Source organism: Ricinus communis, chromosome 4 (genome assembly GCF_019578655.1).
Source record: "Ricinus communis isolate WT05 ecotype wild-type chromosome 4, ASM1957865v1, whole genome shotgun sequence".
Taxonomy (NCBI): domain Eukaryota; kingdom Viridiplantae; phylum Streptophyta; class Magnoliopsida; order Malpighiales; family Euphorbiaceae; genus Ricinus; species Ricinus communis.
Genome location: NC_063259.1, coordinates 13,006,266 through 13,078,354, shown reverse-complemented (window position 1 = coordinate 13,078,354; position 72,089 = coordinate 13,006,266). Strand labels below are relative to the sequence as shown.

At 32.5% G+C, this 72,089-nt stretch overlaps 1 protein-coding gene across 3 annotated transcripts; it reads right to left on the bottom strand.

Moving 5' to 3' along the window:
* Window positions 1–40,087: 40,087 nt before the first annotated feature.
* On the bottom strand, window positions 40,088–42,784 carry LOC8279111 (protein SOMBRERO). 3 transcript variants are annotated; one of them, XM_025157775.2, is made up of 4 exons: window positions 42,382–42,784; window positions 41,489–41,670; window positions 40,957–41,228; window positions 40,088–40,785 (listed from the first exon to the last, which is right to left on the bottom strand). In XM_025157775.2, exons 2-4 carry the CDS (start codon window positions 41,655–41,657, stop codon window positions 40,279–40,281), a joined length of 948 nt encoding a protein of 315 aa, XP_025013543.1. In that variant the 5' UTR covers window positions 41,658–41,670; window positions 42,382–42,784; the 3' UTR covers window positions 40,088–40,278. The 3 variants fall into 3 exon arrangements, with proteins under 3 accessions (XP_025013543.1, XP_002521498.1, XP_025013544.1); XM_002521452.4 differs by having other exon boundaries at window positions 40,088–40,782; window positions 42,382–42,780; XM_025157776.2 differs by lacking the exon at window positions 42,382–42,784 and adding an exon at window positions 41,965–42,362.
* Window positions 42,785–72,089: the final 29,305 nt, after the last annotated feature.

Here is a 72,089-nt window from a genome sequence, read left to right as displayed (position 1 = left end):
GGTTTTGTTTGGTCACCTTGGCATGTTATATAAAAATCTTTGATACCAATGTACCTCCTTTAGGCCTAATGTCACTAATGTGCCTTCCATGTAGGTAGATGCATGCTAGGTTAGTAATTACCTTTCCTCATTCTATGCATGATTAAATAAGATAATAAAATATCATTACAAATAAAATGGGCAGTAACCAATCTAGGTTAATACGATCAGGGAGACCAAAAGCCTTAGAGTCTAGTAGGGGCCAGACTACGTGATCGGGCGTGTTGGGGTGCCTAACCCCTTCCTAGCATGTACCTAACTTTTTGAACCCAGGTCTCTAATTTAGGAGGAGGAAAATTAGGTTATCCGTAAGGAATCCAAGACGTAATTCTTCGCCCCTCTCTATTTTTCCTAATTATTTTACCCGGGTAGTGACTTCAGTCTTCTACGATAATTCATGGTCATCATGGTTGTTATGATCCCTTAAGACCTCTTTCCAGGCAGCTCACCTTTAAATCAAGCCCAGTACAGATGAGACAACCTTCGACATAGTGACACAGTCGCTGTTGCTCCCGAGCCTACTTATAAAAAAAGTAGCCGCGCTCACATTCTAATTTTGCTTACTTGTGCGATATTTTTCCTAATGGTAGATGCATTTTAATAATCATGAGATGTGCATGTTTGACATTAATTCAATTCAAATTGATTCATTTAATATAGGCACAGATGCAAATCCAAGGAATATTTCGATAGCTCATGATATAACTCCTAAGGAGATGAGAGAAATTGAAAAAATAATCAAAAAAAGAATCAGTATCTGCTTAGTCCTATAACGACATTGCCAGGGTTAGACAGAAAAATAGCAGAGCACCACATTCTGACTTATTCACAAATCAAGCCTATCAAGCATAAGATGAGAATGCTAAGGCCAGAATAGGCAAAGAAGATTCAAAAGGAAGTCGTGAATCAGGTAAAGGCTAATTTCCTCGATGTGGTCGACTATCCTGAATGGTTGGCAAATATCGTCCTAGTCCCAAAGAAGGATGGTAGGGTTAGGATGTTTGTGGATTATCGGGAACTGAACAAGGCATTCCCTAAGGATGATTTCCCCCTTCCTAACATAGATGTGATAGTCGATAGTGCCACTTCAAGTGTGATGTATTCCTCACCGATGGGTTCTCCGTATACAATGAGATCATGATGGCAGTAGTGGACAATCTGAAAATGACATTCACCACCGAATAGGGTACATACTGCTATAAAGTTATGCCTTTTGGACTAAAGAATGTAGGAAAATTTATCAAAGAATAACCACTACTTTATTTCATGACATGATGCACAAGGAGGTGGAGGTGTATGTAGATGATATGATGGTAAAGCCTAACACAAGGGAAGAGCATTTCTAGGCTCTTGATAAGTTTTTAGGATGAGTGGAAAGCTATAACCTAAGACTCAATCCGAAGAAGAGCATATATTTGGAGTAACGTCAAGGAAGTTGCTAGGGCATATAATGAGTCAATGGGGCATAGAGAACGATCTAGACAAAGGTAAAGGCTATTTAGGACATGCCGGCTCCAAAGATAAAGAGAAAGGTTAGAGGATTTCTTAGACGTTTGCCATATATTAGCAGGTTCATTTCCAAGCTTTTGAGAAAACATCAACCCGTTGTGTGGGATGAGCACTGTCAAAAAGTTGTTGACATAATTAAAGAGTATCTAATGAAACCTTTGGTAAAACATTGATTCTGTACTTATCCATAGAAGAGGAAGCCATAGGGGCAATGGCACCATAGTACAGCCCTAATGACATGGAGCATGTGGTCTATTATCTCAGTAAGACACTACAAGAATTTGACAGTTTACCGATAGAATATTCCGTCAGTAATTTGTACTAAACCAGTCAGTAAATCCAATTACCGATGAATTACTAACTATTTTTAAATCATCGATCAAACATTCTCCATAAAATTTACCGATGGTTTTTAATTCGTTGGTAAATTTACTGATGATTTACTCACGATCTTTTTTGTGCATAAATTGTCAGCAAGATTTTCAAAACAATAATTTACCGACGAAACTTCTTTCGGTAATTCATTTTGCATTATTGATAAATTGTTGTACTGCCAAAAAATGGAGGGAAATAATTTACCCATAAAAAATGGTCGGTAAATTGTCGGTAAATTTACCTATGATTTTTTTCGTTGGTAAATTATAGTCTCGCCAAAAAATGGAGGGAAATTTTTTTACCTACAATATAGTATATCGGTAAATCATCAGTACATTTACTTATGATTTGTGTTCCGTCGGTAAACTGATGTCTTTTTGAAGTGGTATTTATCGGTAAATCATCAGTTATCTTTTAAAACTTTGTTGGTAAACCGTTGGTAAATTTAGAATTTTGAAATTGCAATTCATTGGTAATCTATCGGTAAATTACAATATTTATTTTTAAAATTTTAATTTGCAGTATTATTTTATTTATTTTTGAAAAAGAAAATAAATAGTAATTGAAATAACAATATATAATATAAAATGCTAAGCATTTAAATATATATAAATGTATATAAGTATTATTCATAGTAATAAGTACAGTACAATTTATAATAAATGTCAATATAGTACTAAGTCATGGGTGATTGGTCATTATCACTATCGCCTAATTGAGGTTGGGGAACGATGTTGCACTAATTGTGGTTGAGAAAGAGGTTGCATAGTATTGACACGGGCTATCAAATCCCTCATTAGTTCCAGTAACTCCCAAATCTCTAGCTGATGCTCAGTCATCTATCGACTCTGTTAAGCCATCAACTCGCCTTACTCAACAATTTGAGCTTGTAGGCATTAAATTTCAGCAACTTATTGTTCACAACTTGTGTGGTCAGTCCCTGAAGAAGAGGCATCAAATGGCGGAAAGAACTCAGGCGCTTAAGATCCAAGACCATAAACATGGTTCCTTTGTTTTCCCTTGACAACTTTGAGATAAAGCTCATTCTCTTCCATGATCTCATTTGCCTAGGCCATTGCTCTCACCTAGCTAGAAGAGCATCCTAGCAAACATTTTAAAAAATGCAATGTCAATATATAATAGAGATGACTAATAAAATGCACATTATTTTAAAAAAATAGAATTAATCTACATGAACAAATCTAGACCTTTTATCAATGAAAGTCTGACCATCTCTATTCTTGGTATGTGTGTGAATAAATAACTCTGAACTAGTAGGTGGTTGGCCTAATTGTGCAGCCTTAAAAAAATGCACATATTATTTAAATACTAAATTGATGTCGCTGAAAAATATAAAAATTTAATATGGTTACTAAAGATAACTTTAATAAAATTCTTAAAAGTCATCTCCCATTATCGTAATGGGTAGCAGTGCCTCTAGTGTGAGTGGATGGCCTAGATCTATCACTAGACTGGAACATCCTATTCTTTATATGCAACTTGGAGATCCATTTCACTTCTGGCTTGTTCTAATGTTGTTGCCATTTCTCATATAATTATGGCTTAGGCTTTCCCTCACCATTTTTTATCTTGCAGATAATGTCCTAGTACCGTGTCGAAGCTTTGTTCTTCCATGCAGCCTGAACTAGGCCATCTGTTCCCTCTTCCCACATACAAACTTTCTGCAAACAAAAGAAATTAATAACCTAATTGTGAAGTTGTAAAAAAACAAACAATTTACACAATATTTATGAAAAATTATGAATCAAAATACCTGAAACTCATTCCAATAAAAATCTTTAACCTCATTACTAAGAGTCTTCCATCGAATGCCTCCATCTGGATCAATCTTCTCCTCAAAAATCTTTCTAATCTTCCTTGAACAAGATTCAAATGGCTCCAAACTATAAAGACATTCAAATATTAACATAAACCAGACTTGTATATAATTGACCAAATATTTTACCAAAATTTTAGTAGAGTTTCCCTTTAAAATAAATAAATTCTCGTATAAAACGAGTCCATTTCGTAATAAACTTATGACATCCATAACAATCACACAGTATGAACAATCAACATTTTGAATAAAACATATTTGATAGTAAAAAATATGATTACTTATTATGTCTCATGTGGACACGTAAGCGACTTTGGGAAGTAGAGTCGCTATATGGAGCTGCATAAGCATTGGATACATATGCAACAATCGTGCCATCGTCGACAACTAAGAATGTTTATTACACCCATCCCATAATTTTTCATCGACCGTGTTAAGCATATCATAGAATTTTTATGCATTCGGATTTAACATTTCCTCAATGCCCTTTGTATAATTATACCCAGGCCCAGCTGCATCAATAATCATTTGTTAATATGCATTCGTAGGTTCTGTATCCACCTCTAGGAGTACAAGGGATTTAGAATGCTCAAAGTCCATACTCCTATACGGTTCTCCATGTCGATCCCAAATATAGCAATCTGAAACAAATCCCTTCCTAAATAGGTGCACCCTAACCTCTTCTAATTTTTGGCACTTTCAATTCTGACACTTCTTACAAGCACATCTAATCTTAGTAACATCCCTCATTGAACAAGTTGTCAAAGCCTTTCAAAATAAATTACTTATTTTCCTAAACTAACTTGTAGAAATAGTGAAACTTGGTCGAATCCTAAGGGAACCAATGTGAATAGCTTCTCAAAGTTAAATAATAAAAACTAGGTGGTTTTGAACGATTAAACTAAAATTATAAATAAACAAGAAAATAATTAAAGCTGAATATTAAAGTAAATAAAAATGAAACTTACCAAACTTCCAATTCAAGAGTGCAAATTCCATCCAATTGTAATTCTGAGCATAGGCTTAAATATCAATTTTTCTATTCAAGTACTTACTCTACTTATTCGGAAAAGCCAAAACAAGTGTAAGTTCTCCTAATATAATTGACTTAAATCCAGCATCTAAGTCAAAACTTACCATTAGTCAAGTGGGCACGATAGCGTTCCATATCAACTCAATAATAATATTAAGAATAATGAGAATGAGTAAACTAACATTAATTAATCGAGATAGTTGCAATTGAATTAATCTTGTTTCTTTATTTTCCTAGAGTTTATTATGCAAGCTATGTAATTCAGAAAAGTCACAATCACACACACATGAGCCAACTCCTTGCTACTTGTGTCAATCGTTCATGACAATTACGGATCACGAACTCAATGATAGCAATAGAAAAATCAATATCAAATTGAGTCGTGAGTTCAATAAATATCAAAAATTCATAAACAACAAAAATAAGAAATAAAGAATACTTGAATTAAAGAAGAAATTCTATTAAGCACAAAGCCTCACAAAATGAAAATTGGAATTTATTCACTCTTGAATCAAAACTTAAAAGCTTAGCCGCACATGGTGGAGTATAAATTCACAAGAGTCGTAGGGAATAGAGGAAGAAAATGCAAGCAACCTCAGGAGAAAGAAAAAATAAAAAACAAAAGTTAAAAGTTGTCCTCTTTTATAAAACTAGCCTCCTTATATAGGAAGTCAAACCTAAACTCTAATAAAATAATCCCTATTCAAAAAAAAAAAAAAACTTCCTATATAATTCTAATCCCATAAGGAAAGCTAAAATAAAGGGAATCTAAACAAATAAAGTCCTAAATAATATAGGAGACAGTTTTCTTTATCCAACACTTCCATAATAAAGGAAATAACGTAAAAGTGGGCCTACCACGACTTTAACTTAAAAAATTTGAAATTCTCTTGAACATATTTCAGCAGCCCATAGATTGTAGGGCGTGGTCATGCCTTATTGAAAATGACCTTCTGCATAAATTTTTACTCTTCTTCCAAAAGACTTGATTTTTGACAAGTGATGCTTTAAAACATGTCTTTAAGCTGAATTCCACTCAATCCTTGATATTTCACTACCTAGATCAAAACAAACGCAATTTCCCAAATTAAGCACAATATTCAATCAAAATATAAGGGAATTAAATACAATAAGTATAACTATTTATGATCTATCAAATTTCCCACACCTATTCATAGTTGTCCTCAAGCATACCTCAACTCAACATACCAATTCGCCTCTCTACTTCCTTTTCATCTCTTTCAATATCCACAAATACCAAATAAATTAAACATACATCAATTAGTTGAATCATAATGACAATCAAGAGAATAGCACTCATAGGATAAATTTTGTAACCAAAGAAACAAGTATCTCACTAATCCATCAAAATCAAATGCAACAAGACTTAACACCGTAACATGGTTTCACTCAATACTCTCAAAGTGTTTAGGGTGCATTTACTCTCAGAATCAAAACATAGCATGCTATTACCATAATCTTGCTAATGAATCAAACTTCCACCACTATACATGTATTAGATGCAGAAATCAAAGGAACTTCACAAGGGTTGTAATGGGGCTCAGGAAAGAGTATGATCAAAGGAAAAGCAATCAAGACAAAAAGTTATTTACTTGCATGATAACTATGCCACATAACCATAAAACACACTATAAAAACTTTAAAATTTAACCCCATATCTTATATTAACACTAAAAAACTTTGGCTATGTAACAATTCAATTCAACATATTTGATAAACACTTCTCCAATCCTCTTTCATGAAAGGAATAAATATCAACCTTTTTTTTCAACATTTTTTTTTTCGAATTTCTTTCCATCACAACTTTTTTTTTTTGCATTTTTCTGTTTCTTTTTATAGCATGCAACACTTTCCCTCTTGTCTTGACAAGGATAAAAAAATAGGGATAGTAAACGAAAGGTCTTGGACTAAACAATATGTGTTAAAAAAATAAAAATAAATGAAAAATAGGCTCAAAGTGGCTAACTAAAATGAAAATCAATAAGGTAGGTCTTTTAAGAGTCTAAGAATTAGTTAATCCTAATTTTCCTTATCATATTAAAGAATCAATCCAAAAATATGGTCTCAATATGCATTCACAAGCAAGCTCTAGAATAAACACAATAAGTTTGCTAACACTCAACAAAAACAATTAGAGCAAAATATAATGAACTGCTCTTAGGCTCAAAAGCTCACTTGAATGTTCAAATTTGCATCAAGTCTTGTGCATTTTTCAATCAACAACTAATGAGATACCATTAAATAATTTCAAAGAAATACTAATCATGCTTATCCCTTTCATGCAATAAAACTCAAACCAAAAATGTATCCCTAACTTACATGGTGTTCTAGGTTATCAAATAAAAACTCAAGATTGCAAAAGAAAAATTAGCACATATGAATTAAAGCACATCTAATTCTAAGCATAAAAGTAGAAAAATTCAAAAAGAAAAGGATATCATGTAATTAACAAATTCCTCCCATACACCTAAACTATACATTGTCCTTAATGTATCAAAAAGAAAATGACTCACAAAAGAAATGAAAAGAAATATGAAACTTCCCTGATTTGCAAGCAACTCGGAATGAATAGTCTATGGTGATGGTGGGCAAGGAGGTAGAACCCCCCAATGCTTCATCAAGGGGTCTGGATTGCTATTGCTCAAAACAAAATCAGAAGGTGGTTTGACATAAGGCGTGGTCATGGCTTATAAAAAATGATCGTCTAGGAAAAAAAATGGTTGATGCATATCGGAGAGCTATAAAAGGCGTGGTTACGCGTTATCAAAATTAATCTCCTGCCCAAAAATTGAATTTCTTAATTAAAAAAAACTAAAAACAAAATAAAATAAGTGAAATAAAATAAAAAGTATAAACAAAAATAAGGAAACCATTTGGGTTTCTCCCAATAGTGTAATTGTTTAACGTCGTTTTGCTCGACGGAATGATGAAATATTTCAGTCATCCAAATAAGTAGGGTGATCCAAAGGAAAACTAATGAGACATGCAACAATTTCACCTCATGGAAGATCTTCAATCTATGACTATTCACTTTAAAATTTTTATCTGAATCCAAGCTTTTAATTTCTACTGCACCATAGGAAAACATATTAGTAACAACAAATGGATCGATCCATCGAGAACGATACTTACCAGGCATAAGCTTCAATCAAGAATTATATAACAATACTTTTTGACCAATCTCAAATCATTTCCTAATAAGTATGTTATCATGGAATAACTTGGATTTCTCTTTGTAAATTCTCGAATTCTCATAAGCATCCAATCGCAACTCCTCCAATTCTTGCAGTTGCAGTAGCCTTGACATCCTAGCTTTGTCTATGTCCATATTACACCGCCGAACTGCCCAATAGGCTTTATGCTCGATTTCTACCGGTAAGTGACATGCTTTGCCAAAAACTAACTGATAAAGGGACATTCCTATAGGAGTTTTGTAAGCCGTGCAGTAAGCTCAAAAGGCATCGTCTAAATGAAGGCTTCAATCCTTTCTTCCTGGATTCATTGCTAGTCCTTTTTAGATGATGACAGGCAATGTTTTAGCATCACCTAAATATACGTATTTTAGGTGATCCGATAAAGCTTTTAGCTCCAATTTTGGTGCCTGCATTGAAGGTAACATCTTGCTATTAGTATTAGAAATTTCAACATTGGAATTTATTGGTTCAGACAATGTTGCTGAAAATAATTCTTCTACACCAATCTCATAATCAATTCCTTCTAAATTAGATTGTGCATCTAATTTTTGCTCATCACCAATGCTTTCTTTTGCAAATACTTCATGTATAACTAAATCAATCACATCAATATGACAAAGAGAATGTACATCATTAGGATATTTCATTGCATCAAAAAATATTAAATTTAACAATCTCTCCATCAAACTCTACGGAGAGAGTACCCTCATCTATATCAATCTTTGTCTTAGTTGTTTTCATGAATGGTCATCCTAACAAAATCGAAGCTGATTTTGATGAGGAATTACCATATATTTCTAAAATGTAAAAGTCAACAAGAAATATGAGCTCATTAACCTGCACCAAAACATCTTCAATAACTCCAAGGGGATGAATATAAGAATGACAAGCTAATTGAATCACTAAACCAGTCTTTTGCAATTCATTTAGTGTCAACTCTTGAAAAATAGAAAATGGCATGAAATTAATGGAAGCTCCTAAATCTAACATGGCATGCTTAATTTTTGTATTACCAATAACACAAGATAATGAAAACATACCTGGATCCTTACATTTTTCTGGCATATTCTTTCGCAAGATAGCCGACACGTTTTTACTTACCACCACTTTCTTCTTTTCCTTCATTCTCCTTTTGTTTGTGCACAATTCCTTCAAGAACTTTGCATATTTAGGAATTTGCTTGACATTATCCAATAATGGAATATTTATCTCCACCTTCCTAAATGTATCCAAGATCTCCTTTTCTTGCTCATCTTCTTTTGGCTTAGCCAATCTGGTAGGAAAATGAGGTAATGGAGTGTGAGATGAAAAAGATAGAGGAGGATCGAATTTTACCCCATGTGATGCTTTAGAGGAAGCTTTTTTCTTTTCCTTGCTCAGTTCACTTTCCTTAAGTGGAATCGACCCTAAAGGAATCTTCGTTCCGCTTCTTAGTACAATTGCACTAACATTCTCCTTTGGATTTATCTTTCGTTGTGAAGGTAGTTTTCTAGAATTTTGAGCCTCCAATTTACTAACCGACATAGCCAATTGAGTAATTTGATTGCTTAAATTCTGAATGCTTGACCTTGTTTCCTATTGAAGTTGAAGAGTACTATTAGCAAGGTTTTTAACAATATCTTCTAAAGACATACCTGAATTTGAAGCTTGAGGTTTTTAAAGAACTTGAGGTGGTCAAATGAAGTTTTGGGAAGGATACTTTTATTATCCTCCTTGGTTTCCATAGCTCAACCTGGGTGTGCTCTCCATCTAGGATTATATTGATTGGAATAGGGATCATACTTCCTTTGAGGTTGACTAGTAAACTCGCCTAAAACATTAGCCTCTTGCATCGAGTCTTGTTGCAATGTAGAGCATATATTAGTGGGATGTCCTTGAACTGAGCATATTCCACAATCTTTTGCCATTTGCAATCGCTCTACAACCATTTGACGAACCAAAGTAGTTAAATAAGAAATTTGATTTTCAAGATTCTTAGTGCTTACCTCATTAACTCGCCTAATAGCTCCATCAGCTCTTGTACCAAAATTGCTGAGAATTTTCAGCCATGTTTGAAATCAATTGCTTGGCTTCTTCAGGTGTCTTATCTACTAAAACTCCACCACTTGCTACATCAATCATATTCTTATCTGTTGGCAATAATCCTTCATAGAAGTTATAAGGGCAACTAGCACACAATTGCTTGAACCTCTCCCAATACTCATACAATGTTTCTCCAATGAACTGTGTTATACCACAAATTTCTTTTCTGATGTTGGCAGCTCTTATTGCAAGAAAAAGCTTATCTAAGAACAATCTTTTCATCTCATTCCATGTTGTTATTGAACCGAAGAGTAGATAAAAGAGCCAACCTTTTGCTTTATCCTTCAAAGAAAAGGGAAAAGCTTTAAGATTCTTTCACCATGTAGCTTCATTCTGGTACATACAATATGGAATTCTTTCAAGTGTTTATGAGGATCTTCACCTATACATCCACAAAAAGAAGGGAGTAAGTGAATTAAGCCAGATTTTAGTTCAAAATCAACTACAATATTAGGAAATGTAATGCATAAAGGTTCTTGATTCAAATCTAGCGTAGCTAGCTCTTTGAGATTTCTGTTTGCCATATTTTCTGCAACTTCTTGAAAAATAGATGTGTCACCAATAGCCAAATCTATCTCCAATTCCTCTTTGAGACGACTTTTTCTTTGCCTAGTCTCCGTTCTTAATCGACGCACTATCTTCTCAATCTCAGGATTATATTGCAAATCAATGACCTGAGAAGAACAAGTCATAAACAAATAAATTAAACAATGAGAAAATAAAGTAGCTCCCCGGCAACGGTGCCAAATTTTGAACGGGTTGTCGAAACCCTTCATAATAAATTACTTATTTTGCTAAACTAACTTGTAGAAATAGTGAAACTAGGTTGAATCCCAAGGGAACCAATGTAAATAGCTTCTCAAAGTTAAATAACAAAAATAGAGGGGTTTGAATGATTGAACTAAAATTATAAATAAACAAGAAAATAATAAAAGTTGAATATTAAAGTAACTAAGAATCAAACTTACCAAACTTCCAATTCAAGAGTGCAAATTCCATCCAATTGTAATTCTAATCATAGGCCTAAATATTAATTTTTCTATTCAAGTACTTAGTCTACTTATTCGAAAAAGCTGCAACAAGTGTAAATTCTCCTGATATAATTGACTCAAACCCAACATCCAAATCAAAACTTACCATTAGTCAACTAGGCACAATATCGTTCCATATCAACTCAATGATAGCAATAAGAATAATTAGAATGAGTAAACTAACATTAATTAATCGAGATAGCTATAATTGAATTAATCTTGTTCCTTTATTTTCCTAGAGCCTATCATACAAGCCATGTAATTCGGAAAGGCCGTAATCACACACACATGAGCCAACTCCTTGCTACTTGTATCAATCGTTCATGATAATTACGGATCACAAACTCAAGGATAGTAATAGAAAATCAATATCAAATTGAGTCGTCAGTTCAATAAATATAAAAAATGCATAAACAGTAAAACAAGAAATAAAGAATACTTGAATTAAAGAAGAAATTATGTTAAGCATAAAGTCTCACAAAATCACAGTTGGAATTTATTCACTCTTGAATCAGAAATTAAAAGCTTAGCCACACATGGTGGAGTAAAAATTCACAAGAGTTGTAGGGAATAGAGGAAGAAAACGCACGCAACCTCAGGAGAAAGAAAAAATAAAAATAAAAGTTAAAAGCCGTCCTATTTTGTAAAACTAGTCTCCTTATATAGGAAGTCAAACCTAAACCCTAATAAAATAATCCCTATCCAAAAAGAAACAAACTTCCTATATAATTCTAATCCCATAAGAAAAGCTAAAATAAAGGAGAATCTAAACAAATAAAGTCCTAAATAATATAGAAGACAGTTTTCTTTATCCAGCACTTCAAAAATAAAGGAAATAACATAAAAGGGTCCATCACGAATTTAACTTAAAAAATTCGAAATTCTCTTCAACAAATTTCAGCAGCCCGCAGATTGTAAGGCGTGATCACGCCTTGCTGAAAATGACCTTCTGCATAAATTTTCAATCTTCTTCCAAAAGACTTGATTTTTGACAAGTGATACTTTAAAACATGTCTTTAAGCTGAATTCCACTCAATCCTTGATATTTCATCACCTAGATCATAATAAATACAATTTCCACAATTAAGCACAATATCCAATCAAAATATAAGAAAATTAAACACAATAAGTATAACTATTTATGATCTATTACTCATACTCGACTTGTTACAAGCATAAGCAATAAAGGATTGAATCCCAACCATAAAACCTTAGTTAATTTTGCCATTTTCGACATTAAGCCTAGTGTAAATCCATTAGCAATCAGAATTCATGTTTGTTTCTGTGTGCATTACAGTCTCACATTGAGCATTAATCTGTTAAAATTCAAGATAACCTTTTCTATTAAGATATTATTGTTCTAATATCATAAAATTAATGTTTAATCTTTTTTCAACACTTAATTTTTAATTTTATATGTTCACCGTACAACTTATTCTTTTCCTAAAATTTTACTAAAATTTCGGTAGAGTTTCCCTTATAAAATGGACATAACCTCCATAAAATGAGTCCATTTCCTGCTTTAAAAATAGTTCTACAATTCCAACAATAAATGCCAACTAATATCCTATATAACAATTAAAAAAAAACAACCAAGAACATGAAAATTTATATACATGCTCATTTTAGAAATCTGATTGAAATTTTATGAAAATGTAATTCTAACTTTTATAATACACATAGATAAAAAAAATAAAAAAATTTAATTTATGAATAAACAAAGAAAACAAATTGTGAACGGCGATTTTAGGCGCACACCCAGGTGTCTTTAGCGACTACAACACTGTAAGGCTTTTCAACCTAATCGAAAACACACTAACTAGTAAGTGAGACTAGCGTGAAGATGAGAGTCGCCACCCGGATAATTCATTGTGACACTTTTACTAATGAGTGGCATTTCTTAGATTTCATAAGGAAGGTTACGCCACAAATCCAAAGATGCTTCCGAAAGCCAACATCCTTATTTGTATATCTTAGTCTTTAATTTTATTATTTAATAAATAATTCCTTATAAATACAGCAGTTTATGTAGAAGCATACCAAATAATATATATAGTTAACCTATGTCTAGCCCATTTTTATTAAGCCCAGCTCACATTAAAGTTGTTAAGCTTGCTAATTAATTATGTACAAGCTCTTCTTAGTCTAACACAATTACAAATTATTTACCAAGCCTTTAATCCTAGATAGAATACTTATTATGATAAGACCCATTTTGTGTGAACCTAATCCTAATATGGCTCAATCCTAACTAAGAAATAGTAAAGTCTACTAACTCTATTTTGATTTTAGAACTCAAGCCTGATTAATATTGATTAGCCTATTGGGCTATAGTTTTCATGTTGGATCCAATTTTAACCTAAAGTCTATGTGCCCGTTTTTTAATTAAGCAGTCATATTACAGTTATTTAATATACATTAAACTAAGAAATAAATAAAAATAAAGTGCAAAAAAGTAAATCTAACTATTACAACCTAGCATACAATTATAATTATAAAGAAAAAGCGGTAAAACTAAGTCTCAGTACACAAAATCACAAAAAATACATTAAAAACTCATGAAACAGCAAAAATTAGAGCAAAAGGGTGCTGAGCTGATCGACTATAGGCATAGAGCCAACCGGCTCAACATAGAGCCAATTGGCTCTGCACTGAGCCGATCGGTTCTAAGGATTATCCATAGCGTTTTTGTGATTTCTTTATTATTTTCATGTTCCAAAGTCGATTTTAACATGCATAAAAGATAAAAAAATAATTATAATATGAAGGGAATAAAATTAACAAAAAGTAAGATAACAAATAACATCAAATTAATCTAGAAACCCTAAAAGGTGATACAAACCCTAAGAATCTGAAAACATAGTGGACAAACATGAGAAATTAATCATATAACCCTAATAAACTAATTTAATTACAAAATTATAAAGAAAAGGCAAATCTAGTCATATAATCCTAATCATGTGATTAATCATATTCAAAACCCAAAGGCAGGCATATTATCAGGTTCAAAAACCTAATAAATCTATAACATGCTAATTTATAAGAGACCCTAATATAATCACATCAATCATGGAAATAAGATAGAATAAGAAACACTAATCATGTTTCTAAGGAAAAAATATAAAGAACAAGACAACCAGTTTAAGGGGAGAATAATGTTGATGATGATGGATGAATGTTAGAGGACCCTCAGGTTGTCACCGTAATTGATTATTCTGCAAATCTCAGGAGATGATGAAGCTGTTGAGTCGAAGATCGATTGAGAATCCAGTGCTAGATGAGATATTGAGAAAGCTTCTGTCATTTCCAAAAAAAGTTTTCAAATCTGAATTCTTTCTTAGTGTTTTCTTAGTTACCAAAAACCTTCTACTCAATAATGAATGTGTGTTTTATTAATCCACAATATTCTAATCGATATTGTTGCCTTATGTCGTCGTTCTCTCTTATTGTTGTCGTTATTTTTTTAAACTCTAAGCATCACTTTCTATTTATTGAGTTATGGCTCTTTTTTGGAAAACCTTAGAAGCATAGATAAACTTCAGCTTTTTCAAAATTCTTTTAAAGAATCAATAAATATCCAATATTAAATCTTTAAAATTTAAATTATTATAATTAAAATCCATCGATTATCGTCAAATATCCTCTAGAATTTGTATTTGGACGTAAAAATGTCAAAAGAAATAATGTCGAAACGACAAAACCTAAATCGACACTGTATAGAGCCCAATGGCTTTATGATAAGCCGATTGGCTCTACATATAGAAAGTTTAAAAAAATTTACAATTAAATCTCCAAACTTGTAAAATCTATCATTTTGACCCTCAAACTTTATTTTTCTTGACAATTAACTTCAAATTGATTTTAAAAAGGTAATTTTGGTTGGATTAACCCTAACCCTAGTCTCGGATTCGCTCGTCCTCCGTCTCTCGAGATTTGATAATGCAGCACCTTTCATCATAGGGTTTTCTTGATATCTAGATCCGGAAAATGGGTGCTAACACAAATTAGATTTTTTAATATAAAAAAAATAATTCCAACTTTATAAAACAAAGAAAATAAATTAATTTATGAATAAACAAATAAAACAAATCAGATTTTTTAATATAAAAAATATAATTCCAACTTTTATAAAACAAAGAAAATAAATTAATTTATGAATAAACAAATAAAACAAATCAGATTTTTTAATATAAAAAATATAATTCCAACTTTATAAAACAAAGAAAATAAATTAATTTATGAATAAACAAATAAATAAAATCAAATAAATTTTGGTTTTTTAAATATAAATAAAATATAATCCCATTTTATAAAACAAATAGATAAACAAATAAAATAAATTAATAAGTAAATAAATAAAATAACTCAAATTTTTTAAGTAAAATATAAACCATTCATCAAGTATTTGGTTTTCATAAATTACTTCTCAGTACAATCTAAAGGAAGCATGAATTTGTCCATACTTTAAATTCAATCCTTGAGACCAGGAAAAATTATTATCTTATAGTGGTTATTATTTTATTGATAAATTAATATTTTATTAATTTATCGATAAATAAATATTTATTATTTTAGAAAATAGCTAATATTTTATACATCATTTTTTTATTAAATTCATATAAAATTAATGAAGGAATTAAGAAATTCAGAAATGATCTTTGATATTCTAGATGCATGATGGACGATGGTACATTATATCAGAGCTAATTTTAAGAATGATGTGGTTTAGAATGCAATGCATGCATGTATGTATATTAGAATATTAAGTGTTTCAAGTGCACAGTAATGTTTTACCACATATTTCTCCAAAATAGGCTTTTCTTGCGGTGGAAACCCTGAAAAATTACTTGCTTCAACATGAGAAAAATATACCATATGTGGTCTACGCTTTGCAAAAGGTTAAAGATGAAATTAAATTTAGTTCACTTGCAAAGAAAAAACAATTGACTATAGATACATATAATTTAGAAAAGAATAAAATTTAAAAATAGAAATTATTTAGAAAGTGCTTTGTTTTATGAACTTACGGAGTATATATAATTTTTATATGTATTTAATGAATAATTATTTTATATTTTTAATAGTCCTTAAGGAATTTTTTTAAAATTATTATCTTATAAATTTAATGAAATTATTATTTTATCCCATTGACCCAAATCGAGATCGGAAAAAATTATTATTTAGTCGAGGTTATTAATTTATCGAGGTTCTATTGTAGCTTTTTAGCTAAGAAATTTGAACCTAACAATAAATTGTGAATTAGCATGTCTCTAGCGTACACGAACATTATCATTCATATTAATTTAGTTACTTAAGTGTGTTTTATGAAAATACGTTGTAGCATACAAATAAATGGCATGCCTCCCTCTTGTTATTTATATATATAAACAGTGACATCATAAAAATTAATAATCATATTGTGAATTAAATCTTCTTTCTATTATTGGACCAATAGCAATCATGTTTTGAACTGAATTCTGGCAAAACCATGTAATCTATAGCATGATTTCATTTCCTTTAAAACACCTATTTTTAAAAAGTTAAAAGAGTTATTCCAAAATGGTGCCATTTTCTAACATGTTCTCATTTCTTTCAAATTACCTCAAGTGGAAAGAACTGGATTCTAGCAAACTATTGGGTTTCCGTACATAAGAATTGAGTAAATAAAACTCAATTGAATTGAACTCTAACACTTCTGAATTAACTCCTAAAAAAGAGGAGAAAATCATGATTATATTGAGATACATTCCTTCTTAACAGCCAATCTTTGTAACTTAGGGTCCTTCTCTAACAATTTTTCCTTTGTTCGACGAATCTCCGCGTTTGAAGCAACAACAGATGCCTTAATTTACTCTTTGGAAGCAACCTCCACTTTCTGTACATCCCATTGCTCAAAGATAAATACACTTCACAAAAAAAAAAAAACTCTTATCTACTATTGAAAGCTCGTCAACCAAGCTAGCTGGAAATTGAGCAAGCAATACTATATAAAGATCTTGGTATTTGACATTATCAAAAAAAAAAAAAACAGTTTAAAAAATAAATAAAATTTAACTTACACCGGCGGTGGACGACGTGTAGGGCGACCGGCGTGAAGGAAATGGCGTTGAGTGGAGGGAGGCTGTGAGAGGGAGGGGGCTGCAATGGAGGTAAGCCGAGGAGAGAAGAAGAAAAATTAAGAACGTTAAATATCTAGGACGTAAAACGATGTCATTTGGATTATGTGAAGGAGGGCATAAAACGACGTCATTTCACATTCAAAAAAATACTCAAAAATCAGCGTCGCAATATTTTAACGAAAGAATTTCATTGCTAATTTTTTTACTCAAAAATTAGTGACGAAACTTTTTTCGTTGCTAATTTTCTAGAAATTACACTAAACAATTATCGATAAAAAATTCCATAGCTAATTTTTGAGTGAAATTAATCTTTTTACTCTTAAATCAGCAACGAAATGTTTTCGTCGGTAATTATCTAGTAATTATACTAGACAATTATCAACGAAAAAATGTTGCCGCTAATTTTTTACTAATTTTTAAAATGGCAAAATGACGTCATATTTATTATATTTACCGACAATTCTTATTCTATTGGTAGCTTTTGAACAAAACAAATTAATTGAACAACTATATTGTAGTGTTGGTAATTTATTTTTGCTAAATTATTAATATTTTGTTGCTAGATGTTGGCGCCAATGTATGGCGCCTTATTTAGCGACGGTTTAGGTTTTGTCAGTAAATTTTCGTTACTAAACTATCGATAACGCCTTTGTAATTTGCAAAAAATAGAGATTTGAAAACCATCTGTAAATAGTCGGTAAATTGCTAATTTTACCAACAATTGTTTTAGTAGATTATTTTGGTTGGTAAATTATCATTTTCTTATAGTGAGAAGTTACTGTCTATGAGTCAAAATATAATCTCGTGGAGAAGATGTATTTGGCTATGAAAATTGAGACACTATTTCCAATCTTATAGAGTGCAAGCAATTTTAAAAATAGACCCGCTGAAGTATTTGTTCGAAGCTCTTTCTCTTATAATAAAACTGGCTAAATGGTTAGTATTTCTAACAGAGTTCGACATCGATTATGTCACCAAGAACATAGACAAGGGAAATGATGCAGATCCGATAAGCATAATTAAAGCCTTTGAATCGCATGATATTTTGTGCATGGAAAGATTATTTGAAAGAAATCATTTTGCTTTATTTAGGCAAATTCATGCAATTCCAATGCCAAATACCTTAATGGAAGATCCAATTATGAAAGAAAATATGGATGTATAAGATTGGTCGATTTGGAGTGTGACATGATGGATAAATGCAAGAAAATATCAAGCCCAAGCTTGACCAAACCTTGCATGATCATTTGGGTTTGTTCTTGGGCTTATTCAAGCCACGACACACTTTGGGCTTGATAAGGAAGGGGCCAAACGAATTTTCTTAAAGAGGAAACTAAAAAAAGGTGCCTAATGTGTGTTGCTTGACCTAAGAGCGCGCCAACTTCAAAGAGGAAACAATGGGGCGGTCACATATCTTGTTATTTAGGAATAAATCTTGATTGATTTAGTCATATCTTGATTGATTTAGTCATATCTTTCTTGATTAGAATTGACTAAATTAATCAAGCTTCTTATTTTCATTTTTTGGAAGTCTTTTATTATTTCCTTTTTAGAATGGACTTTTATTATTCCCTAATTAAGTATAGTCCCTTATTTTATTATTTAGGAAAACTTCTATTTATGATATACTTTAGTTAATTCCTAAACAGTTTATTTTCTTTATGCAAATAGAAAATTAAGTTATGCCTTTATCTATTTAAACCATATGTAGCTAAATGGCATAAGTTGATTGATAATTGTTGAAATAAAATTATTGTGAGATTATTCTTACTTAGTTCTTTTTATAACTTTTCCAACTTATCAATAACTTATTCTTGTGGCATTCAAATAAAAACTTATCACTCATCTTCTACCTTTTCTTAAGTGTGGCGACAACAATCTTTCTTATACCAAGGTTCGAGATACATATTATCTTTCGGTCAAGGTTCATTAAAGATCATATTTGACTTTCTTGAGATTCTAATTCCAATTCCATTTTTTGAGTCTTGTCACAAGTGGCCAAGGTTCAAAGCACTTGGTATCATGTGATTCAAAGGCTTTAACTATGCTTATCGGATCTGCATCAGGAAGGACTTTGGCTCAAAATGCAATTGAGGGAGACAACCCTTGGGATCTAGAGTTTTCTGATGAAAATTTAGGAAAAATCGAGATTCAAGAATAGAAGATGTACTTTAATGGAGTAGTAAATGAAAAGGGTGAAGGATTATGAGTAGTTATGATTATGCTGGAAGGGGAGATGCTACGAACAACCAAGAAATCGGACTTTAAAGTGACAAACAACAGATGGAGTATGAGACTTATTTATTTGGATTATAAGCAGTTGTGGTAGCTGTAGCAAATCAGCTAATGGTCTACGTGGACACCATGCTAATAATTCAATAAGCCATCGGAGAGTGGAAAGTAAAAGAAGAGAGGTTAAAACCATATGTCGATTATCTCAAGACTTTGGTTTGTAACTTCTCTAAGTGTTCTTTTATACACTTACTGAGAGATGAGAACTAGATGGTAGATACAATGGCTACCTATAGTCTATGTGGGACAATCCCTCGCATCTTCTGATGAAGCTACTAATTATCATGAAATCATGTGCATCTTGTTATTAGGGAGACCATATAATACAAGTCTATATGGGACTAAAAGAGAAGTCTTAGTTCACGATCTAAAAAGATTTATAGAAGATAGAGAATACCTAGAGGAAGTGACTGCAAATGAAAAGTATGCACTTCAGATCCAGGCTAGAAACTACATCAGCCATGAGGGTGTACTATACAAGAGGATGGCTTTAGGTGTCCAACTTTAATGTGTACTAAAGTAGAAGCGCGGGTCGTAATGGAGAAGATACATAAAGAGGTGTGTAGACCTCACATGAACGACATAGTCTTAACCAGAAAGATTATGCATAAAAGTTATTATTGGTTAACAATAGAAAAGGATTATATAGCTTTAGTAAGGAGATGTCGTGAGTGTCAACTCTATGGTGACCTGAGTCACATTCCTCTGACCTAACTTCATAATTTGATGTCTCCATGGCCTTTTGCAGCTTGGGGAATCGATATCATCGGAGAGATAAAGCCTTCTTCAAAGGGTCATAAATACATAGTCATGGCAATCGACTACTTCTCTAACCGTACAAACCTTAAGCAAATGAAATGATAGAAGCAACAAAGAAGAACCTAAAGAAATACTCTTGAAGAAGGTATGGAATCACAAGGATTAGTCATCTCAGTTACCCTTTACACTTTGAGGATATTAAATAACTGGGTGGATGTTGACATGACAGACTCTATACTCTATGGTTTATAGGTCTGAAGCGGTCTTACCAATTGACTCAGAATTTAAATCTTTGGGAGTTGTATTAGAGGCTGAAATACCAGAATATCAATAGGTTGAGCAGAGATACCAGCAGTTGGCTCTAATCAATGAAAAGAGGATGAAACTTCTTTACCACATGAAGTTGTATCAAAAATGGATAGTTAGACATTCAATAAGAAAGTAAAGCTAGGAAAAATTAGAGCCTGTGATTTGATTTGAAACATACAATACCTACTATATTCGACCCAAGAGGAAAGTCCAACCCTAACTAGGAATCCCCGTATTTAGTGAAGAAGATCCTGCCTAAAGGTACCACTAAGATCTTTGACTTGAAAGGAAAAGAGTTCTCCAAGCCCATTAACCTAGATCATCGCCCATTAACCTAGATCGTCTCAAGAAATACTATGTGTAAGAAAATAAATAACAACAGAAAAAATAGCCTGCTTATCAAAAAACATGAAAAGGCTAGTCAGGCAAAAATTAGGCAGTAAGAGAGAAAACCATTAGCTAGAAAATCTAAAAAAAAACTAGCTAATGACAGGAGTTGTATTATGAGAAATCAAAATAAACCCATCTAGTTGTTTATAATTTTTATCAAACATATATATGTCTGTCTGTTACTCTACACACTAACTAAAAGAAAAACTAACTAAATTCCTAAGCAAAATAAATGAGATCCAAAAAAAGAAGCTTATTTCATCTTTGTTGACCTAATGTGTAATTGATCTTTATTTTGATCTTAACACTCAAATTGAACATTGCTAATCCTCTGTCTGAATGTTTATATGACAGAACACCAAAAGAACTAACCAAAGGCCAAACACTCTTAAGCTTTAAAGGAAGTCTTGTAAAAAGACCTAAAAAGTGCAAGGACAATTCCAGGGTGCAGTGGCGCTTTTTATATGAGCAAAATTTTACAAAAGGTTGAAAAAGTCCACCTGACATCTTTCCAATTACCTCGTGACATCTAGCAGTCAGAGTGTTAAAGCTTCAGAAGCGCGAGGGCGCTTCATATTTGAGCTTTAGACTGAAAATGGCAAACGATAGCGCGATGAGAAGAGTGAAGGCATTCGGATATCAGCCATCCCATCAGTGCCACGTGGCTGGAGCCATTGGAGCCCCAACATCTCTTTTTAGAAAGTGCAAGGATGCCTTTTAGGACTTTAGGAAATTTTTTTCAAGTTATCAAATCTTGCAATTAATGAGTTTTGGACCCATTGTAACATCTCCAAGGGGTTGGTATATGTATATATACCCCTCTTAAAAACTTCAGAACCAAGTGTGTGATTTGGGTATATTAAAACTCTTGCAAATTCATTTCTCAACTTTCTACACTCAATTTCTTTTTGTGTAAAGTGTATTAAGTTGAAACTCTTTGTTCAACCAAAACTCTAAAGGGTTATTGTGTAAGACTAGGTATTAAAAACACAAGAAATTGGTTATTGAGTAACCATCAATACTCAAGGGTTAAGAGATTTAGTGAGAGATTGGTTCACTAAGGGAAGAAGTTTAGTGTTTGCCTTGAAAACACTAAATTGTTGGGTGAACTTGTAAAATCCAAAGGTTGTAATCTCAGAGATTATAATGGAATACTCAAGTGTGATCTTAAGGAGTGGATGTAGGGAGGATTGTTTTCGAACCACTAAAAACCTTTGTATCATCTTCTCTAACCCTTACTCTCCTAAAATTATCCTTAATCTTTCTTAATCTCTTATGCTTTTACCTAAAACTATTAACTTCTGCAAATTGAGGTCACCAATTCAACCCTTCTTTCTTGATTCTAAAGAACAACAATCTTCTTCTTCTCTTTGCATCTGTATTCCTAAATTCAACACCCGCAGAGGAGCCTGAAATATGAGAGGGCCCCACCATCGGCTCAGGGACCAAAGGAGCACGACTAATGAACTACAATAAAACAACTAAGTAAACAACCAAGCATAAGAGAAAATAAAACTCGGTAAATTCAAGAAAGAACTTGAGCCATGGTGTTATCATTGAAGGGCATGAGCCCTAGTAGCTGAGGAATGAAGAAGTCATAGTCCATCCTCCAGGATCGAATGATGAGATCCTTAAAGTCATCATATCCCTCTAGAGTTCTTGTCAGCTCCTCACAGATAAGATTAGCTATCCAAAACATGGAAAGAGGGGGAGATAAATGAACCCGGCGTCTGCTACGCCACCTCTCCTAATTGTAAATCCTCTCGCATAAAAACCAAATTCGATAAGCTGGGACAGCCAAAAGGACCCTCTTATGATTAAGATCTGCAGCGGAGAGCTATAGGGATCCTAATGACGGTGCTCACCAAGCTAGTGACTATGAATCTACAAATTACAAAGGTAAGTAACTAGAACTTGTAAACTATAAATATGACTGAGGAACTATCTTTTACCTTATCCCAGGTCAAAGATTTTATCCACAAGCGATGCGCATGGACTTGCGCCCACTCTAGTAGGATGCTCCGACTCGAGCAACAACGGCTCAAGCTTGGGAAAGCTTGGGACGTACTGATAGGCTGAGAGCCTACTAGAAGGCCAATCTCCAAGGCCCAAAGTTGTGAATTCAGAGTCAATAACTAATATGTAAATACAAGAAAGTAGGTAGATTCCTCAAAACTACAAGCAAGCGAAGTCTCCAAAATTAAAGCAGGCGAAGTCCTCAAATTTACGAGCAAGTGAAGTCCCCAAAATTAGAGCAAGCGAAGTTCTCAAAACTCTAAGGAGGCGAAGTCCTAAAAAATTCAAGCAAGTGAGTCTCTCAGGAATTGAAGCAGGCGTAGTCCTCTAAAATCAAGCAGGTGCGGTTCCCATATTGAATCAAAATCTCTACATCAGCTTGGCCTTACAAAGCGCGGCTACCACAACTCATTATTAATACATCCTTTTACCATATCCTTGATATTATGATTTGTCTCAATTTATTTAATCGCATAAGTGCTTGTAAATTTTAACAAACTTGGGGTAGTTGTCAGCACCCATTTTCTGGATCTAGATATTAATGAAATATGAAAAACCCTATGATGAAATTTACTGCCTTTCTACAGTCTCGGGGGATTGAGGATGGGCAAATACAAGTTAGGATTGAAATTAATTGAACCAAAATGACTTTTCTAGAATCAATTTGGATCCAATTGGAAGAAAAAATAATTTTGAGGGATGAAACGACAGTTTTCACAAGTTCATGGACTAAATTGACAAAATTTTCAAAACTTTGTACCATTGAAGCCAATTGGCTCTGCATACAACAAAATCAACTCTAAACAGTGTTGATTGGCTATTTCTCAAAATCTGACATTGTTTTATGCGTGTTTTTAACTTAAAATGCCGAAATTGGTAAAAAAGAAGTTTCTATAAGATATTTGTGATAATTATTGGAATTTTATAATATATTTGATGATAATTATTTAAATTTTATAGATTTTATTTATTTTCTCAAATATTAATCTGATAAAAGAAAAGATAATCTATTTATTTTTAATTTAAATAATTAAGTATTTATCTCATTCTTTAGGGTTTTCTAATCCTACTACTATATATAAAATATGATACCCTAGGTCTAGGGTTAGCTACATTCATTAAGCACATATTACTAGCAACCTAAGTGAATTGATAAATATTCAAAAAGCAGAATGAGTTTAGGAAATAAAAGGAAAAGTCACTAAGTAAGAACTCATATTTGGAAACTTTGTTTTTTGAACGACAGAAGATTTCCTAACCTAAGCAGCACTGGATTCTTAACCAATCTTTTAATTCAACCACTTCATCGTCTCTAGAGACTTGCAAATCAGCAATCTACGGTGACAAATGAAGGTTCCTCCACATCCAGCATTATCAATCAATCTTTCCCTTGCTGGTTTCTTTATGTTGATTTATGATTCTAGAAACATTATTAAGTTTATCTTGAAATGATTAACATGATTCACATTATTAGATCAGGGTTTCTCTTGATTTAACATGTTGATTTTATTAGATTTTAAATATGATAAAATGATTTATCCTGGATTTTGAATCTAATAATATGAGTAGGCTGGATTCTGAATTTGATGATTAAAAGGATTAAAAGTTGTATGATCTATTATGTTTTTTATGAATAATTATATGATTATATGATGGTTTTAAGATTGTATGTTCAAATCTAGAATCTGCCATGCAATGTGTTCTCACCTTTTGCCGGTTTCCTTTTTATATTATTTTTTTTTGTACTTTAGTGCATTTGATTTGTTTTCCATGGTTTTATTATGTTATTTTGTGTTTTTTATTTGATATTTAACCTTTTGTGCATGTAAAATTGGCTCTAGGGTGTGAAAATTTTGAGGAAATCAAAGAATCAACCAAGGAAAACCCCTAGAGCCGATCGACTCTATGACTTCAGCTTATCGGTTATTCAGCCTTTCTATATTTAATGCAAGTTTCTGTGTGTTTTGACCTATTTTGTACATTGTAACTTAGTTTTATGTGTTTTTCTTTCATTGTTTAGTTGTAAAAGGGTTGTAATAGTTAGATTTACTTTTCTATACTTTATTTTATGTTCTCCGTTTGATGGATGCCAAATATTTATAATTTGATTCCCTAATTTATACTAGACATATAGACTTTAGGTTAAAATTGGACCTTAACATGAAAAAGTAGTCCTCTAGGTTAAAGGATGGCAAGAGGACTTAAATTTAAAATCCATATAGACTAATACTTTAATTAAATCAACTGGGCCACATTAGATCTAAGATCACCAACTGGGCCTCAGCATAAAAGATAGTCCACTTAGGCTTAAAGGCTAAAATTAAATACGTAATTTGAAATCAAGCTAGATTAAGTAAGCCTTGTACATAATTAATTAGTTAAATAGGCTAACAAATCAAATATGGGCTGGGCTTAATAAAAATGGGCTAGACTTAAGAGAACCTCATATGCTGTAATTGATACTCGTAGAATATAAACTGTCAAATTTATAAAGAATAGCCTCTTAAACAATAAAATTAAAAACTAAGATATACAAATAAGAAAGTTGGTTTTCAGATCCATCTCTGAATATGGTGAAGCCTCCTTATGGAATCTAGTATGCCATTCAATTAATAAAAGTGTTTCAGTGAATTATCTGAGTGGCAACTCTATCTCCGAGCTAGTTAGCATGTTCTTATTAGATTGAAAAGTCTTACAATGTCGTAATCGCTAGAGACACTTGGGCGTGTGCCCAAACTGTCACTCGAAACATTTGCAACCAAATGCATGAAAATATGATGGATTTAGTTTCCTTCCCTTCCATAGCTCATAGGGTGTCTTATTTAGGATAGGTCTAATCAAGACTCTATTCAGAATGTAACAGGCTGTGATTGTGGCCTCTACCCATAAATATTTAGGAAGATTTCTCTCATGCAATATGTTTCAAGCCATTTTGAGCTAGGGCTCTATACTTATATTCTACCATTGCATTTGTTGTGGGGTTCTTGGGGCTAAGAATTGTGATATATTCCATGGTCTTTGCAATATGAATTAAACAATTCATTCTCAAAAGCCCTCCCATGATCACTTATAATGGATGTGATGGAATAGCCTTTTTTATTCTGAACTCTTTTACACAAATGTATAAATGCAGAGTAGATATCTATTTTTGATGCAATGAATAGGAACCGTGTGAACTATGAATAGTCATCAACTATCACAAATGCATATTTGTTTCCATTTAGACTTTGCAGAGTTATGGGACAGAGTAGGTCATAATGCAATAATTCAAAAGGTCTGGATATGGATACTATGGATTTTGATTTAGAGGTATGTTTCTTTATTCCATTTTGATATTGTCAGCACCCATTTTTCAGATGTAGATCTCAAGAAAATTACAGAAAATCCGATGATGAAAGTTATTACCTTTCTCGAGTCTCAGGAGATTAAGGAAAGGCGAATCTGAGTGAAGGATGAGAATAATTAGACTTAAAATTACTTCTCTAAAATCAATTTGGACCCAATTGATAGAAAAAATAAATTTTAAGGAATGAAACGGTAGTTTTATAAGTTTAGAGACTACATTATTAAATTTTTTAGAACTTCTACCCTTTAGAGCCAATCCGCTCTACAAAGAGCCCATCGGCTTAGCGTAGAGCTTATTGGCTCTACACATTACTGATTGGCCATTTTTCAATTTTTTTTTATTTTTTTTATCTAAAACGCCAAAAATTGTAAAAGTTTTAAATATTTCTTATGATAATTATTTGAATATAAAAGATTTAGTCCCTTTCTTTTTATATTAATCTGATAAAAAGGAGGGATAATTATAGTTTATTTTTAAAATAATTAAATAGTTACTTGTATTTTCTAGGATTTCCTAACCCTACTGCTATAAATAGATTGATACATCCTAGGTCTAGGGTTAGCCATATTCTGTTGTCCCTTAGAACCAAGAAGGGGGGTTGAATTGGTGACCTCAATTTGTGGAAGTTACTAGTTTTAGGTAAAAGAAAAAAGAGAAATATTAAGGATAATTTAAGGAGAGTAAGGGTTAGAAAAGATGGCGTTAAGGATAATTTAAGGAGAGTAAAGGTTAGAGAAGATGGCATTAAGGATAATTTAAGGAGAGTAAGGGTTAGAGAAGATGGCAAAAAGGTTTATAGTGGTTCGGGAATAATCCTCCCTACATCCACTCCTCAATATCACACTTGAGTATTCCACTATAATCTATAATATTACAACCTTTGGATTTTACAAGTTCACCCTACGACTTGGTATTTTTAAGGCTCCTACTAAACCTCTTCCCTTAGTGAACCAATCTCTCACTAAGTCCCTTAACCCTTAAATATCAATGGTTACTCAACAACCAATTCCTTATGTTTTTAATACCTAGGCTCACACAACAATCCTTTAGAGTTTTAGTTGAACAAAAAGTTGCAACTTAATATACTTTACAAAGAAAGAAATTGAGTGTAGAAAGTTGAGAAATGAATATTTAAGGGTTTTGGTATATCTAAATCACATGCTTACTTGTAGAGTCTTTAAGAAGGGTATTTATGCACATACTAACCCCTTGGAGATGTTACAATGGGTCCAAAAATCATTAATTACAAGATTTGATGACTTGGAAAAATTTACCTAAAGTCCCGAAAAGCACCTCTGTGCTTTCCAAGCGCGCTCGCGCTTTCTAAAAAGAGACATTGCGGCTCCAATGGCTCCAGCCACATGGCACCAATAGGATGGCTGATATCTCAATGGTTAATCTTAAACCTCACAATGGTCAGTATTGTGAGTATCACTAAGCTTTCGGGCATGTAACGGATTAATGCAACCGTCGCAAGCATGAGATTTATGACTTGATTAACTGTGGGAAATGGCAAGTTAAGCAACTTCATTGATATGAATATAAAGACCTATTGGGATATCCTTCAAGCAAATTTAATTTCAAGGTCCACTATTCGAAGCCTCCTTTAGCTGACATCCAAATTGAGGATATTGCACCAGGTGGCTGAGGATTAGATGATGATCAAGTGGCTTGTGAGCTTTAGGTTTGGAAGGAAGGAGAAAAGAAGTCGGTCATGGCCACTAACATTTGGTATAGCTCTAGGGATGAGTGTGAGGTCCAAGACGCTAGGGCAAAGGATATCTGGGCAGATAGTGACTCTAACAAAAAAGTTGAGTTAGTGGGTAAATACATGGGGGTTCAAGAACTAAACTAGGTTGAGAAAGCTCCTAAAGAACATAATGGATTATTAGAATAGCTGAAAAAACAAAAGCAGACAACCGACATCTAGGAGCTGCTAATGCACTCATCGGATCATAGAAAGGCTTTAATCTAGGCCTTATCTAGTATAAGCATTAGCACAACAACTACCTTTGAGGAAATGATTAGAATGGTAACTGACAAAACTACCAGGATGATCACTTTCTCGGATGAGGACTTACCAATTGAGGGAAAAGACCACAACAAGGGAGGTCAAGGGAAAAAGGACTCCATGTGTGATGGTAGATAATGGATCAACCATCAATATGTGTGTTTCTCGCATACTCCCTAAGCTGGGGATGAATATGAAAGATTTAAAGCCATCAGATATGGTGATCAGAACCTATGACGAGACAAAAATAGATGTGAAAAGAACATCCATCGTATCATTTTTGCAATACCCGGAATTTTCTTTTAATAATGATAATATTAATAATAATTAATAAATGAGTTTTTATTTAAATTAATTTTATTTTATTTTTATTTGGTTTAAATTGGGATGATTTAAATAATGCTAGACAAAATAAGGGAGTTACTTTATATATCTATTTTGTTTGATTTTCTTTAAGAAATTAAGTAAATTCTTTGGAAAATAGATTATATTTTCGGTCATTAAATTTTTTTTCAATATAAAAATATAAATTAATTTCTATATTGAAAGTTATGAAATAATAAGTAAAGGATGTTTTATAAAAGAACTATCGGGGAATGATAAATTTTAATTAGCAAATGGTGTTAATTTTAATTGGAAAATATTTAGTAAATTGATTAATTAAATTAATTGTGTGTTAGGATTAAATTGAAAATTTATTTTGGAATAAGGATTCAAAATATAATTTTATTAATATGGGGTTTTAATGAAAACTTGTATGTTTGGTATTTTTATAATTAAATATGTCGGTAAGGGCTTTTTGGTAATTTTAGATTTAAAAGCAAAGGTAAATATGTAATTATATATTTTCAATAATTCTAATTTGGCCCAAATTAAATAGTTAGGGGCTTAATTGAAATGCTAAAGAAAAGTTTAAGGGTTAATTGGAAATTTTACAGGACGAAATTGTTAGTAATTAAAAAAGTTGAGGGACTAAATGGTAAAGAAGAAAAGTTCATGGACTAAATGCTGATAAGGAAAGAAAGGAAAAGAAAGAAGAAAAGAAAGGAAGAAGGAAGGGATCGGGGAGAGAGAAGGACGAAAAGAAGGGGGGGCAGGGTGAGCGAAGGTGCAACGGCAGGCGATGGCTCAAGAAGGCGGGAGAACGCGAGGAAGCGGCAGCGGCTTTCTTGCCTGTGTTTCCGGCGTCTAATGGCGGCGGGGTCGGCTTTGGTGGCCGAAGGAGGGAGTTCCGGCGAGGTGTTGGCATCTACATTTTTCAGCGAGCTCCGATGAGGGATGGATGATCGGAGGGCATATCCGGACTCTCCTCAACTCAAGCTTTCCAATGGCATCGGTTTCGTGGCGATCGGACTCCGTTTGAAAATCGACGGCCGAGATCGTCCGTAAATCTCTCTAGATGATCGAGGGTCGGATTGAAGATCGAAAGCTGGGATCGTCATCAGTGCATTTTTTCGAGTCCGTTGGTGCATTCAGATCATCGATCGAACTCCGGCGGTTGGAGACGAGTCGACCGAGCGATCAAGCGTCTCGATAATTCTCTAGCCCGTTGATTTTAGAATTCATTGGTAAGATTATGTATTTATTGAAATGTATTGAGCATTAGAAATATTGTTACCGACTTTGTCTACCATTAGTCGTGATTTGTAATGTGTGGTAGAGTCGGGAAAAATAGTGAAGTCTTGGGGACCCGACTCCTGCTAAAATAAATTGTTGAATATTTGAAGTGTTTTCTGGCAGGTCCTGGACCCGTTTTACGGGGGTTAAAAATCCGTGTTTATGGGAGGTTCTGCCAAATTTTCGGTAGAATTTACCCGAGTCGAATTTTTAGACAGTCGGTCATAGGAATCTAGACCTAGGGTTAATTGTCAAATGTTTCAATGTTATTGATTAAATTTTTTTCCGTGATTAGATAATCCATCAGTTCAGCTCGCTCCACCCGAGGCATCGGAGCAGAGCTAGGAGGTTGTCAGATCTATGAGTTAAAGTCATATATCTGTTAACCTGTCATTCTAAGATTTTATGTGATAGTTTTGATTAAATAATTTAATATTTTAATTATTTATTTAATCGCTATTTATATATGTTTCATTTACTACATTGTGGTTTTGTGTTGTCGTGTTGACTCAGGATGGGACGGCTATAGAACATGCTATCAATGAGTTGCACCGGTATAAATTAGAGACAGAAATATAAGGGTAAAGGTTTGTAAATTTTTAAAAGGTAAATTTAGGACTTGCCCTAGTCGAGCATTGCTCTCTAGGCTGAGTAGAGTGAGTTTGTCGGAGTAAAGGCCCCTAGTCAAGCATTGCTTTCTGGGAGCCGGCTTATTTGGAAACCTAAGTGACCAGACAGGAGTTAAGGACCCTGGTCGAGCTTCACTCTCTGGGCGCCAGTCTTATTGGAGTAAGAGAGCCTAAAGGCTAAGACTGATAGTGATAATTAAGTGACCGGACTAAAGTTAAGGACCCTAATCGAGCTTCGCTCTCTAGGCGCCAGTTCTGTTGGAATCAGAGAGTCGAGATGTTAGTGTTGGGATTAGGGTTCTACTGAAGTACTCCGTCTTGTAGCATGTGAAAGTTATCTTTTTCTTCCCGCAGTTCTTATCTAGCAACCCAACTCCTTCATCATCGGTTTGATGTAATTGATTTAGTATGTTTAACTTGTAAAATTTTAGATTCTCTGCAGTAGAAATTTTAGACTTATCAGTTGTAATTTTATGTAAATTTGGGTCTTGCATAATTATATTTGTAAACCGAATTAAATATGTAGAATTTAATGGTTAAGATAAATTGTGACATCAATGCTATTAGATGAGATTTGATTAAGTTAGTGAATGGTCAAGCTTACTACAGGATTCAGTGGCCTTACGCCTACCTATTCCCTAGTGCCGGTCACGGGCCTACAGATAGGGTCGTGACAAAGTTGGTATCAGAGCCTAGGTTTAGATTTCCTTCGATCTAGGTTAAGATTCTTGGTACTGCGGAGCTAGGATCAAGTCTGTCTTATTTGTTTTCATTGACTCAACTGTCTCAGCTTTCACTGTTAGAGAGTCTATCATTCTTTTCTTGTGAGCTTGTCTTTGATGCTATGTTGAGAATGAGTGTTGTAGCGATAGCAAAATCAGAAGCGCGATAGACTCGTGCCGTTTTCTTCAAGTGATTAGTGCAGACCGACCTTGGATGCTTCGATTGTTGTTTCAATGGTGGGCACCACCATCAGAATTACTGCAAAGCGTAGTTGCAGTCATGTCATGAACTGCCTCATTATCGCATCAGGCATCGCGTTAATGAGCAGCACCAAATTTAGTGCGTGGAAAGTCGAGTAGAGGTCAAAGCATATATGGTTGAGTTTGTGGTTGTAAGAAGCTTAAGAAATGTGGTAGGAGTATTTTCGGACGCTCGAAATCCATAGAAGCTTAAGCAAACACTATTTATTTTTCTAAGTAGAACAAAGTGTTTTAAAATTCAATATTGTGCCCAGTCTCATGAGAAATCATTATGGCATTTCATTGTTAGGCATGGACAATTCCATACTCATTTTTAGGGCATGCATCATTCGTCGTGCATTGCAACCCTTGGTGATAGGGGGCATCATCACCCTAGTGTGCGATATTGTAGAATTTTAAATAAAGAAAATGGCTAGAGATTTTACAATTTTATAAAAGTGTTTTTCAAGATGATAATTTCTATCAGTGTTGATTATAAAGTAAGTAGATAAGTAAATCTTTCAAAGTAAATTGTGTTAGCTTAGAATTCTCTAGATGACAAGCGTAGTTGTTGTGAAAATGAATCTGTGGTGCAGTAGGCCCCATGTTGGATTATAGAGGAGACTTCTAGATTTTAGTTGAAGAGGAATTTTATGTTAGGATGGCATGGTTTTGTATCGGTTATCACAACCAGATGGATGATATGACGTGGATGATGTGATGTGGATGTTAAGGATTTTCTGTACGTGCAATGGACACATCATTAGGAAAGAATTTGGTGAATGGATTTTTGGCAAGACCGGAGTTGGTTCGGATCCTTCATTCAGAGAATTTTTTTTTTTCTCGCAAGCGACTGAAGACAGCTTTTAGGAAGCAGAGGAATTGTACGAACCTGAAATGGGAGCACATGGAGATTTGTAATAAAGAGTATGTATCCTAAGGCGTCTCTTGTGCAAGAAGTGATGTGGTTTAGTAAGGAAGTCAAGTTAGCCCTTATTGTGTGGAACCCTTGGAATTATCGGTAGGATTGGTGAGGTGGCATGTAAGATGGACTTACCGCCAAATAATTTTCTCTCAGGTCAATCCGGTAGCTCGTAGACTCGTGTTGAGGAAGTGTATTTTTGATCCTTTGCTCGTGTTGGAACCTCGGTGTATGGAAGTAAGTGAAGATTTGACTTCCGAGGAGCAGTAAGTCAGGATCGCGGATTCTCAGGTTCACTAGTTTTGCTCAAGGGTTTTATTGATGGGTCTTGTGGTTGAATATTTCTGCCGAGGAAACTACCCGAGAAGCCGAGCTGGAGATGAGAGATTCTTATTCTCATTAGTTTCAGTCTTAGTGTGAGCCTTTTTCTTTTAAAATTCGAGGACGAATTTTTTTCTTAAGGGGGGGAGAATGTAATACCCGGAATTTTTCTTTAATAATGATAATATTAATAATAATTAATAAATGAGTTTTTATTTAAATTAATTTTACCTTATTTTTATTTGGTTTAAATTGGGATGATTTAAATAGAATTTTAATGCTAGATAAAATAAGGGAGTTACTTTGTATATATATTTTGTTTGTTTTTTTTAAGAAATTAATTAAGTAAATTCTTTAAAAAATGGATTATATTTTCGGTCATTAAATTTTTCTCCAATATGAAAATATAAATTAATTTCTATATTGAAAGTTATGAAAGAATTAGTAAAGGATGTTTTATAAAAGAACTATCGGAGAATGATAAATTTTAATTAGCAAATGGTGTTAATTTTAATTTCAAATATTTAGTAAATTGATTAATTAAATTAATTGTGTGTTAGGATTAAATTGAAAATTTATTTTGGAATAATTCAAAATATAATTTTATCAATATGGGGTTTTAATGAAAATATTGTATGTTTGGTATTTTTGTAATTAAATATGTCGGCAAGGGCTTTTTGATAATTTTATATTTAAAAGCAATGGTAAATATGTAATTATATATTTTCAATAATTCTAATTTGGCCCAAATTAAATAGTTAGATCTTAATTCAAAAGCTAAAGAAAAGTTTAAGGGTTAATTGGAAATTTTGCAAGATGAAATTGTTAGTAATTAAAAAAGTTGAGGGACTAAATGGTAAAGAAGAAAAGTTCAGGGAGAAAGAAGAAAAGAAAGGAAGAAGGAAGGGATCAGAGAGAGAGGAGGAAGAGAAGGGGCGTCAAGGCGTCATCAAGAAGGTGTAGCAGAGGGAAGTGCATGGCAGGAGAACGAGGAAGCGGCTTTCTTCTTGATTCTAGCGTTCCAGTCTAATGGCGGCGGGTCAGTCTTGTTTTGACCGGTGAGTTGAGGGATTCCTTTTGGGAGTGGCGGCGTCGGCTTTGGTGGCCGGAGGAGAGAGTTTCGGTGAGGTGTTGGCAGCCATGTTTTCTGGCTTTTTCGGCGAGCTCCGGCGAGGGATGGATGATTGGAGAGCATATTCGGACTCTCCTCAACTCAAGCTTTCCAATGGCACCGGTTTCGTGGCAATCAGAATCCGTTTAAAAATCGACGGCCGAGATCGTCCGTAAATCTCTCCGGATGATCAAGGGTCAGATCGGAAGATCGGAAGCTGGGATCATCATTAGTGCGTTGTTTCGAGTCTGTTGGTGCATTCGGATCATCAATTGGACTCTGACGATTGGAGGCGAGTCGACCGAGCGATCAAGCGTCTCAGTAATTCTCTGGCCCGTTGATTTTAGAATTCATTGGTAAAATTATGTGTTTATTGAAATGTGTTGAGCATTAGAAATATTGTTAGTTAAAATAAATAGTTTGTCAGGTTGTCTTCCATTAGTCGTGATTTGTGATGTGTGGCAGAGTTGGAAAAATAGTGAAGTCTTGGAGACTTGACTCCCGTTAAAATAAATTGTTGAATATTTGAAGTGTTTTCTAGCAGGTCCTAGACCCATTTTACAGGGGTAAACGTCCGTGTTTAGGGGAGGTTCTACCGAATTTTCGGTAGAATTTATCTGCGTCGAATTTTTAGACAGTCAGTCCTAAGAATCTAGACCTAAGGTTAATTGTCAAATGTTTCAATGTTATTGATTAAATTGTTTTCCATGATTAGATAATCCATCAGTTCGGCTCGCTCCACCCGAGGCATCGGAGCAGAGCTAGGAAGTCGTTAGATCTGTGAGTTAAAGTAATATATATGTTCACTTGTCATGCTAAGATTTTACGTGATAGTTTTAATTAAATAATTTAATATTTTAATTATTTATTTAATCATTATTCATATATGTTGCATTGTGGTTTTGTATTGTCGTGTTGACTCGGGATGGGACGGCTGTAGAACATGCTATCGATGAGTTGCACCGGTATGGGATATATGATTTTAACTCACTCTCAAGAGTGACAGTCTTAATTTTACTGTTTTTTAGGTGATTGTTAGTCTTCCCGCAGTTCTTATCTAGCAACCCGACTCCTTCATCATCGGGTTGATATAATTGATTTGGTATGTTTGACTTGTAAAATTTTAGATTCTCCGCAGTAGAAATTTTAGACTTATCAGTTGTAATTTTATGTAAATTCAGGTCTTGCCTAATTATACTAGTAGACCAAATTAAATATGTAGAATTTAATGGTTAAGATAAATTGTGACATCAGTGCTATTAGATGAGATTTGATTAAGTTAGTGAATGGTCAGGCTTACTACGGGATTCGGTGGCCTTACAGCTACCCATTCCTTAGTGCCGGTCATGGGCCCACAGACTGGGTCATGACAATTTTCCATATAGATCTCCACCTTGTACTTTCAATAGGCATAATCGAACCCATCGAAGCATGGTCTAAGTTGGTGGATACCTTCATTGGCCATCTTGATCTTTGACTTTTGCACTTAGGCTTGATGAAGAGTACTACTATGATACCACTTGTTTGTGCTTATGAACTAAGAAGGGGGGTTGAATTGGTGAATAGAGAAGGATAGAAAATTAAGAATTTAGTTTAAGAAAATGTGAAAAAAGTATAAAAAAATAAGACACAATAAGTTGTAATGGCTTGGGTATTAACAAACCTTACGTCCACTTTCCAATTCACAATTGGGAATTCACTATATTTTCACTCTTTACAAATGGAGTTTTCAAGTTCACTTCCGACTTAGTGTTTTAGCACTAACACTAAACCTTACACTTTGTGTTTTAATGGCTCACATACAATCTTTATAAGAGTTTTACCTAAGCTTACTCAAATCTTACTAGAACATTCAAGCTCTTACAACAACTAAGATTGAAGAAATTAATTGCAAGAATAAGAAATATTGAATGCACAATAGTATGGACTTCTAGAGTTGGTTGATCAATAATTAATGGCCGTTTGATGTGGTTTTTATAGCTTAAGAAATCTCAAAGAGCCGTTACAAAATTATACCCAAAAATCTCCATATTTTGCTTTATGGCAGTGCAGCAATTGTCAGAATGTAAAATTGCAGTCACGATTCTTGCTTCGTGGTCGCGAATCTTGAAATACCTCCAACGACTATCTAACATGGTGGCATGGCATTGGCGGCTTCTAATATCACCGTTGGCAGTTCATAATGATTACTTTAGACTTCAAGTTTCGCGGTCAAACCCACTTGAGGTGCGGTCGTAATTCTAAGCTTTACAAGCCATTTCTTTCTGCCTTGAAACCTCTGTTTTTTTGCGGTCATGCCTATCCTAGTGCAGTCGCGATTTTAAGCTTTTGTTGACTTGGAGTTTCTGCCATGAAAGTGTTGCCTTTCATGGTTACGCCCTTTTGTTATGATCGCAAAGTAAATTTTCTTAGATTATTCTACAACTTCAACACTTGAAAGATCATTATATCAAACCTTCAATTTGTTTGTTAAGATCAAAATAAGAAATTAGGCCATGTGACAAGGCACTTAGGCTAACACCTTTATTCTTCAATTGTCTTTCAGCTTTCATGGCTATATGCAACATATCTTCAATCTCCACATAATGTTAAAGCTCCACCACATTGGTTATGTCTCGGTTCAAGCCATGTAAGAACCTTGCTATTATTACTTCGTGATCTTCTTCCGAATAGCTCTAATCATGGCAATCTCCATCTCCCTATCTCCTCAATACTTTTAGATCTTTGCACTAGACTTTACAATCTATTATGCAATTCTCCATGGTAGTATTGAGGAATAAACCAATTCCTCATGATGGCTTTCATCTCCTCCCAAGTTGAGATAGGTCTTTTATGATTCCTCCTCCTATTCATCATAAGTTGACCCCATCAAATCATAGTATAATCAATAAATTCAACATCAGCAAGTTTTACCTTTTTTATTCTGAGTAGTTATGGCAATCAAACACAAGCTCGACTTTCTTTTTCCACTCATTGTAAACTTCAGGATCACTCTTTCCTTGGAAGGTTGGAATCTTCATCTTGATATTTCTCAAGTTCCCATTTGTTCCCATTACTCTTCTATCATCTTTCTCAAATCTGCCTTTATTTGCATTAGTACCATGTCCTTCTTCTTCATAATCATCATCAAAGTATTCTCCATGGTCCATGTCATGCGTATGCCTCAGCCTTCTTTGGTTATGGTTTAAGCACCTAGGCTGCCATCTTTAGGAATTGAACTCCACTCACTCTAGTTGTTCATCCATGCTCTTAAATCTTATATTAAGTCTTTCTAAGATCCCATGAATAGCCTTCATTTATAAACTTATGTCCATGTCCCGTGGTTCCTCATTCGTGATTCCTTTATCTTTACTTTGAGACATATTTTAAATCTATAAAACAAAGATTAAAACGAACCTCACACGCTCTGTTACTTGTTTGAACTCAAAAGAATGTCCAACTCTCATGTTTCACATAAACTTGGCTTTTACCCTCTTTTCGGCTCACACACTCTTGCCTTTTACCACTCTAAATTCATTTTTATAGTTCTTGTAAGAAATACATTTTCTCAACCTAAACAGTCTTGTTAGAGCACAATTAACACTAATCATTCACAACCTTTCAAAACTTGAATGTAACATTTTAAAGGAAAGGTTTACAAGAAAGGGTTAAAGGAAAGGTAAACAAGGATTTTAGCTTAAGTAAACATAAGATATCTCAAGAGAAACATAAAAAAAAATGGTAGAAATATGAATTGATTCAAATCAGCCTCAAATTGCTTAATTAATCGATATAAACAAACAACAGTATGAAATCACAAACAATTTTGGAAGTTCTTATTGATGGCGAATCTTCTTTTTCTCTATTCTTTTCTTCTCTTCTTTCTTTTCTTTTCTTTTCTTGTTCTTTCTTTCTTTTCTTTTTTTTGGATCAACTAATGAACTAATAAGACTAAATTAACAAGAACAAAGAAAATTAACAAATTGTAAAGGCTGAAATTTTCTAATTTTAGAAAAGAAGGAAAGAAGGTGCCGGTTAGGTTTGGAAGAATGGGTAGAAGAAGAAGTTGATGTTTATAGCAGAAATTAACAAAGCAAATAACAAAAATTATAAAGGATAACTGAATCTGATTTTAGAGCCTAAGCTTTGATACTAAATGATATGAATCTTGTTTAGAATATAGCAAGATTCACTTTTGTGGAATGGATTAGCTGATGATGTCTAAATTCAGATTCATAAAAGAACCTTGACCCAATACTTTACTAGAAGTATGAATCTTGGTATAAGAAGGATTTTTGGATGCCACACTCAAGATTAGAAAGAAGGCGAGCAATAAGTCACAATTGAATGCCACAAGACAAATCTTAACAAGTTCATAAGTTCTTAGAGAACTAAGAATTGAATTTGTCACAATAAGGAATAAAATAAAAATATTCATTAACCTTGTAATATTCGGCTACATGAGTTTATATAGAGAAAATAATAACCTAATTCCCATATGCAATAAGGAATTAAATTAAGCTAGGAAATAAAAAAGCCTAATTAGAAATTTTTCTAAATAACCAAATAGGCAACTAAAATGATTTAGGCATTATTTGATATAGGAAGAATGGACTAAATCAACAACTAATATTTCTAAATAACTAAAAGGAGCGACTACTTATGCTGTCTCTTTAGAATTAGCGCCTAGGTCAAGTGTGCGTGCGAGGCGCTTTCTTGGTTTTCCTTTTTAAGTTCTTTCCCTTAGTTTCTCTTTAAGATTTCGGCCTCCCATTTTCATGCTTGTGTATTTCAGCCCAAACTAAGAATCTTATGGCCCAATATGTTGAATTAAGTTAATAACATTATTATGTTTGTTTAACACTAATTCTTCATGTGCAGTAGATGACTTGACCCAAATATCTTGAATAAGCCCATTGAGGACCTCTTTCATTTTCTTGGCTCTAGCTCTTGTAACTGGACATCCCTTGATGAACAACGGGTCATTTGGGATTGGAGCTTGATCCTCTTAGCTTAAATGGGTATTTTGATCCTTAGGCTTTAGATTTGCATCACAACCTTAACAAAGCCATGCCTCACTAAACTCAACGGCTCTCATCCACTCACCATTACTATAAATATACCTTTATTTTCTTAAGAAAAGGATTTTTTGAGACATTTTGCCTCACTTTTCCAATTCTTATAGATATGAGAGCTTCCCTCTTTAGCTTTCTTTCTCTAAACTACATTGCATCCTAGCTGCACCCCTTAACACTATATCACATTACCCCCAAATACTACCCACCATCACTTTCAACATAACTGTGATTGTGAAAACTCTATTCATTCTTACTTATACCTTTCTATTATATTCAAATAAAATTTTATACTCAAAACAGAGAAAGAAAGAAGAGAAAAGAGAAGAGAAAAGGAAGAGCAAGAAAAAAGTATCAGCATAGTACAGAGTACAACACCATGAGAGAGCATGGAAAAGTAGACTCCTACTCAAGGTAAGTTGCCCTAGAGTAGAAAGCCTAACAGAGAGGAGAGTTTTTCAATAGATGATTCCCTATTCCCTAACTTATTTGGCTAATAACTTTTTTGATCTAATAATCTAAAGTAATCTAGAGCATGCCGAGCAGAACTACTTACGGGTGGTAAAGTACTAAATTATAAAATATGCACCACCCAGAAAATTAATTCATTAGGTCATCCAAAAATTGGTCCAATTGACACTTAAACTACACTAGTTTCACATCCTTGGATCAAACAACATTTACGCATTATTGTTATGATTAAATTTATCAATGGATTGGAAATGATAATTATTAATGAATAAGGACCGTGGAAGCAAACAAAGAGTTCAATTTGCAATTAGCACTCCAATGACCATAAAAATATGGAGAACCTTCGATTGTCTTCCTAATCATTTTTAGCAATTTTCACCTGAAGTAGCTTCCCTTTTTCACAAATTGTATAACAAAATACAGGAAATGACGACCTTTCTCCATTTCAGGACTATTTATTTTTTTGATTTTTTTTTCTAGAAATGATAACATAAACTTTCATTTCGAAAATCTCGATATTGTATTTTCACCCCTAAGTCTAAATTATTTTCTTATACTTTAACTGCTATAGTTTGATATGAATTTATATATGGTATGCCTGATACCGGTATATGTGCTTGGACATTGTAAAAATATGTTGAACAGGAACATATTTGCCTATATACATTCTTATATTGAAAAACCAAAGGACTCATGAAATAGCAAGGAGTGGAATTTTAACCAAGTACTTAACATGCATGGCTGCATCCCTGCTGTATATGAACAGAAATGTCTGCTCTACAGCGCACTTAGGAATAAAAGATGCAGTATTGGAGATTTGCAATTGCTCTATTTGGAAAATCTCATAATGTCAGTTTCACAGCCAAGGTATGGAAATGGGAACTTCTGATGATGAACTGAAGCACCCATGTCAACAACTTGGGATGAAGGGTTGCCTTTGCCTTGATGATCAAGGCTTTGATGAGATGCCAGAAGCTTATCTAGAAATGACCAATCGCCATGAAACCTTTCCGGTTGCACGAGTCCACAACTAGTTGATGTTAGCCTGAGCAAGTTTTGAGAGCACTCGATATCCATGGTGTTGAGAGAGAGAGGTGTCACAAAGGATGGGGGAACAGCAGCCGATTCAGGACTAAATAACTGAGGAAGATGCATGGAACCATCGAAGTTATAGTCATATAGTGCTTGCATGTGATGCTGTTTGGGCTCCATCGATACAGAAGAAGCGCCAGCCTTCATGTGAGAGAAGTGTTCTTCTTGAGCAGCTTCTGGTAGAAAACCTCTAGTTTGATTCTTCTTCTTGAAAACCCTACAAACCACCCAGCCATCTTCCTGCTAAGATTCAAAAGCTTTAGTACGTAGCCTTCGTAGTGAGCAGCAGTAGTACTTAATAAGTTACGTCAGGAGCTTGAGATCGATCTCAAATTGCATTAGATCGGAGATCACTAACAAGACAGTTTGCAGTTGGAATTTTTATTTTCAATACATTATATAAAGGTCATTTACCTGAACCTCTGAATTGTCATCATCCAGACGGTACTCATGCATGATCCAATCAGTCTTTTGGCCATGAGGAGCACGTCCAGTGTAGAAGACTAGGGTTTTCCTCATGCCAATCCTCTTAGAGTTGCTGAGGTGGATGGCCTTGTCTCTTCCTGTCGCTTTCCAAAATCCAGCTGTGGTTGCTCGATTTGTTCGGGTTCCTGTTGGATATTTCTTGTCCTTGTGGCTGAAGAAATACCATTCGTTCTGTGGACCAGAACCAATTCTGCATTTCTCTGCATTTCCACAAAAAGCAAGATCTTATTGAAATGGCTCAAAGAAGCTGGTACACAAAAGACAAGTTACTTATTTCCTTCGTGGGAAGATCTTAAAATTTTCATAGAAGTGTTCCATAATTGTATCATAATGTCAAACTTTTATTCTGAATACAGGATTGGACTTTGAAATTGTTACGGAAGGAAAGTAATGGAAGGAAAGTTCCAGCAAAATGAGTAGTGGGAATCTGAAAACAGAAAGCATCATCAAATCATCTAACCTTTGAGGTCCCAGGGCTCAAGTTTGTTGAGGTCGACCTCCCTTATAACATCAAGATCAATGGCTTCGTAGGAGACCTTCTTCTTCAGATAATAGTACAAAAGCTCTTCATCAGTTGGATGGAATCGGAAGCCTGGAGGAACTGATAGTTGTCCATTTCCAGCCATCATCCTCTCTATGTTACTGTGAAATCTCCAAAAAAAAAGGCATAATCACAAGGGAGAAGTAAACCAAATATGTGCATGCAATAATGTACCATTTTAGATCAGAGTCATACTATAACCGATCGATTTACCATGTAGAGAAACAAGAAGTATTTATATAGTGGAATTCTTTTAGCTAGATTAGCATTATTAGTGGTCTATAGTTCTTTTCAGCATAAGATCTACAAAGATTAACAATTAAGAAGATCTGAACAAAAGAATTAAAAAGTGAAGATGATGTATGCCATGCTTTCTATTCTTTCAAGAATCAAACCTTTACAAGTTTAAGAATCAGAGAAATTATTTAGCTGCTTGTTCAGAACATCAGACCTAGGTTTCATTATTAAGAAAAGAGAAAGAGTGTCTCTCTGTGTGTACGTAAAAAGGATAAGAAACACAAGTGCAACCCTTTTTCTCTTTCTTTCTTCTTTTTCCTTTTTTCCTTTTCCTTTCCTCACTACTTTTTACATGCAAATCTGAACAAAACATGTCACTCAACCAAACTATCTCCAATGATCTAGCTAGGTATTCGTCGTCTTCGAAAGAGTAAAGACCACAACTATATAGCTAAACAAGACTAAATATATATCATCCACAAAAGCATCAAAAAATTTCATGAAAGAAAGGGAAAGAAAAGGAGAGAAAAGGAAAAGAGAAAAAAAAAAAAACAGAAAAGAAATTGAAAGCAGACCTTTTGTATGTAGTTGGAAAGAATTCTGAATTCTGTGTGAGACAAAGAAAAGAAGACAACCCTAAACAAGGAAAAGCAAAGCAGATCAGGAGTGGCCAAAATCCTGAATTTGCTTAAAGGGCACGATGTGGTTTTCAAGAGTCACTTTTTAAGAGAGAGATGTGGATCAGTGCAAAAGATTAAAAAGAGAGACAATCGAGGATGGGAACAGAAATAAAGAAAGAAAAAAGGAAATGAAAATAAAATAAATAAATAATGAAGGAGGAGAAAAAGGTACTAATTAATAAATCAATATGTTTTTTATTATGTCTTGTTGTGAAGAGAGAATGAGAAGGCTTTGGTAAATGTCGGTTGAATGGGAAACCTTGTTCCTCAATATTTGCCTCATTAAAATGAATAAAATCTGCTTAACTGTCAATTACTAATACTTTTCTTTTCCTTTTTCTTAATATATAGTTTTTTGTAATATGGCATTTTCCATCCCTATGTATCTATTTGTCAACAATTATACACACCCGGTCAAGGTTTCATAGAAGAATGAAGGGATTTCCTTTCATTCTTTTATTCCACTGTTTGAATTCTTGGGATAATTATAGTTAACTCCTATATTTTATCTATTTTGCATCTTCGTCCCCTTTATTTTTTTAAAAATAAATATGCACTTTTCTACGTTACCTATATGGCCGTTGTTAGTGGGATACAAAAATCATAAAATTAATTAATCAAATAAATTGAGCTTTAATATGATATGTACTATCTTATAATTTGATTCTGATATTTTCTTTTATTAAATTAGTCCTTAAGATTTGTAATTTAAGACAGTTTAGTCTCTAATAAAAATAACAATTTTGTGCATTGATCAATTTTATATACTTTAACTTAATGAATGACTAATGGAAAAACTATTTTTGTGGAATGGCATATAATGTGACGGATAAAAGTGCATAATTTTAAAAAATTAGAAGTACACAAGTACAAGATAGAGCAAAACTTGAGGAGATATTTATAATTATCCTTTTATTCCTTTTATTTATCCATCAACTTCCCTGTTTTTCTTTTGTACATATTATAAACAGCATAATAATTTAATATTTCTTATACACATGGTATCTGATGGTCTGGATATAATTATCTAACGAAATTCTCATCAATTTACGTACTTTGACTATTAGATTTGGATAATAGAAACAAAATATTGCATGATGCTAGTTGGTTTAATGGAATACATTAATGGAATACATTATTCTTAGATTTAAAAAGAAAATAAAATCACCCAAATAAAATAAACACATGATTACATAGCTACAAATCAAAATTTTATCAATGATATCAACATGCAATAACACACATTTGACTGATAAAAATTTAGAAAAAAATTAAAATAAAATAAAATATAAAAAAAGGTCTAATTAAGGACATTAAATTAGTCCTGGCAAAAAGTAGCTATGGAAAGAATATGAAATAAAAATAAGTTGAGGAATTATCAAGAACTTGGGTCAACTAAAACGGATGATCGGTTTGCCCATAAATCATGTTCAACGAAAGGTGGATTGCATCAAATTCAGTGCAAGGCTAAAAAAGTAGGGTGCTTTCTTTTAGTTCTTCAATACATGTGCTGTGCTGTGATTTACGTTCTCCAACCCTTTTACCTTTCTTCTTTTTTTGCTAGCATTTCTTTTGGAATGACGTTCAGTTTGCTTCCTCAACTTAATGGTTAAGTTTAAATTGGTCTTTCTTAAAAAAAGAAACTTTTTGGGACAACTTAATTCAAAATGGCCGGAATTACCGTGGATGGGATGATGGAGCTTCTGGCTTTAATCCTATCAAGGGTTGTTTAGTTTATAAAAGATATAAGATGAAAATGAGAATAGGAATGAATAAATTACGTTATTAATATTTATTGATTAGAAATCATCCTGAAAATCGAAATAGAATCAATGGGAACGACCCATTCTCTCATTTTTCTTATGAAATGAGAAGTTTATTTCTATAAAAATAAAGTCAAATGGCTAGATAAGTAAAATAATAATATTTTATTTATATAAACAGTATTTTATTTATATAATAATTTTATTTATATGAATAATAATTTTTATATATTTATTGCATATATTAATTATAAATCAAATATTATTGGTTTTAACTATAATTATATATTATTATTGGTATCAACAATAAATGAATTTGATTTCTATTCTATACTCAACCAAACAACATATAAGATATTATCATTTTTATTTTTTGATCTTGAACCAAACAAGTTCTAAGTAAGATATAATCGGATCATAGTTAACTCCATGTACAATCGGATAAAGAGTCAATTTGTTCTCTGAAATTATATCCAAGGATCAAATATACTAATTTAAATTTTTTTCAACAAATATTCTTCATGAACTTATGCTCAAGAGTCAAATACACCCAATTTAAATTTTTTCAGCAATAACACCCTGAATTTGTGCCCAATAGTCAAAAATACACAATTTAAACTTTTTAAAAAGTAAAATAACATTAGACTTTTAGGTTTTAGTTGAATTATAAAAATTAAAAATAATATTTTATTAATTTACTAATATAATATCTAATGACATGTTGTACATGAGAGTATTTGGTAAAATTGAAATTCTTATCTAATTGATCTAGAAATGACAAGTTATTGGCCTATTTATTAAAAAACTTAAAATTTAACTTATTGAATTTTTTAAAAGTTGGAATTTGACTTATTTAATCCTTAGAAAGTTAAAATTTGACTTATTTAATTCTTATAATGTTGAAATTTAATTTATTTAATTTTTATCATTTTTTGGTGAATTAGAGCATCCCTAATAATACTCCCTATATGCCTCCCTATTGAATTATAAATAATTAACTCTATATTTTAATTTATCTTTAAATGTGTGCATTTTAACAATACCTTATTTTACTCTCTAGTTAACATTTTATTAATAAAGTAAAAATAGAGAGAAATAAGTAAGGATAGAGAATATATCTTTTTTAAATGAAAAAATAAGAGGGCGAAATAATATAATATACTTATGAGCTACTTTCTCTTTTTAAAAAGAAAAAATGTGGCTCCTAAATCATTTTAGGGAAAAAATGAATTACAGAATCTTTTGGAAGCTTAACTTTTTCATATGTTCCTTATAATGGAAAAATAAGTATGACTTGAGAGCTTATTAGAAAATATAATGGAAAAATAAGTATGACTTGAGAGCTTATTAGAAAATTTTAGATTTTACCAAATATACTCTTATATAGCACGTCACTAGATATTATATCAATAAATTAATAAAATAAATATATTTTTATATTTCAATTAAAACCTAAATATCTATTATGATTTATTTTTTTTAAAATTTAAAATTTGATGTATTTGGTCCTTAGATATAAGTTCAGGATATTATTTATTAAAAAAATTTAAATTAAATATATTGAACTATTGAATATAAGTTTAATGGACTATTTACTAAAAATATTTAAATTAAATATATTTGACTCTTATACTTAAATTGTAAGAGACAAATTAACTCTTTCTCCATTTACAATCTCCACATGAACGCCCGTCTCCACACTCTAATATCTCTCAAGTAACATCCTCGTGAATATCTAAACCCATTATCCCATTAGGTTCTTATTTTCTTTGATAATAGAAACTAGGCTAGTTATTTTAAATAATTTTTTATTTTTAAAAATGAGTTTAAAAATTATTTGAAGATTGTTCTTCACTAATTTTTATTTTGATATATTTATATATATAATTTGACTAATTTTTATTTCGAAAGCTGAAAAATGTATTAATCAAGAAAAAAAGTATATCATTCTGCAAAATTGAACTAACAAATGGAGGTGCAAATTCCAGAGAATGACTAACATTAACATAGCTGCTCTTGCTAAAGCATTTGCATCTTCATTTGCTTGTGGCTAGAGCTGCAAATGAGCTGAGCTGTTCGCGAGCTACTCAAAGTTCGGCTTGATAAAAATTTATTTGAGTTCATTCATCATGATAAATATATCGAGCTCGACATTCATTTTCGAACTTATTTATTAAACGAGTTGAGCTCGAGCTTAGTAGTGTTCGGCTCATCAGAGCTCGCAAGCTAGCTCATTAAGGAGCTCGCGAGCTGATTCGTTAAAGATCTCGCGAGCTAGCTCGTTAAAGATCTTGCGAGCTGGCTCATTAAGGAGCTCGCGATTTGATTCATGTATTAAATTAATAAATAAATAAACACATAAATAATATTATTCTAATTGAAAAAAAATAAATTAGAAGAATTCAACTTTTATTACATTAAAATAACAATATATACCAACAAATTAGGTTTTAATTATATATATTCTAATTGAATAATTTTAGTGTTACTTAAGTAAGTGCTAGTTTAATAATATTGTTAATTAAATTGGCATTTAATTATGTACATTTTATTATTATTAATGTCTTACCAATTTATTTTTTGTCATAAATTAATTTAAGTAGAATAATAAAATAAAATCTATGTATAAAAATAATATAGTTTTGTATATAATATACTTAAATCAACATAAACTACATTGTTTTACTTAGTTTTAGCTTTGAATAAACAAACATATATTATGTAAATGCTTAAGAATATTTACAAATTATAGTTTATACATTTGTAAATTAACGAAGTATGAGTAAATATTTTTACAATATACTTAATGTGAAGCTTGTAAACGAAATAAGAACTTTATAAATTAATATAAAAAATTTTACAGTCTAACTGATAAATAAAGATATTGGAGTAAGAACTGTTATAAATTTATATGAGTAAATATTTTTGTAATATGCTTAATATGAAGCTTATGAAGCTAGGCTCCACTCGTTTGCATTCCTAATTTTGACCGAATTATAAATGTATTTAAAACGAGTTTGAGATAGAATTCTATAGAGTTTGTTGAAATCTTTTTTTTTTCTTATCAAGAACTTGATTTAATTATTTTAGTTTCTGATTTATATGCATATTTTGATTTTCTATATAATTTATTTATAATTACAAAATTTATAACTATATATTTAGTAAAATCGAGCTTGCTTAACGAACTTGAAATTTACCTTGCTTAACGAGCTTGAAATGCTTCGAGCTCGAGCTTAGCTCGTTTATATAAATACTGAGCTAATAATGAGTCGAGCTCAAATTCAGCTTGTTTATATGTACTATCAAACTAATTACATGTCGAGCTCGAACTGAAATCAAAAACATCAAAATTATAACGAATCTAGCTTGAATTTTAAAATATAAAATTTCGTGAATTCAAACTCAGTTAACTTTTTATGAGTCGAATCTAAATATTGAAAAACTCGACTTTGGCTGGTGTGTGACTCTAATTGTCCCTTACAAAACCAATATCAACAACACTGACCTGATTGAAAATAGTCCTACATGAACAAGACAATACTGCCTAGCTCGGAGAAGCTAGGGACATGATAACTAATATGATATAATTGATAACATCACCATATGGTATCCAATATTCCCTTTTAGGATTTTTCCATACTTTTCAAAATTATTATTTAATACAATAATTAAATTTATAAATTAAAATTAAAATATAATCAAGTTTTTAAAATTAAAATGATTATTAAATTAAAAATAACTTATTAATTAACATTTCAATTATATTTATATATATTAATATTGAAAGTACACTAAATATAAAAATTGTACATCATTATTTTATTAATTTGTAAAGATTAAGTTCATATATCAAGATTATTAATACATATCTGAAAATGTTTAGAGCTCAGAATATATATAGAATGGAGAATTTTATATGTGTCGTCTTTTTATTGCTAATTTGTATAAAAAGTTTATGATTTTATTAATCCTTTTATATGATTTATCATGAGACACTAGAATTGATAGTCCAACCAATTATCTGATCAACAATAGCTGTCTGTGAAGCATTGTTATTTTTGCAAAAGCTACGAAAAACAATGAATCATAAATCAATTTGTTAACTACACATATCATAACTAATGCATTATCAGCACTACACATTTCTCAATATTATTGTTAAGCGAATAGAATAGATTAGTTATTTTATAACTATTATTATTATTTTAATTATAAAATTAAATTAATAGATATAATTTAATAAAATATTTAATATTTAATATTAATTTATAATACTTTAAAACATAACAATTAAATATTTTTTTAATTTTTTAATATTAATACAATAATATACAGACTAGTTTAAAACTATTTATTAATTAATTTTAATAATATATAAATTAATACTATCAAAATAATTGTATTACTATTTTTAAAATTAAAATTAAAAAGTTAATTTAATATTAAATATAATATTAAAATATTATTTAAGATATTATCTAGAATTAGAATTATTATTTAATAAATAGATGTATAAAAATAAAAATTTTATATATTAAAAATTAAATAGGCATGTTAAGAATTAATATATATTAATATAATTGTATTACTATTTTTAGAATTAAAAATTAAAAAGTTTAATTTATTATTAAATATAATATTAAAATATTATTTTCTAGAATTAGAATTATTATTTAATAAATAGACGTATAAAAATAAAAAATTTATGTATTAAAAATTAAATAGATATATCATAAAAATTCTAAATCTTAAAAATTATTATATCATTGTAACAGTTACTTACTATTCATGCTAGTTTGGGTTTCTTTTATTCACCCAAATTCGTTCAAAAAATAAATTTTAAACTTAATTTAATTTTGATTTAAATTGAAAAAATAAATATTTGATTCAATATGGTTATAAATTTTAGACTTATTATAAATAAAATATTAATGATAAGAATATTTATTGATAATAAAATAAAGTTAAGTAAATTTTTTTATCATTTATATTTAAGATTTATTTAAAAATGATAAATTTTTATATTCTTAATAAAATAAGATACTATGATATAGTTTTTAGAGAATTGCTTTTATCATCTTGAGTTTATTCTTTGTTGTTTTTTATTCTCCAATTAGATTTAATATAAATATAATTTATTTTACTTTTATTTATTATTATTTAAAAAGTAAAATAAAGATAAAATTTAAAAATTATCTTGTGATTTGACACTTTTTCACTTGTAGGACAAGAATTTTTTTTATACCACAAGTATCATGTATTTATTTTTTTAGCATTCTTTAAATATATATTGATATTTTTATTATTTTCTATATAGTTTCGCATGTATTTAATATATAGCATTAGTAAATTATAATTTTACAAGTAATGTGACATCTAACAATTTATTAAAAAATATTTAAATATGTTAAAAGATTTATTTTAAAAAATTTCTTTTTAAATTTGTTTAAAATTTTAACAAAATATATATTTTAATAATTTTTATGATTATAAAATATCTAATTAGATAATAAATTAACTAAAAGTACTTATTTTATCAAATATTTACAATTTAAAAAAAAATATTGAATATATTTAAAAAAATTTAAAAAAATGAAATACATATTACCCATTTTACACAAAAATTACTTTTATCTCTGAAATATAAAAATGCTAAAACACATTATTGTCTTTTAAACTTTACTCTAATAAATAAAAATTTAAAATTTTAATATCTCTAATAATTTAAATTTAATTCCCATTAAAATTATTTTCTAAATTCATTTAAACTAGTTTAAAATATTTACAATCGAAAACTAATTTTAATCGCTAATATAACTTCAATTAAATAAATCTAAATAATGGTATTCCGATATTAGCTCATTTTCATTGTTTATGCTACTATGAAGCTATGCATAGGAGGTGAGAAAGAAGGGGATTGAAGCAAAATCCTGAAAGTCCGTAAAATAAACACGTGCCATCTAACACATGCTACTCCGCCCAATGATTATTTTATACAATTATAAAAATCCAATCAAAAACAACCTTTAGGATTAGGACTGACCTTCCCACCCATTATTTCCACTCTCAATTGGATTCTTACGCAATCTCTCTCTCCCTCTCTCTGACTCATATTCATATGAACATATGAATATGTATACGAGGCAATGGGTTGCTGGTCAAACACGGTGAAAGAAACCCCCAAAACCATAACAATTTGTACATAATAGCATTTGCATTTATTTTCATTACACTTACATATTAATAAATAATTATAACTGATTTAGTGTGCCGTTTCCTTCACGAACACTACAACTGCCTATATATTACATTAACATTGCCTGGGAATCCTATGGCTATACATACATATTATCCATATTAACTTAAATTTTACTATTTAACATATTATTATTATTATTATTATGACATACTTTCATATCTTTATAGAAAGACCAGATTTATTATTGTTTATTGTTTATTTCTTTTGTTTTTTTAATGAAATCTGGTTGTATTATAATTAATTAATCAACATACTACTAGAATCTTCAATATGATTTTATATTTTACCTTTAAAGTATAGCATATTCTTTTAAGAAATTTTTGTTAGTTTGAACTGCCATTAATTTTGAACTATTTTATTTTTATAAAAACAGGAACAAATATAATTTAAGAAAATATAAAGAAAAATCTTATGTTATTTGTATTGCTTGTCACATGTGTTAAACGCTAAACGTGTAAATTATTATTAAAAAAATTATTACATAAAAATATTTAAAATAAAATCTCCATATTAATAAAAAATATAAAAAATTAATTTTTAATTTTTAATTTTATAATATAATACTTTTAAATAGTGATATATTATAATTAAATAAAAATATAATTCTTTAGAAATATATATATGAAGTTATGATCCTATTAGAAATATATTAATCGGTAATTTAATTCTAGTAGGATTAGAAAATTAATTACTGATTAATTCTACTAGGATTAGGAAAATAAGCACTACTTAATTCTATTAAATTATGAATGAATAATTATTTTTATTTAGTTTATTAAAATAATTTAATTATATTATACGAAGCACACCCTCGGCACAAAGCTGAAGTTATTAGACAAATTTGGAATAGTAGTGAAGAAAATGAAGCCCCTAGTATTTGCTGTCAGTACCCATTTTCTGAATCTAGATATTGAAGAAATTATAAAAAAAATTATGATAAAAGTTACTGTCTTTTTTGAGTCTTGGGAGATTGAGGACATGCAAATCCAAGTTAGGATTGCGAATAATTAAATTAAAATAACTTTTTTAGAATCAATTTGGACTTTGTTATCCTTTGGAACTAAAAAGAGAGGCTAAATCGATGACCTCAAATTGCGAAAGTTAATGATTTTAGGTTAAAGTATAAGAGATTAAGGATAATATAATGAGAGTAAGGGTTAAAGAAGATGACACAAGGGTTTATAGTAGTTCGAGAACAATCCTCACTGTATCCACTCCTCAAGATCACACTTGAGTGTTCCACTATAATCATTAGGATTACAACCTTTGGGTTTTACAAGTTCACCTAACAACTTGGTATTTCAATGCTCACACTAAACCTCTTTCCTTAGTGAATCAATCTCTCACTATGTCCTTTAACCCTTGAGTATTAATAGTTACTCAACAACCAATTGCTTGTGTTTTTAATACCCAGGCTCACACAACAACCCTTTAGATTTTAGTTGAACAACGAGTTTCAACTTAATACACTTTACAAAGAAAGAAATTGAATGTAGAAAGTTGAAAAATAAATTTGCAAGAGTTTTGGTATATCTAATTCACATCCAGAATTTTAAAGTCTTTAATAAGAGTATTTATATACATACTAATACCTTGGAGACGTTATAATAAGGCCAAATACTCTTTAATTGCAAGATTGATGACTTGGCAAAAATTGCTTAAAGTCATGGAAAGCACCCCGACACTTTCCAAGCGCCTCGCGCTTTTTGAAAAGAGATGTTGGGCTCCAACTGCTCTAGCCACGTGGCATTGAAGGGATGGCTAATATCTCAACAGTTACTGACACTACATTAATTGCAAAAACCGCCCTCGCACCATAATAGCACCCTCACGCTTGCCTTGTCCATGCCTAGAAGCGCCCTCACGCTTCTCATCATGCTATCATATGCCAATTTTAGTTTTAAGCTTTAATATGAAGTGACCTCGCACTTCTTAAAGCTTGACACTTTCACTGTCAAGTGTCATGATATAACTGGCATGATATCAGGTGGACTTTTCAATATCTTTAAAACTTTGGTCATATAAAGAACACCAGCACGCCTTGGCAGTGCCCTCGTGCTTTTGGAGTCTATTTATAAGACTTGCTTCTAGGCTTAAGAATTTCTAGTCTATGCTTGATTTCTTTGGTGCTCTATCATATAGATACTTAGATATGATGTTAGTAATATCCAATTTGGGTGTTAAGATCAAAACAGAGATCAATTGCACCTTAGATCAACAATCTCCCCTTTTTTTATTTTGACAACTAAATGGATTAGAAATTCAAAATTGATCAAGTATAAATGCAATCGAATAATTACTAACTGACATCCAAGAATCAAAGGAACAATTCTCTAAGGAGATTTAATATGTTAACTTAAGGTGCAATTGATCTCTATTTAATTCTAAAAACCAAATTGATTATCATTAACACCATGACTGAGTGTCTATGTGACAGAGCATCAAAGGAACCAAGCCTATCCTAAACACTCTTTAGCTTTGAAGCAAGTCTTGTAAAAAGACCTCAAAAGCGCGAGGGTGCTTTTGATATGGCTAACAGCTTACAAAGTGTTGAAAAGTCTGCCTGATAGAAGGCTAATCATCTCGTGACACTTGGTAGTCAAAGTGTCAAAGCTCTAAGAAGCGCGAGGGTGCCTCTCTTTAGGCCTTGAGTAGAAGATAGCACGACGAGAACCGCGAGGGTGCTTCTAGACACGGTCAAAACAAACGCGAGGGCACTATTGTGGTGTAGGGACAGTTTTCATAATTAATGCGATGCCAGTAACCATTGAGACATCAACCACCCATCAATGCCACGTGGTTAGAGCCGTCGGAGGCCTATCGTCTCTTTTCAGAAAGCACAAGCGTGCTTGGAAAGCACAGGGGCGCTTTTTATGACTTTAGGCAACTTTTGCCAAATCATCAAATCTTGCATTTAAGGAGTTTTGGCTTCATTATAACGTCTTTAAATGGTTGGTACATATATAAATACCCCTCTTAAAGCTCTACAACTAAGTGTGTGAATTAGATGTACTAAAACTCTTGCAATTCAATTTTCAACTTTCTACACTCATTGTCTTTCTTTGTAAAGTGTATTAAGTTGAAACCTTTGTTCAACTAAAACTTAAAAGGGTTCTTGTGTGAGCCTAGGCATTAAAAAATAAGGAATTGGTTATTTAGTAACCATTAATACTCAAGGGTTAAGGGACTTAGTGAGAGTTTGATACACTAAGGGAATAGGTTTAGTGCGAGCTTTGAAAACACCAAGTTGTTGGGTAAACTTATAAAACCCAAAGGTTGTAATCTTTGTGATTATAGTGAAACACTTAAGTGTGGTCTTGAAGAGTGGAGGTAGGGTGGTTTGTCTTCGAACCATTATAAATCCTTTGTGTTATCTTCTCTAACCTTTAATCTCCTTACCTTTTCTTTAATCTCTTATATTTTTACCTAAAGCCTTTTATTTCTGCAATTTGAGGTCACTACTTCAATCTCCCCTTTTGGTTCCAAGGGAAAACAAGTAGTATCAGAGCTAAGTCACTCTTATCAAGCTTATTTGTGAGTGCAAAGATCATGGCAACCAATGAAGGAGCCCAATACCTCAAGCCATTCTTAGATGGATTCAACTATGCTTTTTGGAAATTCTGTATGAAAATTTATTTGGATTCCTATGGTATTGAAATGTGGGATTATGTGGTGAAGGAATAGAAAGCTCCCACCGAAATAAAGAATGGGGAAGAAAGAATTCTTCTTAGAGAAGAATGGGTTGATGCCTACAAGAAGCATAACCACAAGAACAAGCAAGTAATGACTATACTTGCCTCTCTAGAGAAGAGTATGGGAGAGTGCAATATTGCATAACGGCTCATCAAATCTGGACTATCTTGAGAACTACCATGAAGCCACGAAACAAGTAAAATCAAGGAAGATCTAAATGTATGCCACGGAGTACGAGATATTTAAGATGAAGCCTAATGAGTCCATCACCGACAATGACAAATAGACTTCTCACCATCATCAATAACATGAGAAAGCTTGGAGAGCACTATGAGCTAGTGGACATCAACAACAAATCCTTAGGAGCCTTCCTTTGGATAAATATGGTGCTAGAGTGGCGAGTATTGAAGAAGAAAATGAAGACCTAGGGAAGATGCCTACAGATGTTCTTATTAGGTAAGCTTCTAACTCATGAGATGTTTCTTGTGAGGAATGAAGTAAATATAGATTATGGAAAGAAGAAAGTCCTAGCTCTTAAAGCTAGCAATAGAGCTCAAGATGCAAGTAATATTCTAAGTGATGATGAAGAACAATGGGAAGCTCTAAGTGAGACTGATGATGTGACACTCATCACCAAGCATGTCAAGAGGATACTTGAGGCCAAAAGAAGAAGAAGCAACAAGCTCTTCACTAGTAAAAAATACCTTCTCCAAATCAAGAATAAGTAAGGACAAGAATGAGAAAGTCACTTGCTACGAATATGGGAAGCAAGGGCATATCAAACCAAATTGTCCCAAATACCTTAAGAGGATGAAGGAAGACAAAGAGAAGAAAAAAGGTCTGAAGGCTACTTGGAGTGATGCATCTCCATCCTCCAACAATGAGAGTGAAAGAGAAGACGAGGCAAATCTTTGCTTCATGGCAAATATGGAAGAACCACAATAGGTATGTTGCACTTCTCATTCATGTAATGCTTTTTCTTCTTGTTCATCTTCTCATTCTTTTGGTAATGATTTTTAGATGATGAGGATGAGCTCTTACGAAATGTGCTTTCAAAATTAAGATTTTACAAAAATAAATATTTTCACTTGGAGAAAAATCTTAAAATTTCAAAGAAGAAAATTGCCTCCTTAAAAACCTCCAATGATGACCTAAGGAACATTGGATGATATTTCAAAAGAAAAGCTTTTTAAAGAGAACAACTCTTTAAGAAATGAAGTTGAAACTCAATTTTTAAATTTCACAAAGGGAAAGAGTCTTTTGACATCCCAGTTGTTGTGAGACATGGACTTGGGTTCAAAAGAGCTTCATCATCCTCATCTCACAATACAATATTTGTTAAAGCCACTCAACCATAAGCATTTAAAAGAAACTCACATGGAGTTTCAAAGAGCAATACACATACTAGACCTCTTATTCAAAAGAAAGGAAAAGATACACATGTTCCTAAGGCTAAGCCAAGAGGTAGAAAGCCTATTTCATGTATAAGAACATAAATGTTAGTAAACCTTATTCATGCATGTGAGATGGTAATCATATAATATCCAAACCTTAAGCAAATATGGCTAAGAAGACCAATTCAAATTGTATTAAGAATTCTAAGGTCACTTACCATTATTGCATAAGAATTGGACATATCAACATGAAATGTATCTTTTCATGAATGAATTTTCCAATGCTAACCTCAAAGGATCCAACCTTGTTAGGTACCTAAAATCAAATGAACTTGACTCTTTTTGTCGGTGTGTCTTAAATCCACAAGCACAACAATGGATGTTCAAGGCACATGACGGGTGACAAGAGTCTCTTCATAGATGTCAAGGATTATAGGGGAGGCAAAGTAACTTTCAAAAATAATGCCAAGGGTAAAGCAATTGGCATCAGATCCATTGGTAAGGATGGTAAATTTTTCATTAATGATGTTTTTCTAGTTGATGATTTGAAATATAATCTATTGAGTGTAAGTCAATTGTATGATAAGCGGAACAAAGTCACCTTTAGCTCCAGTGGATGCCTTGTCAATCCCTTTGTGGATGACAATGTGATATTCAAAGGAGAAAGAAGTGGCAACACCTGCACAATTGATCTATACAAATTTGCTAATCAATCTTTTAAGTGTCTTGTGTCTATTAGTGATGAATTTTGGCTATAGTATAGAAGACTTGGTCATGCAAGCATGGAGCTTCTACACAATTTAGCCAAAGAGGAGCTAGTGAATGGACTCCCTAAAGTGAAGTTCATTAAAGACAAGCCTTGTGAATCATGCCAAATGGGAAAATAACATATATCATCCTTTAAATTCGAAACCATTATAAGTACTTTTAGACCACTTCGACTATTACATATGAATTTGTTTGGACCTGCTAGAGTAGTTAGTTGAGTGGAAAGTCATATGCATTTGTGATTATTGATGATTACTCTATATTTACTTAGGTTAACTTCCTTGCTCATAAGAATGAAGCTTTCAATGTTTTTAAATCTTTTGCAAAATGTATTCAAAATGAAAAAGGATATTTGATCTTCTCTATAAGAAGTGATCATGGAAACGAATTTGAAAATGATCTTTATGAAAATCTTTATAAAGAATTTGGAATTTCTAACAATTTTTCATCTTCTAGAACTCTCCAACAAAATAGAGTTGTGGAAAGAAAAAATAGAACACTAGTGGAAATGGCTAGGACAATGCTTAATGAATATAAACTTCCTTCATACTTTTGAGCCGAAGCCGTTAACACTAATTGTTATGTGGCTAATAAAGTTTTCAAAAGACCTTATTAAACAAAACATCTTATGAGCTTTGAAAGGAAGAAAACCTAAGGTCTCATATTTTAGAGTTTTTGGTTACAAATGCTACATTTTAAATACCAAGGACAATCTTGGAAAATTTGATGCCAAAATCGATTTAGGGATTTTCCCAAACTACTCCACCTCAAGCAAAGCTTATAGAGTCTTTAACAAATATACTTTAGTAGTTGAAAAGTCTATGAATGTTATTTTTTATGAATCAAACAAGCTTGATCTTGGAAAAGGTGTTTGTATGAATGATCCTATAGGTGCATTTGAGGAACTTAAAGTGAATGTTGATGACTCCTCAAAAGGAGTAAATGAACCTATAGTAAGCTCAAGAAGATCAACACAATCAAGATGCTATTCAAGACTCCTAAGAGATGGAAAACTCTTAAGACCTTTCAAAAGCTTGGAATTTCAAAAGGATCACCCCCCACTCAAATCATTGGAGATCTATCAAAAGGTATAAATACTTATTCTAAACTAGTAGCTTTAAATAATCTAGCCTTTGTTTCTCAAATTGAGCCAAGGACCATTGATGAGGCTCTAATAGATGAGAGTTGTATAATTGCTATGCAAGATGAACTCAACCAATTTGAGAAAAATAAAGTGTGGGAACTTATTCCTAGACCCAAAGATAACCAAATTATAGTTTGCAAATGGGTTTTTAGAAACAAGCTAGATGAGCAAGCTTCTATCTCTAGAAATAAAGCTAGATTTGTTGCAATAGGTTACAACTAAGCGGAAGACATTAATTATAATGAGACCTTTGTTCCGGTTGCTAGATTGGAAGCTATTAGGATGCTTTTAGCATATATATGTCACATGAATCTTAAGCTTTTTTCAAATGGATGTGAAAAGTGCTTTCTTAAATGGTTTTATTGAGAATAAATTTTATATTGAGCAACCTCCCGGTTTTGAAGACCACAAGTTTCCAAATCATATTTTCAAACTTTCTAAAGCTTGTATGGATTGAAGCAACCTCCTAGAGCTTAGTATGAAAGGTTTAGTTCTTTTCTAATTGAAAATAGATTTCAAAAGGGCAAGGTTGGCACTACTCTTTTTATAAAGAAATATAAACATGATACTCTAATTATTCAAATTTATGTTGATAATATTGTATTTCGTGTTACTAATAAGTTAATATGTGAGGATTTTGCTAAGTACATGACTGAGAATTTCAAATGAGCATGATAAGAGAGCTCAAATTCTTCCTTGGTCTTCAAATCAAGCAACGCAAAGACGATATGTTCATCAACCAATCCAAGTACACAAGAGAACTCCTAAAGAAATTTGATATGGATGGTTACAAAGTAGCCAAGACCCCAATGAGTGTCAAAACCAAATTGGACAAGTATGAGAAGGGCATGAGCATAAATGAAAAGCTCTATAGAGGTATTGATTGGATCACTTTTTATATTTAACCGCCTTTACACTTGATATTATGTATAGTGTATGCCTTTGTGCTAAATTTCAATCTTCTCCAAAAGAGTCTCATTTAAATGTCGTCAAAAGAATTTTGAAATATTTATGTGGAACCTTAAAATTAGAACTCTGGTATTCTAGAGAAATTTTCTTTAATATAATAGGTTATTCAGATGCCGATTATGTAGGTAGTCTATTAGATAGAAAGAGCACCTCAGAAACTTGCCATTTCTAGGTGAATGCTTAGTGTCTTGGATTAGAAAGAAATAAGTCTCGGTTGCTCTCTCCACCGTGAAAGCCAAATATGTGGCAGCGGGTTGTTGTTGTGCTCTTTGTATGAGATAACAATTAAGAGATTATGGAAGAGAGGTTGATCACATTCCTATAAAATGTGACAACACTAGTACTATAAACCTTTCTAAGAACCCCATTCAATACTCTAGGAGTAAGCACATAGATATTAGACACTATTTTTTGAGAGATTATATTCAAAATGGTAGTGCAATACTAGAATATGTTGATACCAACAAATAACTATAAGACATTTTTACCAAACCCTTAAATGAGAAAAGAATAAATTTCATAAAAAGAGAACTAGGAAAAATTGATGGAAGCCCCTTAGCTTAAATCCTTGCCAATATATGCAAAATTTTTTTGATGTTTATACTTGTGATTTTTTATTTTTATTATTTTGCACAAATTGAGTACTGAAATTGTCTTAGCCCTAGATTCTTTTAATCTTGGTACATCTCAATACTTATACATAAAATGATGTGATCAATATGAAAAGAGCATGATCATGCATTCATTTCAGCATAGTTTTTGTATGAAATTACAAAAATAGCGCTCGCACCCTGGAAGAGCGCTCGCGCTTTATAGGTCCATAAGTAATCCTGAAAATGACCTTAAAACCGTGCCCGCGCCTCCTCAGCGCGACTGTAATTTTTTAAAAATTATAGCCATTGTGACTTTTTTTCAAAAGCGCGACTGCGCTTCCCCTTGATTTTAGTAAAAAACTAGTCGTTACAGATTTTTTGAAAATTGGTTCTAATGAGAAATTATCCATTTTTGACTATTTTTTGCACCTCCTTAAGGCTATAAAAGCCACATCTTATACATTTGCGTCATTTTTCTTATAATTTTTTCATAAAGCTCAAACAATTCCTCTTTTCTTCTTTAAAAATTCTCACTCTTCTCTTCCTCTTCCTTAAGACAAGCATGGATATAAGAAAGGCTGTTAGAAGAAGCTCCTCCTCCATTGAATCCATAATAGAAAGAATGAAAGGAGTGAATAATGAAGCTAGAATCAAGTACATGACCATAAAGAGGAAAGAAACTCAATCTAGTCATTTCTTTGATGAAGAAGTTCTCTTCAAACTTGGTATATCACCAGAGGTACACACTCTTTTTAAAAGTGTAGGACTTAGAGACTTCTTCCTACCCTCTATTTTAGAGATTGGTTTTGAGAATCTTACTAAGAAATTTCTTTCTACCTTAGTAATCAACAAAAAAGGAGATGAGGATGACTACTATGGGATGGAGTTTAGGCTTTTTGGGGAGAGAAGAACCCTTACCAGACCTAATTCTCCTCCATTTTTGGGTTTCAAAAAAGAGATCATCTCTTAATCATTCAGAACCTTATAGAGACGCCTCTCTCTTTTTTTCCAATTTTGGAGACAAATCTCCATAAAAAAATATACACTCTAAAGATCTCAAATCTCTCACCCATTGGGTAGTGCATAGGATGATCGCCACTAATATCCATGCAAGAGATAATGGGGTTGAGAAAGTTCCCCAAAAGATCTTATTTTCCTTTATGTGATGATCAATGGTAAGCACATTCTCACTTCTAAGTTCTTTCTTGATCACCTCTTTCATCTTGGCAATACTTTAAAAGGTATCATTCTTGTCTCTTCTCATGTCACCAAAATTGCCAAACACTTCCAAGCCCTACTTCTCTCAGCAAGACCCACCTAACTCCTCCTATCTCACCACTCTTACATGTCTTAGCATTCCTAGAGCATGCCAAGGTCATTCGACTTGGACCTAAGTGGGAAATGGATGGGAAACTTTCTTCTTATTAGAGAGTATATGGATGATAGGACGAAAAGAAAGAAAGATCATAGGACCTCAAGTGAGCCAACCCCTTCTTCTTTTCCTATTCAAGCCTCTTTTTTTTTAGGACAAAGTCCTAAAGCAAATGGAAAAGTCTTAGAATTACCTCCACCAATTGCATGTGGATTTAGTGGAGATTTAAAAAGCACACAAGATTTCTCATTGTCATGTAGAGGATTAAAAAGAAGAATAGGAAGAAGAGGCTCACATTCCACCTCCTCAAGCAAATTCTAGTGGAAAAGGAAATGAGCTTATGGTCTATCAAGAGGAAGAAAAAGAAGAGAATGATGAGGAAGAAGATTGATTTCTTCATTTGTTCATTTTTTTGTTTCTCATTTTATTATTTTTCCTTCTCATGCATGTCTTTCTTTCATTTGATCACACATATGTAGTTTTCTCTTTATGAATGAAATTTTATTATGTTTTTGCTATCTCCTTGCAGGTTTACCTTTCTTATCCTTTTTAATTTTGCCAAAGGGGAAGAACAATCTAAATTGATTCATGAACAAAGGGGGAGAGAAACCTATGGAGAAAACACTTGAAATTGATTAATGTTCAAAGGCAGAGAGTTGAATAATAATAAACCTAAGTAATGAAATTTGGTTAATTATAAATTCAAAAGGGGCACAAATGTAATTATTGAGGGGGAGTAACAAATTGTTAAATAACTTTAAGAAAATTATTCCTTTAGCTTTTGAATATTAGTTGTTAGATAATTCAATTGCACTTAAACTTGATCAATTTTGAATTTCTAATCAAATTGGTTGTCAAAATAAAAAAGGGAGAGATTGTTGACCTAAGATGAAATTGTTCTCTATTTTGATTCTAACAACCAAATGGATTATCATTAACACCACGACTGAGTGTCTATATGACAGAGCATTAAAGGAAACAAGCCTATCCTAAACAATATGTTGCTTTGATGCAAGTCTTATAAAAAGACCTAAAAAACGTTAGGGCATTTTTCATATGGCTAAAAGTTTACAAAGTATTGAAAAGTCTACCTAACAGAAGGCCAATCATCTCGTGACACTTGGCAGTCAAAGTGTTAAAGCTCCAAGAAGCACGAGGGCGCCTCTCTTTAGGCCTTGAGAAGATTTTTGGCAGCAGATAGAACGACGAGAAGCACGATAGGCACGGTCAAGGAAAATGCGAGGGCGGTATTGTCGTGCAGAGGCAGTTTTTGCAATTAATACGATGTTAGTAACCATTGGAAAATCAGCCATCCTATCAGTGCCACATGGCTGGAGCCATTGGAGCACCAATGTCTCTTTTCAAAAAGCGCTAGGGTGCTTTTCATGACTTTAGGCAACTGTTGCCAAGTCATCAAATCTTGCATTTAAGGAGTTTTGGCTTCATTATAACATCTTTAAGGGGTTGATATATATATAAATATCCCTCTTAAAGACTCTACAACTAAGTGTGTGAATTAGATATATCAAAACTCTTGTAAATTCATTTCTCAACTTTCTACACTCATTTTCTTTCTTTATAAAGTGTATTAAGTTAAAACCTTTGTTAAACTAAAACTTGAAAGGGTTGTTGTAACCATCCATCTCAAATTTCTTTAGGAGTTCTCTTGTGTACTTGGATTGGTTGATGAATTGCATCCTTGCATTGCTTGATTTGAAGACCAAGGAAGAACTTGAGCTCTGCCATCATGCTCATTTCAAATTTTCTAGTCATACACTTAGCAAAATCCTTACAAAGCAATATATTAGTAGCTCCAAACACAATGTCATCAGCATAAATTTGAACAATTAGATTATCATGCTTATGTTTCTTTACAAAAAGTGTAGAGTCAACCTTGCCCTTTTTGAAATCCATTTTCAATTTAAAAACAACTAAGCCTTTCATACCAAGCTCTATGAGCTTTTTTCAACCTAGATAAGACTTTAGAAAGTATGAAAACATGATTGGAAAACTTATGATTTCAAAAATAGGAGGTTGTTCAACATAAACTTCCTCCTCAATGAAACCATTTAAAAAATTACTTTTCACAACCATTTAAGACAATTTAAAGTTCATGTGATATGCATATGCTAAAAGCATCCTAATAGCTTTTGATTTAGCAACCGGAGCAAAGGTCTCATCATAATCAATGCCTTCCTCTTGGTTGTAACCTTTTGCAACCAATCTAGCTTTATTTCTAATCTTGCTCATCTAGCTTGTTTTTAAATACCCATTTATAACCTATAATTTAGTTATTCTTGGGTCTGGGAACAAGTTTCCAACTTTTGTTTCTCTCAAATTGGTTGAGTTCATCTTATATAGCAATCACCCAACTGTCGTCATTTAGAGCCTCATCAATGGTCCTTGGCTCAATTGAGAAACAAAGGCTAGATTATTTAAAGCTACTAGTTTAGAATGAGTACTTATACCTTTTGATAGGCCTCCAATGACTTGAGTAGGAGGATGATCCTTTTTGAAGTTTCATGCCTTGGCAAGATTTTGGGAGGTTTCCATCTCTTGGGGATCTTCAGTTGCATCTTGATTATGTTGGTCTTCTTGAATTTACTCTATAAATTCATCCACTCCTTATAAGGGATCATCAACATTCACTTTCAGTTCCTCAAATGCACCTACAAGATCATCCACACAAACACCTTTTCCAAGATCAAGCTTGTTTGATTCATTAAAACTACATTGATAGACTCTTCAACTACTAAAGTACGTTTATTAAAGATTCTATAAGCTTTGCTTGAGGTGGAATAGCCTAGGAAGATTTCTATGTCAGTTTTAGCATCAAATTTTTCAAAGTTGTCCCTGGTATTCAAAATGTAGTATTTGCATCCAAAAACTTTAAAATATGAGACCTTAGGTTTTCTTCTTTTTTAAAGCTTATATGAAGTTTTCTTTTTGAACACTCTATTTGCAACATAATAACTACTGTTAATGGCTTCGGCCCAAAGTAAGAAGGGAGTCTATACTCATTAAGCATTATCCTAGCCATTTCCACTAGTGTTCTATTTTTTCCTTTCATAACTCTATTTTATTGTGGTGTTCTAGGAGATGAAAAATTATGGTAAATTCCAAATTATTTACTAAGGTTTTCAAAAAGATCATTTTCATGTTCTTTTCCATGATTACTCCTTATAGAGAAAATCAAATACCCTTCTTCATTTTGAACACGTTTTGCAAAAGATTTGAAAATATTGAATGCTTCATTCTTATGAGCAAGGAAATTAACCTAAGTAAATCTAAAGTAATCATCAACAATCATAAATGCATATGACTTTCCACCCAAACTAGTTACTCTAGTAGGTCTAAACAAATCCGTATGTAATAGTTGAAGTGGTCTATAAGTACTTACAATAGTTTTAGATTTAAAGGATGATAGATACTGTTTTTCCAGTTGATATGGTTCGTAAGGTTTGTCTTTAATGAACTTCACTTCGGGAAGTCCATTAAGTAGCTCCTCTTTAGCTAACTTGTGTAGATGCTCCATACTTACATGTCCAAATCTTCTATGTCATAGCCAAGATTCATCACTAATAGACACAAGAAACTTGAAAGATTGATTAGCAACTTTTTATAGGTCAATTATATAGGTCTTGCTACTTCTTTCTCCTTTGAATATCACTTGATCATCCATTAGGGAATTGACAAGACATCCATTAGAGTCAAAAGTGACTTTTCTCCTTTTGTCACACAATTTACTTACACTCAATAAATCATGTTTCAAACCATCAACTAGGAAAACATTATCAATGAAAGATTTACCATCCTTACCAATGGAGCCAATGCCAATTACCTTGTCCTTGGCATCATTTCCAAATGTTACTTTGCCCCCTTTATAGTTTTTGATATTCACAAAGAGGCTCTTATCATCCGTCATGTGCCTTAAACATCCACTATCAACATGCCAAAAATTTTTGCTTGTGGATTTAAGACACACCTATAAAAAAAAGTTATTTTACTTGATTTTAGGTAACCAAACAAGGTTGGGTCCTTTGGGGTTAGCATTGAAAAATTCATTTATGAAAAGGTGCATTTCTTTTATTTTGCATTTCATATTGATATGTCCAATTCTCAAGCAATAGTGGCAAGTGACCTTAGAATTTTTAATGGGATTTGGATTGGTCTTCTTAGCCACTTTTGCTTGAGCCTTGGACCTCATATGATTATCTTGACACATGCATGAACAAGACTCTTGACATTTATGTTCTTATACATGAATGCGTGCTTTGTTCCTCTTAGATTAGCCTCTAGTACATGTGTACCCTTCCCTTTCTTTAGAATGGAAGCTCTAGTGTGTGTATCACTTTTTGAAATTCCATTTGAGTTTTTCTCAAATGCTTGTGGTTAAGTGGCTTTGACAAATATTATATTATGAGATGAGGATGATGAAGTTCCTTGGAACCCAAGTCCATGTCTCATAAAGGGAGGTCTGTTAGACATAACTAGTGTGTCAGTGGACTCTTTCCCTTTGTGAAATTTTAAAATTGAGTTTCTAAACTCTTAAAGTTTATTTTTCAAAGAATTATTCTCTTTAAAGAGTTTTTATTGTGAAACACCATCCAATGATTTCCTTAAGTCCTCATTAGAAGTTTTTAAGGAGGCAATTTCCTTCTTTGAAATCTTAAAGTCTTCCTCTAAACTAGAACATTTATTTTTGTAAAAATTTAGTTTTGAAAGGATGTTTTGTAAGAGCTTATCCTCATCATCCAATAAGTCATCACCAAAAAACTAGAAGATGAATAAAAAAAAAAGAAGAATTGCATGAATGAGAAGTGGAACATATCTTATGGGATCCTTCATATTTTATATGAAGCAAAAATTAGCCTCCTCTTCTCTTTCACTTTCATTATTGGAGGATGAAAATGCATCACTCTAAGTGGCTCTCAAACCCTTTTTATTTTCTTTGTCTCCCTTATTCCTCTTCAAGTACTTAGGACAATCCGGTTTGATATGCCTTTGCTTCCTACATTCATAGCAAATGACTTTCTCTTTTTTGTCCTTACTTATTCTTGATTTGGAGAAGGATTTCTTGCTAGTAAAGGGCTTGTTGCTTCTTCTCCTTTTGGCTTCAAGTATCCTCTTTACGTGCTTGGTGATGAGAGCCACATCATCACTCTTACTTAGAGCTTCCCCTTGATCTTCATCATCACTTGGACATCAATTGCATCTTGAGCTCTTGTGCTAGCTTTGAGAGCTAGGGCTTTCTTCTTCCCACTATATCTATCAACTTCATCCCTCATAAGAGACATCTCATGAGTTAAAAGCTTACCTATAAGAAAATCCAAAGGAATCTTCCCTATATCTTCATTTACTTCTTCAATGCTGGCCACTCTAGCACCATATTTATCTAAATGAAGGCTTCTAAGGATTTTGTTGTTGATGTCTACTAGCTCATAGTGCTTCCCAAGCTTTCTCATATTATTGATGATGATGAGAAGTCTATTTATCATATTAATGACGGACTCATTAGGCTTCATCTTGAACATCTCATATTCGGTGACGTACATTTAGATCTTCCTTTAATTTACTTACTTCATGCCTTTATGATAGTTCTCCAAGGTAGTCCAAATTTGATGAATCGTAGTGCAATATTGCACTCTACCATATTCTTTTAAGAGGCAATTACTTGTTCTTGTGGTTGTGCTTCTTGTGGCATCCATCTATTCTTCTTTAGGAAGGATTCTTTCTTCACCATTCTTTATTTTGGTGGAAGCTTTCCATTCCTTGACCACATAGTCCCACACTTTAATACCATAGGAATCCAAGTAAATTTTTATACAAAATTTCCAAAACGCATAGTCAGATTCATCAAAGAATGCCTTGAGGTGTTGAGCTCCTTCATTGGTTTCCATGACCTTTACACTCGGAATTAAGCTTGATAAGAGTGAACTTGCTCTGATACCATTTATTGTCCCTTGGAACTAGGAAGGGGGGTTGAATTGATGACCTCAAATTTCAGAAGTTAATGAGTTTAGGTAAAAACACAAGAGATTAAGGATAATATAATGAGAGTAAAGGTTAGAGAATATGACACAAGGGTTTATAGTGGTTCGGGAGCAATCCTCCTTACATCCACTCCTTAATATCACAGTTGAGTGTTCCACTATAATCACTAGGATTACAACCTTTGGATTTTACAAGTTCACTCAACAACTTGGTGTTTTCAAGGCTCACACTGAACCTTTTCCCTTAGTGAATCAATCTCTCAGTAAATCCCTTAACTCTTGAGTATCAATGGTTACTCAACAACTATTTTTTTGTGTTTTTAATACCTAGGCTCACATAACAACTCTTTAGAGTTTTAGTTGAACAAAGAGTTTCAACTTAGTACACTTTATAAAGAAAGTAATTGAGTGTAGAAAGTTAAAAAATAAATTTATAAGAGTTTTGATATATCTAATTCACACCCATAGTTTTAGAGTCTTTAAAAAGCACGAGTCAATCCCCTTATGCCGGGTAAGAAGGATTTGGAGATAGCGACCGACAACCCCTTGGAGACGTTATAATAAGGCCAAAAAATCTTTTATTACAAGATTAATGACTTGGTAAAAATTGCTTACAATCATGGAAAATGCCCCCACGCTTTCTAAAAAGAAACATTGGGGCTCAATAGCTCTAGTCACGTGGCACTAATGGGCTGGTTGATATCTCAACGGTTACTGACATCACATTAATTATGAAAACTGCCCCCACACCATAATAGCGCCCTCGCGCTTGCCTTGTCCGTGCCTAGAAGCGCCTCACGCTTCTAATCACGCTATCATCTGCTAATTTTAGTTTTAAGCTCTAATATGAAGCGACCTCGCACTTCTAAAAGCTTTGACACTTTAATTGCCAAGTGTCATGATATAACTAGCGTGATGTCAGGTGGACTTTTCAATGTCCCAAAAACTTTTGGTCATATGAAAAATGCCCCTGCACCTTGGCATCTTCCTCTTTCTTTTGGAGTCTTTTTACAAGACTTGCTTTAAGGCTTAAGTATGTTTAGTCTATAGACACTTAGACATGATGTTAGTAATATCTGATTTGGGTGTTAAGATCAAAATAGAGATCAATTGCACCTTAGGTCAACAAACTCAATTGTTAGAAAATAATTAACTTTAAGAGGTAAAACAACGATTTCTGCAGGTTAGGGACTAAATTGTCAAACTTTCATAAACTTTTTACCCATAAAACTAATCGGTTTCACATACAACCGAATTGGCTCTACACAGAGCCAATCAGCATAGCATAGAATCGGCTCTACATAGTGCCGATAGGCTATTTTTTGAGATTTGACGCAGTTTTACACGTATTTTAATTTTAAAATGCCCAAAATAAGAGAATAAATTTCTAGAAAGTTTTTGTGATAATTATTAAAATTTTTAATATTTTTTTGGATCTTTTGACCAATAAAATAAAATATTTTCTTTTAAAAATAGAAAAGAAAATGATTGAAGCTTATCGTTATACTCCGTTAGGGTTTCTAAACTTTAGCTTTATATAAACATCACTATGCCTTAGGTCTAGGGTTAGCTACATTCACTCAGCAGACAAACTACCAATTTTCTAGAGATTACTTGAGTTAAAAAAAAGACCCTATGTTCAAAATATAGAGAATTTTCTTTTTGTAAGTCACTAAGAAAGAACTTTATATTAGGACTTTTTTGAATGACAGTAGTTTCTCTAGAGCTCAAGCAGTAATAGATTCTCAGCTGATCTTCGATTCAACTGTTTTATCATCTATTGAGAGTTGCAGAACAATAATCTATAGTGACAACCTAAGGGTTCCCCTTACATCCACATCATCAACATCACTTTCCCTTCAAACTAGTTCTTTTTCTTATATAATTTTAGAAACATGTTTAGGATATTTTATTGTTATTTCATATCTTCTACATGATTAGAATATATTTTCTTATGAAGTAATATGTTATAACTTGCTAGGCTTTGAATATGATAATATGAACATGTAGAGTTTTCAATCTGATAATATATTTTCTATTGGGTTTTGAATGTGATTAGTTAAATGAGTTGATAAACATAATTAATTTATATTTCTATGCAATTGAATTAGATTTTTAGGGTTATATGATTAAAATTTGGAATCTGCCTTAAAATATCATATATTTGCCTACTATCAGTTTTGATTTTCAATGTTTACATTTTTTTTAGATTTTCTTAATTAAATTTCATATTTTTACATCTTTTATGTTTCTTGCTTTATTTCACACATTTTAATTCATCTCCTATCTTTTATGCATGTGAAATCGGCTCCTAGGTGTGAGGAATTGAAGAAAAAATACAGACAAATAATGTAAAGTCCTAGAGCCAATCGCCTCGGCACAGAGCTGATAGGCTATGCACACTTTTGGCCCTGATTTTTGGACTTTTAATGCATTTTAGTGATTTTTGGTGTTGTTCTTAGTTTGTAGGTGTTTTTATTTCATTTTTAGTTGTAGGAAGGGTTGTAATAACTAGATTTGATTTTATGCACCTTTATTTTTGTTTTATACTTGATATATGCCAAATAGCTGTAATGTGATTGCCTAATTGAAATTGGACATATGACCCTAAATTAAAAATTAGACCCAACATAAAAATTATAGTCCATTAGGATAATTATATAGTAATTAGGCTAATTTTAAAATCAATATAGACCTAGTGGGCTTTGCCATGCTTTAAATGAATTAATTGGGCTATGTTAGACTTAAGATCACATAATTGGGCATCTGCATAAAAAGTAGTCCATTTAGACTTAAAGGCTAAAATCAAAGTATAATTTGTAATTGGGCTAGATTAGGTAAAGCCTGCTACATTATTTATTAGTAAAATAGATTAACAAATCAAACCTGAATTGGGCTTAATAAAATGGGCTAGACTAAAGAGGACCTCACATGTTGTAATGAATGCTGGTAAGTATAAAACTATTGTATTTATAGGAAATAACTCGTTAAATAATAAAATTAAAGATGTGGTGAAGCTTCCTTATGGAAGCTAGTATGCCAATCAAATTAGTAAAAGTGTCTAGGTGAATTACCCAGGTGGTGCCTCCAACTCCGCGCTAGTCTCTATGACTAGTTAGTGTATTCCCAATTAGGTTGAAAAGCCTTGCAGTGCCATAGTCGTTAGAGACACTTGGGTGTAGGCTTAAAACCACCACCCACAATGGCGACTCCGTTGGGGATAAAAGAAGCTGATTCTAGTATATGTTTATCTTTAATTTTATTATTAACAAGTGATTCTTACATCATTTGTATGGTTATGTTTTTTGGTCCCAATAGCCTGATGGCATCAGTTAGTGGTTCTTTAGTTCAAGTCGTACCTTAGAGTTGCGACACTAGCTAACCATCACTGACAAATAATGAGTGAATTTTCTTTGTCGCATGTACTCTTGAGTGGGGAGATGAGCCAAGGAAGAACACTATTTACCTGTGGGAGCCTTTTTTATCCTTACCCAAGACTCTATTAACAATAAATGACAATAGCAATTTTTCTTAGGAACCTTGTTGATTGCTATTCGAGATGTTTCTCTTTAGAAGTACTTAAGTCTATAGATTGAAAAGCCTTGGCCCAAGAACATATGGAATCATGTAGTTTCTAGTAAAGGTATTGAAGTTGACAAGGCAAAAAATTAATTTAATTACCAAATTGCCCCCTCCTTCTTCAGTAAAGGGCATTAGAAATTCTTTTTGGCCATGTAGGATTTTATAGGCATTCTATTAAAGACTTTTCAAAAATTGCTCGTCCTTTAACTGAATTGCTGGCTAAGGATGTTAAGTTTATTTTAATGATGCATGCATGCCTTTCTGCTTTTAATACTTTAAAAGCAATTAGGGCACTATTATTATGACACCTGATTGGTCTCTTCCCTTTGAGATAATGTGTGATGCATTTGATTATGCTATAAGAGCAGTTCTAGGCCAATGAGTTCATAAAGCTTTACATGTAATATATTATGCTAGCAAAACACTTGATACTACCTAAGTGAACTATTCAACAACTGAAAAGGAATTTCTAGCTGTTGTATTTTCACTAGACAAATTCATATCTTACTTAGTGGGATCTAAAGTTATTGTGCATTCAAATCACGCAGCTTTAAGATATCTTTTAATTAAGCCTAATGCTAAACCACGGGTTATTAGGTGGGTGCTCTTATTGCAAGAATTTGATATAGAGATAAAAGATTAAAAAAAGGTAGTGAAAAATGTAGTTGCTTATCACTTTTCGAGGTTGATTTCTGATCTTGATAACCTTGGTTCTAAACAATTAATTAATGAGACCTTTCTTGATGAACAATTATTTGTGGTGAGTCATGAGCCATGGTTTGCTGACATTGTAAACTATTTGGTGTCTGGTATTATAAAATGGTCACTGAAGAACGATGGATAAATTACATTGAAATCTATTTGCATACATCGCTTTGACCGATGATGAAAGGGCTCCCTCCAACGATTTCTTCTTTTTTTTGGGTTGAATAAGATCATATGGCCCATCCAATCTCTTTCTGGATGAGCGCCCCCAACCTATACGAAGTGTTGGTCTCGATCTCTCTTGTGATTGCACAAAAGTGTTAAGGAGATTGGCAGAATGTCTAAGGCCCTTACAAAGAAAAGAGCTCGCCGGGGGGAGCAATCTACCTAGTCAGAATGAACCATTGGACTATGACCTAGTGACTCAATTGACCACTATTCCTACCAGGACTTCGATGTATGGCCTCCTATGTCTTTAGACCTGACTTAATATGGCAAGAAAAGAAAAGATTTTTATCTATGTATATGCATTATTATTGGGATGACCCATATTTGTTTAAGCATTATTTTGATAAAATGATTAGAAGATGTGTTCTTGAAGGTGAGCAGCAACAAAGCATTCTTGCCTTTTGCCATGAAATGCATTGCGGAGGTCATTTTATGGTAAGAAAACAACCTACAAGGTTCTTCAATCAGAGCTTTTTTGGCCTTTGTTATTTAAGGATGCTCATGTTTTTTATGCTAAATGTGATAGATGCCAAAGAAATGAAAATATTAGTAAACAGAATGAAATGCCTCAATATTTTTTAATCTTTTGGTTGAACTGTTTGATGTGTGGGGCATTAATTTTATGGGACCATTTCCACATTCTTATAGTTATGAATATATAATTGTTGTTATTGACTATGTATCTAAATGGGTAGAAGCAATAGCTACTCGAACTAATGATGCTAATATTGTATGTAAATTCATAAAGGACAATATTTTTAACAAGTTTAGAATGCTTAAAGCAATCATTAGTGATAGAGGAACTCATTTTTGCAACAAGGCATTTAGCGCCTTACTTGAGAAATATGGAGTGATTCATAGAGTTGCAACTCCTTATCACCCACAAACATCAAGACATGTGGAGGTTAGTAATAGGCAAATCAAGTCAGTACTCGAGAAATCAGTGCGCCCATTTAGAAAAGAATGGGCTATACACTTAAACAATGTCCTTTGGGCATATCGCATGACTTATAAAATACCAATTGGAATTAGTCCTTATAGACTAGTGTATGGCAAGGCTTGCCACTTACTAGTCCAATTAGAACATAAAGCATACTGGGCTATTAAGGAGCTTAATATGGATTTAACCAAAGCAGG

Bases quoted from the DNA above. Each gene is read 5' to 3' on its own strand.
- LOC8279111 (XM_025157775.2), bottom strand. From the start codon at position 41,657: ATGATGGCTGGAAATGGACAACTATCAGTTCCTCCAGGCTTCCGATTC. The intron at 41,229-41,488 runs GTTAGATGATTT...GTGGAAATGCAG, and splicing joins TGAGCCCTGGGACCTCAAAG to AGAAATGCAGAATTGGTTCT. The intron at 40,786-40,956 runs GTAAATGACCTT...TTTGAATCTTAG, and splicing joins ATGACAATTCAGAGGTTCAG to CAGGAAGATGGCTGGGTGGT.